We start from the raw sequence: 72089 nt of genomic DNA, 5'->3' as shown, positions 1-72089 counted from the left end.
AGCCGTGCTTGAAGTACGAGATTATTTTTGATTGGTTTTATTTGCCTGTTGTATGCTGCACGGGCCATAGGGTTGATATAAACAGTAACACTAGGAGGAAATAATTTTCATTGGCATCTGTGCAATCAATTAAATCTCAAGTTCCATTTACTGTAGATGTTTGAACATAAAAGATAAAATATCTGAAAGAAACAGGTTTTTATCAAACAAAAAGAAAACTGGGTGCGGTTCTGGTGGTGTAGGGGTTAGCGCGTGACCCCCATATAGAGGCTATAGTCGTCGAAGCGACCGTTCCGGGTTCAAGTCCTGGACCCAGCGACCTTTGGCGAATGTCTCCCCCTCTCTTTGCCCCTCTTTCCTGTCTGCCTACTATCAAAATAAAGGCCACTAGTGCCGAAAAAATTCTTAAAAAAGAAAACTGATCTTTTACGATGGCTCTTTTTGATAAATATTGCACTGAGTTTATATTTTGTTAGAGCTGTGCTGAAGTGGGAACTTGGATGCATACTAATTCATGCATAAATCTTTCCAAGTAGGATTGATCATGGCTTTGTCATTTTGTGCACAATTCTGTCATAGATTAAATCAATCTGTTGTTTTCTCAGTGCCAAAACTACAACTGCATGGTTAAGAAACATTTAAACAATTACAAAGGTTCTGTGCAATATTTAAACTTTTAATACAAGCAAGTTCAGAGGGGCTTAACTAGCGTGATAACTGACTAGTCCTCCGCACTAATAGATTAGATTTCTGCCTCACCCAAAAAATATCTTTAAAACTCAGAGGACCCATCTCTGACTGGGGAGATATGGGATGTTTAAAGCTGGAAACCTCTGTCTGCCAACAACAATCATGACGATGTGATCAGTAATTTCACTCTGGAAATATTTGGAAAACTGTGATGATCTGCAGACTTGGGAGCTGGTTCCAGATACAGGAGTTGGACAATGAAACTGAAACACCTGGTTTTAGATCACAATAATTTATTAGTATGGTGTAGGGCCTCCTTTTGCGGCCAATACAGTGTCAATTCGTCTTGGGAATGACATATACAAGTCCTGCACAGTGGTCAGAGGGATTTTAAGCCATTCTTCTTGCAGGATAGTGGCCAGGTCACTACGTGATACTGGTGGAGGAAAACGTTTCCTGACTCGCTCCTCCAAAACACCCCAAAGTGGCTCAATAATATTTAGATCTGGTGACTTTGCAGGTCATGGGAGATGTTCAACTTCACTTTCATGTTCATCAAACCAATCTTTCACCAGTCTTGCTGTGTGTATTGGTGCATTGTCATCCTGATACACGGCACCGCCTTCAGGATACAATGTTCTAACCATTGAATGCACATGGTCCTCAAGAATGGTTCGGTAGTCCTTGGCAGTGACGCGCCCATCTAGCACAAGTATTGGGCCAAGGGAATGCCATGATATGGCAGCCCAAACCATCACTGATCCACCCCCATGCTTCACTCTGGGCATGCAACAGTCTCGGTGGTACGCTTCTTTGGGGCTTCTCCACACTGTAACTCTCCTGGATGTGGGGAAAACAGTAAAGGTGGACTCATCAGAGAACAATACATGTTTCACATTGTCCACAGCCCAAGATTTGCGCTCCTTGCACCATTGAAACCAACGTTTGGCATTGGCATGAGTGACCAAAGGTTTGGCTATAGCAGCCCGGCCGTGTATATTGACCCTGTGGAGCTCCTGACGGACAGTTCTGGTGGAAACAGGAGAGTTGAGGTGCACATTTAATTCTGTTGTGATTTGGGCAGCCGTGGTTTTATGTTTTTTGGATACAATCCGGGTCAGCACCTGAACATCCCTTTCAGACAGCTTCCTCTTGTGTCCACAGTTAATCCTGTTGGATGTGGTTCGTCCTTCTTGGTGGTATGCTGACATTACCCTGGATACCGTGGCTCTTGATACATCACAAAGACTTGCTGTCTTGGTCACAGATGTGCCAGCAAGACGTGCACCAACAATTTGTCCTCTTTTGAACTTTGGTATGTCATCCATAATGTTGTGTGCATTTCAATATTTTGAACAAAACTGTGCTCTTACCCTGCTAATTGAACCTTCACACTCTGCTCTTACTGGTGCAATGTGCAATCAATGAAGACTGGCTACCAGGCTGGTCCTATTTAGCCATGAAACCTCCCACACTAAAATGACAGGTGTTTCAGTTTCATTGTATGTAACCTGAAAATGTCTGAGACACGCAGGAAGCTTTTTATTTGAACTTGGCACAGAAACCCGAGCCGATCTCAGCTGGACAGAAGGACCTCTTTTCTCCAAGGCCAGAATTTTTCTGCGTGACTTTGCTTTTCATACTTATTTGTTCTGCTCACCCGCAGACTTCATCTGGCTTAGAAAACCCTGATCTTCTTCGTGCTCGGCGTCTGTCGCTGAGACTGCAACTTCAAAAATATTTCTCCTGGTTCTCTTGGGGAAAATTCTTTCCCATCTTTAGATGTTGAAGTTATTTAAAGTATCTTCACTCTGAATGTTTGTAGCCTGCTTTCCTCTTTCATCAGTTTAAATAACACAACACTCTCACCATCAAAGAGCCACGTTCTGATGCAACCTGATGTAATGGTCCAGTTATACAGCCACCCAGAATCATCTGTAAGATCCATGCTGAGAATATTAAACCTGTGTGTTAGCACTATGTTTGCTGCGTAAATATAAGATCTGACTCTAGATGCTGCAGGACTGGTAGAGCACAAATTTTGTAGAAGAGCATGTTGGCGTATTAACTAGAATATTTAAGAATGGGATTAAATGTCTTGTCTGTGCAAAAGAGGCTAAAGCACAAATATGTTTGCAGCTTCAGTTTTTGTTTGAATCGGTTCAAAATGGTTCGACATTATGCTATAACGTTATCAACTGATTATGATTTTTTACTGTATTATTCTAACTATTTTGTTCATAAAGAGCTTTGTTTGCTTAAAACTTTTATTTCATAAGAAATTTAGTGTTTTGCTGAGACAGCTGGAGTCAGATAAAAGAAAACTGTGCAGGCATCATTACTTTGCATCAAAACAGCCTCACATGCAGCTGATGTCAAAATATTGCAGTTGAGAGAACAAGTTTCTTGATCATCAAGAACTTCAGATCTGGTGGAACATCTGAAGTAAAAAGGCCTTCAGGATGTCAAAGAAGCTCCAGGATTGCCTTATTCAGGAACACCAGTGCAGAGCTGGTGCATCTGCATGGAATAAAAAGAGGGACCATAATGTCCTCCTAGAGCTAGCTAACTAACGAACGAACAAACTTATTTGTTTCAGACATAAAAGAAAATAAAAATGAAAGAAACTTCTAACAATAGTGACAACTGTTGTCTCTAAATTGGGGATGCACCAATTAAATTAAATTAAATTTCACATATGACCAGGCTGGCTTAGAAAGCTTTGCTCCCCCAAATAAAGAAAATCATCAAATATAATCTTGTTTTTGTATTTACTCTGGTTTTCTTGTCTGATATTAAATCAGTTGGATCATCTAAATCTTAGATGTTTAAATAACTGTGGAGATGTGTAAAACAGGCAGCAGCGTCAACTGTCAACGACAGCAGACAGAATCCCAAACAGAACATGAGTTTGGGCTGGTTTGGACCAGGAGGTAAAAACAGGGTACTGGCTGTTAGAATGTGTCTCTCTGGAAATAAAATGCTTCATTAAAACCCTACTCATGATGGAAATGCAGACTTTCAGACATTCTGTGGACAATTTATTTGTGCTTCTAACCTCAGGCACGTTTATCCAGGAGCTTCTTTTAAAAAGCATGTCGTTATCAAAGAAGAAGGTCATACATTGAGTTTGTTTGTGCTGACTGAAAAACACAGTTCCACCTTGAGATGAAGCATTGGTATCATCAAGCCCCATTAGACTCCGGAGGCGCACACAGACAGGACTCTAATGCTTTGTCCAAGGACTGTGAAAGAGTCGTACCTCATTTAGCCCCAAACAAGAGGTTTGCGTCATCATGCGAGTGCATCGTGTCTTACCAAAACATGCATGTGTTCATTATGCCCAAGGCCCAAAAAAGTATTTTCTATAAAAATGACTCAAATGCTTTTGCTAGATGAGAGCAAATATTTATTGCCAATACCCAAATCATCTTTACCTTCAGAACTTTCTGAGGGTTTTCATTACTTTTGTTTCCCTTTAATTGAGACAGAGTTCAGACACCAACATGAAGTCCATTGTAGCTCTGGCTGAATGTTTAGAGTAAATCTCCAGCATGAAGGTGGATCTGGGCCCCGCCCTCAAGCCTGACGCAGCTTTTAGAGAAGGCAGGTTTATTTATAAAGCACCATTCATGCACAAGACAATCCAAAGTGTTTTACATCATCAAAGGAAAGAGAAAGAAAATAACAAGGTATGAAATCATTGCATAAAAGAAGCAGATGTTAAAATGCAGATATTAAAAGGCTTAAAATCTTGCTTTAGATTCAATTTTAACTTTAAATTTATATCCCATATATATCTAGTCTTCAATCTCATGCTTCAAACAGACAAACAGTTCATTAGTCAACAGGATTTGCAGTTTCTGCACATCTAACAGGTTTTCTTTGTCATGATTTTGAGGTGTTTGAGTTTTGTTCTGGACCGTGTTCGTGATTGCTTATGTTTTCCATGTGGTGCTTTAGTTCATTTCCTTTAAGTTTAGTTTCTTGTTCAGATTATGTTAAGAATTATCCTTTGGTTTCATAGTCATTGTTCTTTGCTTAGACCAATCATTATTTGTTTTCACTCTCTGCCTCTGCCAAAGCAATCAGTTTCATTCAGTCCACCTGCACTTTCCCAATCAGTCTCCTTGCTTCACCTGTGCCATTCCCCGTATATACTCCTCTATTCTATTTACTACTTGCTGGTTTATCCTACTCTGTTCATGCCAAGTCTGTTGTCCATGCCTGTTTACCAAGCCATGCCAAGCCTGTTTCATGTTCATGTCTGCATCTGCTTACTCAGCCTGCTTTAAGTTCTTTATGTCTTTTATCATACCTCTTTATGTCACCGATCTGCCTGTCTGCATTTGGGTCAAACTCCAAGAGCCATTCCTGATATTCCTCCAGGATTGTCCTGGATTTAGCTCCATCCATATTCCAATAAACTCCTAAAAATGTCAACCCACAGCATGATGCTGCCACTACCATGCTTCTCTGTGGTCATGGTGTGTTTAGGGTGATGTTCAGTTTAGTTTTCCAACATGCATAGTGTTTTGGAGAGATATTGTCCTACAATGAACAACAGTGAATTAATTAAACGCTACCGGCTCCATGATGCAGGGATCCACCCCATAAACAGTCGAGTAAATGAGTACATAAACTTCAATAAACAATAAACAATCATACGATTAATAATAACTTGATCATCCCCCTAGAGGGTAATTAAATTGTTTCAGCAGTTTAAAGGTTAAAGGTCAACCTCTAGTAAGGTAATATTAGGAAGGATAAATAAATAATAGAAACAATAATAAATTACCATGAATAAAAAGTTAACAAAACTGCAAACAATATAGTACAGAATTATTTAAATATTTAGACTGTAAAATGTTTTCAAAAAATAACTTTGGAAAAACTCGAAAAAATATATATACATAAATAGAAACTCTAGACAACAGTACAATAATTTAAACACTAAGATGTAGATAAGGTGAATCAGTATCTGCTGTATTGTTCATGATGATGTCAGCAGCCTCAGCCTAAATGGTCATCTCCAACGCTCCCCCTCTGTGGAGAAGTTCTGGTGTGCTGCTATCTCCTCTCTAGCTTCTGAATCCAACAGGTACCAGCAGGTACCAGAGCTGCTCACATTCCAGGCTGGTGCTAAAAGCAGAGGGAACGACGCATTGATCTGCTGGGAATGCCTGTTTGTTCCCACCGTGATCCCAGGACCAACACTCCTCTCTGCTCCACCACCAGCAGGCTCTGCTCCTCTGTTCAGTTTGCTATTCTCAACCTTTTTTTTCTCCATTATGTTTTGGTCATTTTACCAAACTAAACCTCATTAAACAAGAAGGCAATGGGAGCAAAATGCTGAGTTTTGATATTACTATTAAATTAATTAATATGAAATAGATGCAGTATGAAAATGACCAGCATGTAAACATAATAATAAGCTAATCAAAATAATGACAAACATGTAAAGAAGCTATGTTCAAACATTCTAATGCTGTGTGACAATAATTTAATTTATCTAAGTGTTATCATCATGATTTAAACATTTCTGAATCCAGTCTAAATTCATTCATCAGTTAATTTCTCTCCATTGATTACTAGGATTGCTTTTTTTGTTCACAGTTCTTAGAAGACAGCATCACACCTAGCAACAGGGTCAACCACACCTAGCAACGGGGTCAACCACACCTCCTCACTAAGATAGGAATCTCTGTTGTCTCCTCGTTCAGAGTCGCTCTCAGCAGAGAACCGAATCATTCTTAAGCCAGGAGTCCTTGCCAGGACTTTTTAGGCTAAGATAGAAGCTCTCTGAGAGACTCTGAGAACCTTCGTAAATGCGGGCCCAGATTCATGGATTCAATTCAATTCAGTTTTATTTATATAGCGCCAATTCACAACACATGTCGTCTCAAGGCACTTCGCAACAGTCAGGTACATACATTCCTATTAATCCTAACCATTAAACAGTTCAGTCAGATTCAGTAATTTATTCAAATTGGATAAAAAGTTTTTCTATCTAAGGAAACTCAGCAGATTGCATCCAGTCAGTGACTTGCAGCATTCACTCCTCCTGGATGAGCATGTAGAGACAGTGGACAGTCACTGGTGTTGACTTTGCAGCAATCCCTCATACTGAGCATGCATGTAGCGACAGTGGAGAGGAAAAACTCCCTTTTAACAGGAAGAAACCTCCAGCAGAACCAGGCTCAGTGTGAGCGGCCATCTGCCACGACCGACTGGAGGTTTGAGAGAACAGAGCAGAGACACAAAGAGAACAAAGAAGCACTGATCCAGGAGTACTTTCTATGAGAAGGAAAAGTAAATGTTAATGGATGTAGCTCCTTTAGTCGTTTCATCTAGAAAGAAAGAACAGATAAACTCTGAGCCAGTTTTCAAGGTTAGAGTCTGAAAGAGAGCACATAGAGTTAGTCACAGTAGAAGCTCAGTCAATTTCCATGTCTAGGAGAGAGAAAGGGTTAAACACTAAAAGACAGGGCTATGTGGATCATCGGTAGAGGGTGAGCATTAAGTTGTTGCCAGCAGAAGCTCGGACGATGCCCCTCTCCAGAAAGGTGTCACAGGTAGACACAGAGCCAGGCCAGGTGTAGCTTCTAGGAAGAGAAAAGAGAGAACAAAGTTAAATGCTGAAATAACAGCAATTAATGCAAAATTGGAGAGTCGTGTGAGAATGTAGCGAAGAGAGTGAAAGTGGTCGTTATGTCCTCCAGCAACCTAAGCCTATAGCAGCATAACTACAGAGATAGTTTCAGTTCAGATTATTTAGTTAAACGGCGCTTATTTACAACAATGTCGTCTCAAGGAACCCCACAAAGGGTCCCACTGATGGTCATTGTTATTCTAAAAACCACAATGATTGGGATTCCTCTCTCTGTCAGACTGATTATAACCAATGGAAAAGAGAAGGGGTCATACAGGTAGCAGAAATGGAGGGTGTGTTTGCACCTCAACCATAACTGAGCCGGTTTAGGCTAAACCTGACTCCCCCTTACTCCAACCAACAGGGAGGGAGGAAGACTTCCTCCCTGATAACCTAAGCCACTCTAACTATAAGCTTTATCAAAAAGGAAAGTTTTAAGCCTAGCCTTAAAAGTAGACAGGGTGTCTGCCTCACGGACTAAAACTGGGAGCTGGTTCCACAGGAGAGGAGCCTGATAATTAAAGGATCTGCCTCCCATTCTACTTCTAGAGACTCTAGGAACCACCAGTAAACCTGCAGTCTGAGAACGAAGTGCTCTGTTAGGAACATATGGAACAATCAGATCTCTGATGTATGATGGAGCTAGATCATTAAGGGCTTTATATGTGAGGAGGAGAATTTTAAATTCTATTCTGGATTTAACAAGAAGCCAATGAAGGGAAGCTAAAATAGGAGAAATATGATCTCTCTTTTTAATTTTCATCAGAACTCTTGCAGCAGCATTTTTAATCAGCTGAAGACTTTTAACTGCATTTTGTGGACATCCTGATAGTAAAGAATTACAATAGTCCAGCCTTGAAGTAACAAATGCCTGGACTAGTTTTTCAGCGTCACTCCTAGATAGGATATTTTTAATTTTGGCAATGTTCTGGAGGTGAAAGAAGGAAATCCTAGAAACCTGTTTAATATAGGATTTAAATGACATGTCCTGGTCAAAAATAACACCAAGGTTTTTTACTTTATTACTGGAGGTCAATTTAATGCCATCCAGGTTAAGTGATTGACTAAGCAGTTTCTTTTTTAAAGACTCCGGTCCAAAGACGACAACTTCTGTCTTGTCTGAATTTAGAAGCAAAAAATGTAATATCATCCAAGTTTTTATGTCTTCAAGAAATGTTTGTAGTCTATCTAACTGGTTGGGTTAATCAGGATTTATGGATAAGTAAAGCTGAGTATCATCAGCGTAACAGTGAAAATGTATCCTATGCTGCCTGATAATTTGACCTATTGGAAGCATATATATAGTAAAGAGAATTGGCCCAAGTACTGAACCCTGTGGTACTCCACAATTATCCCTGGAGTTTAAAGATGATTTATCATTTACATGAACAAACTGGAATCTGTCAGACAGATAAGATTTAAACCAGCCTAGCGCTGTTCCCCTGATCCCTACAGCATATTCCAGCCTTTCTAAGAGAATATTATGGTCGACTGGATCAAATGCAGCACTGAGATCTAACAGAACCAGAACAGACACAAGTCCATTATCTGAGGCCTTAAGAATATCATTAGTGACTTTCAGCAGAGCTGTTTCGGTGCTATGATGAGCTCTGAAACCTGACTGAAACTCTTCAAACAGGTCATTGCTGCATAAATGCTCACACATTTGATTAGCAACTATTTTCTTAAAAGCTACCTTAAAAGCTTGTGGTACATATCCATTTACTAAAGATAGATTAATCATATCTAAAATGGGGCTGGTAATCAGAGGGAACACTTCCTTAAATAATTTGGTTGGGATTGGGTCTAACATACAAGTTGAAGGTTTAGATGAAGCTAATATTTCTGATAACTCAGGAAGCTCCACTGGATCAAAACAGTCCAAACACAAATCAGGTTCTGCAGTTATTTCCAATGTTGTCTCACTTGCTGAGGATGAAGTAATCATCTTAGGGAGTATGTCAAAGATTTTATTTTTAATAGAATTAATTTTATTTAAGAAGAATCCCATAAAGTCATGGCTGCTAAGAGCTAAGGGAATGGATGGCTCAACAGAGCTATGCTTGCACACCTAATTGATGATCTGTCCACAGATTCTCCCACATGAGCTGTGGATCTCTGCAGCTCATCCAGAGTTATTATTGGCGGCTTTTTTGATTAATGCTCCTCTTGCCCAGGCCTGTTAGTTTAGGTGGACTCCATGTCTTCTCCACAACTTTCTCCCTGATGTGTCTGTTGTGTTCTTTGTTCTTCATGATGCTGTTCGTTCGTTCGTCGTCTTCCGCTTATCCGGGACCGGGTCGCGGGGGCAGCAGACTCAGCAGAGACGCCCAGACGTCCCTCTCTCCAGACACCTCCTCCAGTTTCTCCAGGGGGAGCCCAAGGCGTTCCCAGGCCAGCCGAGAGACATAGTCCCTCCAGCGTGTCCTGGGCCTCCTCCCGGTGGCCCAGGGGACGAGGTTCGACTATTGGTTGGACTCTCCTCTCCAATACCCTGGCGTAGGCCTTACCAGGGAGGCTGAGGAGTGTGATCCCCCTGTAGTTGGAACACACCCTCCGGTCCCCCTTCTTATAAAGGGGGACCACCACCCCAGTCTGCCAGTCCAGAGGCACTGTCCCCGATCGCCACGCAATGTTGAAGAGGCGTGTCAACCATGACAGCCCTACAACATCCAGAGACTTGAGGTACTCAGGGCGGATCTCATTCACCCCTGAAGCCTTGCCACCGCGGAGCTTTTTAACCACCTCGGTGACTTCAGCCTGGGTGATGAAAGAGTCCAACCCCGAGTCCCCAGCCTCTGTTTCCACCACGGAATGCGTGATGGCAGGATTGAGGAGATCCTCGAAGTACTCCTTCCACCGCCCGATAATGTCCTCAGTCGAGGTCAGCAGTCCCCCGCCCGCACTATAAACAGTGTTGGCAAAGCACTGCTTCCCCCTCCTGAGGCGCCGGACGGTTTGCCAGAATCGCTTCGAGGCCAACCGGTAGTCCTTCTCCATGGCCTCGCCGAACTCTTTCCAGGCCCGAGCTTTTGCCTCTGCCGCAGCCCGGGCCGCAGCACGCTTGGCCTCACGGTACCCGTCAGCCGCCTCAGGAGTCCCACAAGCCAACCACAGCCGATAGGACTCCTTCTTCAGCTAGACAGCATCCCTTACTGCCGGTGTCCACCACCGGGTTCTGGGATTGCCGCCACGACAGGCACCACAGCTGTTTGTTCTCAAATGTTCTCTAACCTGTAAAGCCTTCAAAGAACCCCTGCAGTCACACTCAGATTAAATTACACACAGGTGGACTCCGTTTACTATTTAGGTTATCTTCTAAGGGCATCTAGTTGCACAGGATTTTATTTAGGCGTATCAGAGTAAAGGGGGCTGAATTTAAATGCATGCCAAACTTTTCATAAACACTATAAATGCATTCATTCCTCTTCACAATTATCCATAACTTTGAGTTGGTCTGTTCCCTAAAATAACTGTTTGGATTCAACAAAATATTGAATCTGACTAATAATCCAAAATAAATACAATGAAGTTGAAAAAATGTGAAAGGTTTAAGAGCTAATAAAGCTTTTCCAAAGCTATGTACAGAGTGTAGTTGATTTAATGCTCACAAACCCATTCTTTAGTCACTTCATCTTAACTTTTTTATTTTAGGTGTTTTCCTCCTAAAATTCCCACGCCGATTGAAAACAATGGATGCAATAGATTAAGGTCTTTCAGCAATTTTTCCCTCAAAAGTTTTGGTGCACAAAGCGAAATTCTACTTAATTACATCAATTATTTGAGTTAAAGGGTCTAAAACCTGCAGCTGTGGATCAACAACCAAAACTAGCATGAAAAGTTTAACAGCATACTATGTAGAGTGGTTTAAAAAGTCCCTTTAAACAATGTTTATTTAGCTCTGAGCTTCCTGAGACTCCAGTCATGTTTAACTCAACCACCACCCTGCAAGGAGCCGTTGCTTCTATTTCTGGCGTGGGTTATCTGCAGGCAACAGCTGCCATAAAGCACATCTACATTAGGGAATGGTCCCAGTGGTTCCATGATGATCTCATCGATTCCGTGATGGAAGAGGAAAGCTTCTCCAGAAGTTGGGACTGGTCATTTGTAGCCATGCTCTGATGCAGCCGGTAAAGACGCTATCCCTGGACAATGCTGAACTTGGTGGAGGTGAATTCCCACTGACAGATGTTGATCACCACCTTTAAATTCAAGCTGGGATTCTTCTGGTTGTTAAAGGTGAGGTACGCCTCCACCAGGCTTGCATGTTGGCGTTTGATGGCAGAGGAAATGTCAGACTGAGTTGCAACTGTAGCTCCTGAAGCTCTGACTCCAGCTGAAGTTCACACCTCATGAAATGGGCTTTGATTCACAATCACCTCAATGCTGCAGTTATCCATGTTGCTTTCTATGTATTTTTTAGGTTGTCTTATGTTTTCATCATGTAAAGCACTTTGAATTGTCTTGTTGAAATGTGTTACACAAACAAACTTGCCTTGGCCGGCTTTTTCTATCACTTTTTTCACTCAACTTTCCATGAAAATGCTTGATAAAAACAACCGGCTTCATGCTTGTGTATGCCATAACATAGCACTTCAGAAACAAACACAATTCTTTGTTGGCCCATATTTTAATGTTCTGAAACTGAATGTGTGTCATGAATTATGTCCGTGTTGGAACATTTTGTCAGTTAATGTTTTTATTTAGTTTCACCCGTAGCTGAGTTAAACAAAGAAAGAAACAGAAAACACAGAGTGCTAAACAGAAGAAGGAATTTGTTGTTTTAGCTTGTTTTACATTCGTGCAGAGAACATTTAAGATCCATCACAAACCTTCAGTTTACAGCCAGGCGGCACAGGACTTCGCAACTTGTGTTTGGATTAACGTTGACCCCTAACTCCCCAGTTACCAGGGTGATCCTCTGCCAATTTAATCCCTGCTGTTTACAATCCACCAAAGCATTGCACAACTCAAACAGTGTCCCCAGGTGGAGACACATAGCAGCACCCTCCTGTTTTAGATAATCTTAATATTATTTCCTTGAAGCGGCTGCTTTCATTTATAGATGATTAAATGAAAATGTGCTCATGACGTTAGTTGTGTTTACAGCTCACCTTCGCTGCATTCGTGTGGCCAACAAAAAAGTCAACTAAAAAGAGAAAATTAGTAATTTCTCCTCAGTGAAGAAAGTTTCACAACACCAGGGACTGAGAGGGTGTCATCCAAGAAAGAAAGAAATCAACACCTTCTAGCTGCCCCCATGACAAGCCAAATGTCATCTGGAGAAAAGTTTTATTGTCAAACCAGACATAAAATGTGCTGTTTAGACACAAGATGTGTGTTAAGGGAACCAAGGTGAGGTTTTTAAACTGAAAAACCGCTATTCCAATGATCAAGCATAGCAGTAGCGGCATCATGCTGTGGGTCTATTTCACTCCCAGTTGTGCTGGTGCATTGCACAGTGGAATAATGAAGAAAACAAACGCCTTTAAATTGTTTAACTTCATCTCAAATCAGCATCTAGACGGTGGGTCAAAATATTCAGACCGGTTTTGGAATGAATAAAATAGGCTAATATTAAGCTTCTGAAATGCCCTTTAACTCCATTAAAGATTGATAGACTATCAGCGATGTTGATGTCAGGAAACCTACCAATTTAAATGAATTTTACCAATTTTGCCAAGAAAAGTGGTCAAATATCCAGTCAGAATGGTGCCAGAAGATTGCTGATGGCTGCAGAAAGGATGAGGAACAACCTGCTGAGAGACATTTAGAGACATCTAAGCCCACGATGAGTGAATGTTCGTTTGATTTTTATCTAACACTCTAATTTCCTCTGAAGCTAGCAGAATACAAATCACAAATAAGGTTCAGGGAGAGTAAACCTACGACAATGAGGACAACGTTCCGGTATCTTTAGAAACAGAAGCAACTACAAGTCCCAGCCTTTTATTTAAACACATTTGAGCCAAACCTTTTACACATCTCTAAGCAATGGGCCACCATGGCAACCAGGGATTCAGCATTTTCCTAACAGGACTAAGCAAAAGACATCGGTAAATCACAGACGGTTGTTCTTCAGAATCTTCTCTGTTCTTGTAGTTCTGCTTCTTGACTTTCTTTTATATCCACTAAATTCCTGCTACAGTGAACTCTGATCATCAAATGTTACACTAGCTCAACTGCTAATGTCTTAAAAAATAAATATTTCACAAGATACCTTCACATGCTGGAAATGATTGTATGCTGGACAACATCTACTCTTTACCCAAATGTGTGACAGACTTAATTGCATTTTCACATTTTAGACTGACATCATTTAATTTGACATGAACATACAGCATCTGTCATGTTTAATCCCACTTTGTTTCAGGTTCAGCTTGTTTGTTGGTTCCTGCAAACAGAAAGTAATGACCGCTGTGCTTGTCAGAAGAGAATGGTCCAGAGTTAAAGATACCATCAGCCTCCAGCTCTCAGCACTGCTCCTCCCCCAGAGAGTCTGTGTTCTCCCCCAGGTCTATGGAAGCTGATGTGCCCCTCATTTTCCCATGCACTGGACCTGTACCCGGACCGGGGCCATGTCCTGGGCCGCCAACAATGAGGCCAGCTCTATGGCCGCTGTGGCCGGGGTATACCTCCACCGTGCTGGAGATGGACCGGAGGGAGCGATCCTGGAAGTAGTGGAAGGCCTCCTGGTCCAGGAAGTTCTGCTCCTCGCGTAGCCCCTGCTCGAACATCTTGCGTTTGTGTCGGAACTCGATGACTGTCTTGGTGTAGGAGTTGAGGGTGGTGACGGAGGCGGCCATGCAGCAGGTGAAGGAGCCCCACGCCATGCTGGTTAGAGACAGACAAGGTGAAAGCGGCAGCCACACTGGTACATGGCTGTAAAAAAGTATTTGGCCCCCCACAGATTAATTCAACTTAAGCTTTTGTTTGGCTACACTTGAATGTTGCAGATCAAACAAATATTTATATCAAAGATAACCTGAGACAATATAAATGCAGTTTTCAAATGACAATTTTATTTAATAAGGGGAAAAAGCTGCACCAAATCAACCTGAATCTCTCCACCCTGTTAACTAATGAATAAACTGTGACTTACCACATTTCTTGGTTCAATTTTCCTAGGAACACCTACGTACTTTCCTAAGTAGGCTAAAGGATCTCAAAAAGGAACACATAATGACCCGGTTTAAAGAAAATCAAGAACAGATGAGAAACAAAGTCACTGACATCTATCAGCCTGGAAAGGGTTACAAAGACATTTCCAAGACTTTAAGACTCCAAAGAACCACAGTGAGAACCTTTATCTGCAAATGGATAAAACATGGAACAGTGGAGAACCTTTCCAGAAGTGGCCTCCTACCAGAATTACTCAAAGAGCTCATGAACAACTTATCCAAGAGGTCACAAAAAACAGAACATCTGCAGGCCTCACTGCCACAGATAAGGTCAGAGTTAGCGATTCAACAGTAACTTGACTAGAGTTTTGGGAAAATATTCTGTGACTGATTAGACATTTTTAAATATGTGGGTCCTGTTTTGTCTGGTGGAAACTAACACGGAGTTTCCTGAAAAGAACATCACACCAATCAAACACAGTGGTGGTAGTGTGATGGTCTGTGGCTGCTTTGCTGCTTCCAGACCAGGACGACTGGGGTATGAATCCCTGAATCAATATTTTAGCAATGCTCTGTTATTTCCGTTTTATCATTTGTTTTCAGTTGTATTATTTCTTTTAAAAGCATTAGAGCTTTTAAAAAAGTCATAATGCTGCAGATGAACAATATCAGTTACAGGGCACTTAAGTCTTGTTTCTGTGCAGAATGAGGAACCCTACATCCAGTAGAAGGATTAAATGTGGAGGCATCTGATGAAAAGATTGATGCTTCCTGGCGCTAAAGATAGTCCCACATTAAACAATCAAACCTGACTGCATGTTGTAATAAACGCACATGACATGCGAGGTCGTAGGTTTATGTGAGAAGAGTGTTGTGCAGATGAGGTTCTTCTCTCTGTCCTTGATTGACGAGTGATTTGTTTGAGCTCAGACAGCAGCTGCAGCTTGATTTTACCAATGAGCAGAGAGCTGTGAAGGTCCTGTCTGGATGATTATCTCAGAGACAACAGCCTTGTCACTCACCTTTTACCTGACCGTCACCGCCTGTTAACACACTCCTGCACACCTTCAGGTTGGTGAACGGATGGGACACATTCATGTGCCTGATGGCTTGAATCTGGTTTCAGAGAATCCACATTTTATTTCTCTGCCATGTAAAATATTTATTTTTTCAACAAACTGAACATCAGAAACCCAATTAAATACACTTTTAAGCATTCATTTAGCCTAGGAAAGAGATGCAGCTCCATACTGACAGGCCCAGAAAGCTAGACCTGCAACCAGAGGCCTTCTAGCTGTGGTTCTACAATGCTAACACAGCCTGATTTTAAAACTCTTAATAGAAAAACTATCACCCGATCAGGTGATAGTAAAATTTGCTCTTATGATAAGTAAAACTATACTTTACAGTGACAACTATAAGAAAACCTCCAATTATTCAAAAATGAACCAAAGAGAAGACGTCTGACCTGAAGAAACAGAACACATTGGAGAGCTTGGAAGAGAAGGTTAGGACTTCTACCAATATCTGAACTTTACTCATAATAAATAAAGATACACTGATCAGGCATAACATTGTAACCACTGAGAAGTGAAGTAAATGACACTAATTATCGCCTAATCATGGAACCTGTTAGTTGGTGGGATGTACTGGGTAGCAAGTTAACATCCATCCATCATCTTCTGCTTCTCCGACCAAGATCAGGTCACAGGGTAACAGGTCCAGGAGAGAAACCTAGGACTCTCCCCAGCAGCTTTCTCCGGCTCATCCTGGGGAATCCCAAGGCAGTCCCAAGGTGAAAAGGTATAGCTTCTAGTTCTGCACTGTGGTCTCCTCCCAGTATGAATCCCATGAGGAATTCTGATCAGGTGACCAAACCACCTCCAATTTTACAAACAGATAAAGATATCCTAAGTAAATGAAAAATTCCGCTCTCAAATTATGATTTTATTTATTAAGGCCCATATACTGCCCAAGCTGGTCATAATGTTATGCTTTATCAGAGTGTGAATTTATCCGGCTATTTTTGCTGTCATACAGATTTTATTTTTACTCAAACAATAGTCCAAATTATGGTTGCTTTAAACAAACGGCATTTATGAATTTATACCTATGCAATATTTTAATTAACTTGTCGACTATAAACATCAACATCATCATCATCATCATCATAAAGGTTCCCTTTGCTCTCAATGAAGACATTTAAAATATAAATATATAAAAATGGAAATGAAAATATATATATATATTTTTAAATACTCATACTCGTTGTCTTCTGCTTCATCCGGGACTGGGTCGTGGGGGCAGCAGACTCAGTAGAGACACCTCCTCCAGCTCCTCCGGGGGAGCCCAAGGTGTTCCCAGGCCAGCCAAGAGACATAGTCCCTCCAGCGTGTCCTGGGCCGTCTCCTAGGCCTTCTACCAGGGGGACGTGCCTGGAACACCTCCCGAGGAAGGTGTCCAGGAGGCATCTGGTATAGATGCCCGAGCCACCTCAACTGGCTCCTCTCGATGTGGAGGAGCAGCGGCTCTACTCCAAGCTCCTCCTGGATGGCCGAGCTCCTCACCCTATCTCTAAGGGAGTCCCCGGCCACCCTACGGAGGAAGCTCATTTCAGCCGCTTGTTTCCGGGATCTCATTCTGTCGGTCATGACCCAAAGTTCATGGCCATGGGTGAGGGTAGGAACATAGTCCGACTGGTAAATCGAGAGGTCCGCTTTTCAGCTCAGCTCTTTCTTCACCACAACGGACTGGTACAGCATCCCCATTATGCGTGAAGCGGCTGATCTTCATCCCAGCCGCTTCACTCTCAGCTGCAAACCGCGCCAGCGCATGTTTTTTTAAATATATATATATACATATATATACATATATATATATATACATACATATATATATGTATGTATATATATATATATATATATATACATACATATATATATATACATATATATATATATATATATACATATATATATATATACATACATATATATATATATATACATATATATATATATATATATATATATATACATACATATATATATATATACATATATATATATATATATGTATGTATATATATATATATATATATATATATATATGTATGTATATATATATATATATATATACATACATATATATATATATGTATGTATATATATATATATGTATATATATGTATATATATATATATATACATATATATATATATATATACATATATATATATATACATACATATATATATATATACATATATATATATATATATATATATACATACATATATATATATATATATATATATATATATATGTATGTATATATATATATATATATACATACATATATATATATATGTATGTATATATATATATATGTATATATATATATATATATATATATATATACATACATATATATATATATACATATATATATATATATATATATATACATACGGGCTGCACGGTGGCGCAGTTGGTAGCACTGTTGCCTTGCAGCAAGAAGGTCTTGGGTTCAATTCCCAGCCTGGGGTCTTTCTGCATGGAGTTTGCATGTTCTCCCCGTGCATGTGTAGGTTCTCACTGGGTACTCCGGCTTCCTCCCACAGTCCAAAGACATGCCTGTTAGGTTAATTGGTCACTCTAAATTGCCCTTAGGTGTATGAATGAGTGTGTGTGTGGTTGTTTGTGTGTTGCCCTGCGATGGACTGGCAACCTGTCCAGGGTGAACCCTGCCTCTTGCCCATAGACTGCTGGAGATAGGCACCAGCTCCCCTGCAACCCACTATGGAATAAGCGGTAGAAAATGACTGACTGATATATACATACATATATATATATATATATATATATATTTACATATATATATATATACATACATATATATATATATATATATATATATATATGTATGTATATATCGATTCGGGTACTCTGACTGTTAAGTGTTCATCAGAGAAACAGCCTGGGGGAAGTAACTGTCTCTGTGGCGGCTGGTTTTTGTCATTAACGTTCTGTAGCGCCAACCAGAAGGTAAGAGGCTTAACTGTTTGTGTCCAGGATGTGTGGGGTCTGTAGAGGTGTTGGCTGAGGGCTTTATTATTTTGAGCCTGGTGAACGTTGTTGACAGTAACCTGTGTCAAACTGCGTCAAGATGGCCTATTTATTATCACAACACAATCAAATAGGAAGCACCTGGCAGAGATATGAACCAAACAATTAATAGAAAGAAAAATCTGGTGTTAAAAGCTCATGATATATCTCAAAGGTCATCTTTGGAGAGTCAACTGGAAGATAGGATCTCCTTATATGCTGATGATGTGATTTTCTAATTAACAAATGGTTCTGCAAGTTTTTGTAACTTAATACATCAAACTGAATTATTTTTTAACAGTTATTGGGCTATAGTATTAATTCAAAGTCAGTATTCTTAAATAACAAAAAAACTATTAATCCTCTTACAAGAACCTTATTTATCAAGGTGTCACTCCTAAACAAAAAAAGATATGCCATCAAACACCTATTAGTCTGTAAAGAACTGAAAGAGACCCTGGACCAATTGATGAAAATCCCAACATGAATAACTGGTCACATAAATATGAGCAAAATTAGAATATTACCTGCATTCCATAGCCAAAATATTTACCAAGTTAATTTCAAATAACCAAAAATCGGAGACGTGTTTCTATAGCGCCAATTCACACACCAGAAAGACCACTATGTCTCTTTTTAGGTTTATAAGTCTATAGTTCAACTTTTTCCCCTTTGGCGATCATTGAAGTATGTTTTAAGTTAACCCGACTTGTTTGCTGGTGTATTCACTGACCAGAAGGACCAACCATAGTCCCAGCTGTGGGGCCTCCAGTCTTCAGGACCCAGACTGACTGTGATCTGGAACACTTGAGTGTACATCATGTGGGCCACCATACCCAGAAGACCTGCAACAAACACACACATAGGACAAGACGATGGTTCACATCATCATTTTGAAAATATGATTATTAATTGCTGTGGAAACATTTGGCTTCTACAAAGAGACCAAAATGCTGTTTTTTGTAAAGGAAGAACAATGCCATACCCAAGTTGGTAAATCGGTTTAATCAAGCATCAGTCTGGTAATATTAATCATTCTGCGTTGCTTTGTAAGGTCATATGCTGCTGAATCAAATCGGGCGGAAATCTGCTTCATAACAGAGGATAACAATAGGATCTGTTTTCTGGTGATCATGAGTTCATGAGGCTTTCTTCCTGCCTTACATTCGGGATGAACAGTAACAGCAACTGGAGTCATAAAAATGTTAAAGCTGACTGATGTTCCAATCTTTGTCTTTCTGTAATTTTGAAATAATTACTTCTCATTGAGAGAAAACATTAGTTCACGTTTTGTTATGCTACAAACACAAACTTTACTGTATTTTATTGGGATTTCATGTAAAAGACCAACACAACAAACAATGACAATGTGTGGCATGCATTTCTATTTTGCCCCTTTGACTCTGATAGCCCTAAATAAATTCCAGTGCAACCATTTGTCTTCAGAAGTTGCCAAAGTAGAAGAAAGAGTCCATCTGTGTTTAATTTAGTATCAGTCTAAATCCAAACTGTTCTGTTTCTGGCCTCAGAGGTTTGTTGGAGGACATTAGAGAACAACCAGCATCATAAAGACCAAGGAACAAAGCAGACAGGTCAGGGAGAAAGTTGTGGAGAAGCTTATAGCAGGCATAGGTTCTACAACAATATCCCAAGCTTTGAGAATCTCACAGAGTTCACGCCAGGCTTGAAGAGCATTAATCCGAGAATCAAGAGACCCATCATAGCTTTAAAGGAGATGGAGGGTCCACAGCTCAGGTGAAAGAATGAGCTAATAGGACAACTATTAGTTATAAACCCCACAAATCTGGCCTACATGGAAGAGTGGCAAGAATAATAAAAAATACAAGAAGTCCCATTTAATGTTTGCCAAAAGCCATGTAGGGCACACAGCGAACAAGAAGTAAGACGTCTTGTCAGATGAGATTAAAACAGAATTTTTTGTCCAACAAAATGCATTGAGGAACACTAACCAACTTTACCATGAAACATGGGGGTGGCAGCAACATGATGTGGGGATACTGTTCGTCAACAGGGATAGGGGAAGCTGGTTTATGTAAAGGTGGATGGAGCTAAATTCAGGGCAATCCTGGAAGAAAATCTGTTAGAAGCTTCAGATAACTACAGACTGGGGTGGAGGTTCACCTTCCAGCTGGACAACCACCCTAAACATTTAGGTAGAGACATGGATGGTTTAGATCAAAGCAGATTCATATTTTAAAATGGTATAGTCAAAGCCCATGCCTAAATCCAACTCTGTGGCTAGACTTGAAAACATGTTCTCCATGCAATCTGACAGAGCTTCTTCAATCTTGCAAATACAAACAGGTAAAAATTTTAGTCCCTAGATGCAAAAAGCTGGCAGACAAATAACCCAAAGGACTCGTAGCTGTGACTGTGGTGAAGGGTGGCTCCACAGGGTACAAACTCAGAGGGGGCTGAATACAACTGCATGCCACAGTTTTCAGATGTACATTGGCAACATTTTTTTTATCTTGCTTTATTTTCCTTTGAATTCACAGATATGTACTTTGTGTTTGTTCATCGGATAAAATCAGAATAAAATACGAGTTAGTAGTTGTGACATGATGTCTAATTGTTCCCTCAGCTCTCTAAGCCTGATGCAACATTTTAAAACGATAAAGAATTTTTTCGGTTTCAAATGCTACAAGGAGAAAGCGCTTTTAGAAAACAATTTTCTGTAGGAAAAGAATTTTCTTTAATTCTAAAAAATATATGAAGAAATAAAAAACTTAAATCCAATGACATTATAGCAGTAAAGCATCTCAATGCACAATTTCACAAATAGGTTTCTTTCAATCTTCTTCTAAAAACATACTTTAGGAGCTATTTGATTTCTATTATCTATTAAGTAATGTTTGCCATGACCTGCCAACAGATGAAACTACCTTTAAAAGTAACATTCAAAATTGTATGTAACTCTAAAGGTTAAAAAGGTTAAAGGTTTACATTAGATTAGAACAGCAGTGAGTCTTAGTACAACATGATCCACCAGGAAACCAGTGCAGATCGGAGCTGCAGCCCAGCCTCTTCCTCAGTAATAAATCAGAACGTTCACAATCATCACAATTAGCCATTACACTAAATCGATTGATTTAATACACCAGTAATTAGACATTTAATCAATTAGACATAGAGGCGTAATATTTTATGGAATTACAGCAAATCAAAAAAAGTGAAAGTGAATGAGTGGAAGGCTCGTTACTGGTGAAGATGTGGATCATAATCAATCATAATCTGTGAGCTGCAGGAAGACGTGTTTCCATATGAAGCTGAGCCACTTCAGGTTTGCAGCTCTCTATAAACAAAGTATTGCTATGACTCCACCATGGCGGTATGATGGCAGTGGTGCAGGAGGAGGTTTGTGTTCTGTTTAAAACTGTTCTGTTAGTAACTCAGTGGCACAAGGAAATGTTTCCCATCATTTCTAAAGGGAATGCTAATTATGTTGGCTATATTCACTATAATAGAATGTAAGGTTCTATTGTTGTTGCAAACATGAAGATCTCCTTCCAGAGTTTGAATGTCTACAGCCTGGAAAGGTTTGGAAGTATTTTCCTGGATGCAATTATTCTGATATTACCACACTTTATTACGCTATCCCATTTCAAATCCATCCATCCAGTTTCCAGCCACTTTCTCTAAAAGTGTCCACCAATAACCTTTTTCCTAGATGTTTTATCCATCAGGTTTTACATCATTTGGATACATGATCATCTGATGAGCGAAGAACAGAAGCCTAAAGGATTTTATCCTTTACTTCAGAGGAGGTTACTGGTAAATTTGTCCTCAGAGATCCGAGGAGCAGACCAGCAAATAGAGCCAGCTTGTGTAAGAGGTTTAATCTGAATCGGGATGAACACTCCTGGCAGAGATACTAAACCATCTGACCCAAAACATCCTCTGTCAAATCTGCATCACTCTCACTCCTCTTACCATTTATAAGGCTGCTGGAAATCCATGAATTTTTTTAATATCTGGAATACAAGCCGGAATTTGCATACTTTTCCTTGGAAACTAAAGCTCTAATCACACTTACTGGTTAAAAAATGTTTTATATTGAAAACAAATGTTTCATATTACTGCAGACAGTTAATGAAGGATGAAAAGTAGTAAAATAGTTGCATTTGTCTTTCATTTTCATCTAATGTAGATAATTTACAGAATATCCTTTCATCTCATTTAAAGCAAAGCAGCCTGAATGTGATGTACATGCACCTCACACGAAAGTACTCGGCCCCCTTGAACTTTTCAACCTCTTGCTACATTTCAGGCTTCAAACATAAAGATATAAAATTCAATTTTTTTGTGAAGAATCAACAACAAGTGGGACACAATCATGAAGTGGAATGAAATTTATTGGATGTCAAACTTCTTTAACAAATAAAAAACTGAAAAGTGGGGTGTGTAATATTATTTGGCCCCCTTGCATTAATACTTTGTAGCGCCACCCTTTGCTGCAATTACAGCTGCAAGTCTCTTGGGGTTTGTTTCTATCAGTTTTCACATCGAGAGACTGAAATTCTTGCCCATTCTTCCTTGAAAAACAGCTCGAGCTCAGTGAGGTTGGATGGAGAGCGTTCATGAACAGCAGTCTTCATCTCTTTCCACAGATTCTCGATTGGATTCAGGTCTGGACTTTGACTAGGCCATTCCAACACCTGGATACGTTTATTGGTGAACCATTCCATTATAGATTTGGCTTTATGTTTTGGATCATTGTCTTGTTGGAAGATAAATCTCCGTCCCAGTCTCAGGTCTCTAGGAGACTCCAACAGGTTTTCTTCCAGAATGGTCCTGTATTTGGCCCCATCCATCTTCCCATCAATTTTGACCATCTTCCCTGTCCCTGCTGACGAAAAGCAGGCCCAAACCATGATGCTGCCACCACCATGTTTGACAGTGGGGATGGTGGGTTCAGGGTGATGAGCTGTGTTGCTTTTACGCCAAACATATCTTTTTGCATTGTGGCCAAACAGTTTGATTTTGGTTTCATCTGACCAGAGCATCTTCTTCCATATGTTTGGTGTGTCTCCCAGGTGGCTTGTAGCAAACGTTAAATGAGACTTTTTATGGATATCTTTGAGAAATGGCTTCCTTCTTGCTACTCTTTCATAAAGGCCAGATTTGTGCAGTATACGACTGATTGTTGTCCTATGGACAGACTCTCCCACCTCAGCTGTGGATCTCTGCAGTTCATCCAGAGTGATCATGGGCCTCTTGGCTGCATCTCTGATCAGTCTTCTCCTTGTTCAAGATGAAAGTTTAGAGGGACGGCCGGGTCTTGGTAGATTTGCAGTGGTCTGATAGTCCTTCCATTTCAATATGATTGCTTGCACAGTGCTCCTTGGGATGTTTAAAGCTTGGGAAATCTTTTTGTATCCAAATCCAGCTTTAAACTTCTCCACAACAGTATCTCGGACCTGCCTGGTGTGTTCCTTGGTCTTCATGATGCTCTCTGCGCTTTGAACAGAACCCTGAGACTATCACAGAGCAGGTGCATTTATACGGAGACTTGATTACACACAGGTGGATTCTATTTATCATCATCAGTCATTTGGGACAACATTGGATCATTCAGAGATCCTCACTGAACTTCTGGAGAGAGTTTGCTGCACTGAAAGTAAAGGGGCTGAATAATATTACATGTCCCACTTTTCAGTTTTTTATTTGTTAAAAACGTTTGACACATCCAATAAATGTCATTCCACTTCACGATTGTGTCCCACTTGTTGTTGATTCTTCACAAAAAAAATAGAATTTTATATCTTTATGTTTGAAGCCTGAAATGTGGCAAAATGTTGAAAAGTTCAAGGGGGCCGAGTACTTTCGCAAGGCACTGTATAATTAATCTGAACATTACGTTTTGTGTTTTTAAAATATTTACCTGCTGAACAATTACCTAGATATGCAATATTTTAATTGACATTGAAAACCACACAATTTCTGAATTTTTTTAAATCGATGTTTTTCTATTTTCATGGTTTATAATTTTTTTGGTCTACACTTCCCTGCTCTAACTTGCAATTCATGCATCAACATCAGTGGTTTTAACACCATGTGAACACAGCAGGACAGGATTCTGTCATTTTGTGCAACAATCCTGGGTTTTGTGCCAGTTTTTGCAGTTTCAGCTGTATGATAATCTAAATCAAAGAGTTTACAGCTGGCCTCAGTCTGAAAATAGTAACTGGGACTGCAAATGGTTGGGACTGGATCACTCCCGACCTACCAATCTGCTGAAGACTGGTAGGTCTGAGCAGCCTCCATCTGAACAGTGCAATGCCGTACAAAATGGTTCTATTATGTTTTATCTCATTTATGGTGAGCAAGAGAGATGAATGTGGAACAAAGGTTTTGCAATTATCACTAATATTCATTTCGAGTGTGATAGTTAAAAACGTTCAATGAGATTTAAGAGTGACTTTATAAATTTGACAGACTGCAGGACATAATCAGAACATCTGTTTGCCTTTGTTCAGACTTCTTTGTGGATCACATCCTGCAGTCTGATAAATTCTGACCTTCAGTCGATGCCTTTTATCTCCAAATGAATCAGTTAAGTGAGTCACAGTACTAAACAGTAATAAAAAAAACAAAAACATTTTTCTCTCTTCAATCACTGTCGTTTTCATGGCTGAAGAAAGAACAACTTCAGTCCGATGCTAAAATAGGAGCAAATTGCTGGACTTGATGGCCGTCTGCATGTATTTTGTACAATCTGCTTTGTGAATCCAGTGCAGAAACGAAGCAAACAGTGGGAGGAAAAAGCCTTACCAGCTGCTTTATGTTTTCTTACCGGAGAGCACGGTGAAGACGGCAGCGAAGGCATTGAGTTTGAGTCCATCGATGACGTTGCTGGAGTGGAAAAGTTCCAGACACATGAGGCTGAAGCCGACCACCAGGAGCAGGATGTACAGCACCTCCGAAACCACAGACAGCCACAACACACCTGCAAAAAAAAACTACAGTTACTCAAAGATTCCCTGGAGTTTCAGTATTTCAGTTTAAAAAGGTTCTACATTTTATAGATTCATTACAGGCAGAGTAGTATATTTCAAGCACTTCTATCTATTCATTTTGATAATTATGGCTTAAAGCTAATTAAAGGTCAAAATTCAGACTCTGTGAAAATTTGAATATAACATGAAACAGATAAGTAATTTTTTAAGACATAAATGTTAATCTATGACTATGTTATGACCATGAGTGCTGTATCCAAGCATGTTCATGGAAATTTGAGTGGAAGGAAAAAGTGTTGTAGAAAAAGCTGCACAGGCAACATAGAAGACAGTCCTTGTGTTATTATCCCAGTGATGTTCTAATCTATCTGGATGCACCTGCATGGTTTTCTTTATTGATATTACAGATCCCTGGTTATCACAGGGATCTTTCACCTCATGACATTCTGCTCAATAAACAAATAATCTTGTTGATTTTTTCGCCATCTCTATTAAAAACTGTAAAAGCTCAAAATAAGCTTTTGTTACAGGAGCAAAATAACAGTTTTCAACGGGGACTGTATTGAGCAGAGCTGTGGGAGTGACAGATGCATCAAGGATTGAGCAGCTTCTGCAGCAAAACTGATTTTCAAAATAAAACAGGAAATGAGGGAAATATCATTGAACATGAAACTGGAGCTCAACAGAAACACATTTTCAAGAAAATCAGAATAAATGAAAACTCGGAGAAGTTTGACTATGGAACCAGTTCAATCCAAAACAATTAAACTCAGAGACCGTAATACAGTTAGCTGCTCCCACATGTAAACATTAATCAGCAAAACATTCAAACTTATTCCTCATATATTATGTTACATTATTCAAAGGATGGCCCAGTCATGACTATTCAGATGAAGTAATTTCCCTCATAGATAAAAAACAGACAAACTTTGCATTTTCCATCCATTTCATATTTACATCCACTGACTGTTTTCTGCTTTCTCTTGAGCTGAAAGTTTTTATTTCCGACCCGCCGACAGAAACAGCATCCAGGAGTGTAAACCCTCCCGTGAGGCGGAGGCAATATTGTTTCCCATTTCTGTCGTCCTGAATATGATTATCAGCAGACTTCATTGAACTGCAGACAGTCAATAAAACATGTTTGGAGGGACTTGGCTGATAACAGGAAGGCAGCAGCTCATCAGACCGAGTCTCAACACAAGCGGATATAATTACTTACTTTAATTACAGGCGTGTGTGTTTGTGTCAGCGACGTCTGCAGGTCCTGAGTGTGACGCTTGTTTAGCGCCATTTCTTTCATGGCTTCTCTATAGATTTCCAAAACAAGAATGGAAAATTTAATTAAATTTAGACCCTCAGGGAGGCTCACTCACCTGGAAGAGAAACAACCCCATACATGGATTATATCAGGATGCTGCACTGCTGGTTCCACACAGGACTCGTCCCAAACAATCAGAGAGGATTCATCTGAGAAGATAACTTTGCACAAGTCTTCTGCTCTCCAGGCATGAACATCCTGCAGAATATTACCCCAACTGGCTTCTTGCTGCTGCTTCTGGCCAAGAGACTTCACTTATTGCTTAAGCAGATGACCACAATCCGGTTGTTGCACATTTTGAACAAGCTCTGCACTGGTGGCAACAGGAGACATTCCTGCAGCTTGGTGGATCCTCCTCAAAGTCCTTAAACCTTCTACACTGCAGTTGAACCTTTCAGCTTGAAGTTCTTGATGATCCAGACAAAGTTTAGCTGCAGGTTTCTTACCAGTAGCGAGGTCATTTAGGTGCAAAGTGATGATGGCTGCATGCTTTTGTTTTCCATGTAGACGGTGACTGTAGGGTTGCAGCAGGATACATTCAGCAATCTCAGCGCAGAGGAGCAACCCAGACGTTGTCTGGTTAAGTAATGAGTAAGAATTTAAACAACTTTTTAATTTAAAATTCAGTGGAACAGGTTCACATCTCTCTAAGATACTGAATTATTTCTTAAAACCTAATTTAGTTTTATGCGAATTTTACACAATTCAACCCGATTTACTTTGTCAGAAACTCCAGAAGACTCAGGTGGAGGCCTCAACCATCTTCTGGATCAAAGACTACCTGACAAACAGACCACAGTTTGTGAGACTGAAGGGTTGTGAGTCTAACCAGGTAGTCAGCAGCACAGGAGCACCACAGGGGACTGTACTCTCACCATTCCTTTTAACTCTGTACACCTCAGACTTCCAGTACAAGACAGACTCCTGTCATCTGCAGAAATACTCGGATGATTCTGCAGTTGTGGGTTGGATCAGAGATGGACAAGAAGCTGAGTACAGGAAGGTGGTGGACCGCTTTGTGGCATGGTGTGAAAACAATCATCTCATTTTGAACGTGACTAAAACAAAGGAGATGATTGTAGATTTTAAGAGAAACAGGAACAAGTCAAAAACTATTTCTATCATGGGAGAAGAAGTGGAGGTGGTGGAGGAGTATAAATACCTCGGTGTTCACCTGGACAACAGACTGGAGTGGAGATGCAACTGTGAAGCCATCTACAAGAAGGGACAGAGCAGACTGTACTTCTTGAGGAAGCTTAGATCCTTTGGTGTTTGCAGCAAGATGCTGCATATCTTCTATAAGTATGTTGTGGAGAGTGTGATCTCTTCTGCCATCATCTGCTGGGGAAGCAGCATCAGAGCCAGGGACAACCACTCTGAAGAAACTTGGATAATAATAATTATTATTTTAGAAAGTATTTTGCAATTCAGCTGATAAAACCCACCTAGCAGCATATTGGCTTCAAAAGACAGCAAAAGAACAAGATTGTCTGGCTTTTCCCATCATCTCTGCTTCTTTGCAGCACTTTTTTCCTGAGATGGTTTTAACAGATGAAACCATCAGAGAACTTTTATTAACAAGCTGCTCAGTGTGAAGCTGTGAATTTAAAGCTTACAGCAAAAGGCACCAAAGAACTCTCTTTCTTCTGGATGCTCAGATATTCCTTTCATCAGCTCCAGGATATAAACATTACGTGGAATCCAGAGCCAGGTGGAATACTGATCAGGTGGGATGTTCTGCTCATTTAGAGAACAGGTTCATTGTCTGGATAAATTTGGTGCACACCGTGTCATCCTGATCATTTCAAGGCTTTGGGTTCCAATAACTTCAATAAATCAACACTGACAACTCAACTAAAAACACTCAGCTTGTTCATATATCAATTAGCACATGTCAGTTTCCCTCCACCTGCTCCTTCATCAGCATAATTATACAAAGCTGATGAAGGCCTCTGGGTGGGTTCAGTCTGGGACCATCTTCCAGATTATATAGTGCAGACCAGCATACAGATTTGGCTTTTTATGCACAAGAACTGATTTTCTCCAACTCACCTTAAAATGTCTCTCCAAACCACAACAAACTTCCTGCACACCGATGGGCTTCCCTGAATCTCCAGAATATGAGCGTTTTCATGTCCATACAGGGTCAAAGGAGGACCTGGTGTCTATCTCCAGGGGTCACTGGCTACACCCTGGTGGGTCACCAGTCCATCACAGATGGCACAGGACAAACAACTATGCAAACTCTCATACCTAACCCAGTTTGGAGCGACCAATTAACCTATCAAATATGAAGCAAAAAACAGGGTCTAACTTTTCTCAGTCAATTTCTGAAATGTGGATGGATGGATGGAAAGAAGGATGGATGGATGGATGGATAGATGGAAGGATGGATGGTTGATGGATGGAAAGAAGGATGGATGGATGGATGGATAGATGGAAGGATGGATGGTTGATGGATGGAAGGATGGATGGATGGAAGGATGGATGGATGATGGATGGAAGGATGGATAGATGGAAGGATGGATGGTTGATGGATGGAAGGATGGATGGATAGATGGAAGGATGGATGGAAGGATGGATGGAAGGATGGATGGATGGATGGAAGGATGGATGGATGATGGATGGATGGATGGATAGATGGAAGGATGGATGGTTGATGGATGGAAGGATGGATGGATAGATGGAAGGATGGATGGTTGATGGATGGAAGGATGGATGGATGGATGGATAGATGGAAGGATGGATGGAAAGAAGGATGGATGGATAGATGGAAGGATGGATGGTTGATGGATGGAAGGATGGATGGATGGATGGATAGATGGAAGGATGGATGGATAGATGGAAGGATGGATGGTTGATGGATGGATGGATAGATGGAAGGATGGATGGTTGATGGATGGAAGGATGGATGGATGGATGGAAGGATGGATGGATGATGGATGGATGGATGGATGGATAGATGGAAGGATGGATGGTTGATGGATGGAAGGATGGATGGATAGATGGAAGGATGGATGGAAGGATGGATGGAAGGATGGATGGATGGATGGATGGATGGATAGATGGAAGGATGGATGGTTGATGGATGGAAGGATGGATGGATAGATGGAAGGATGGATGGTTGATGGATGGAAGGATGGATGGATGGATGGATAGATGGAAGGATGGATGGAAAGAAGGATGGATGGATAGATGGAAGGATGGATGGTTGATGGATGGATGGATGGAAGGATGGATGGAAGGAAGGATGGATGGATGGATAGATGGAAGGATGGATGGTTGATGGATGGAAGGACGGATGGATGGATGGAAGGAAGGACGGATGGAAGGATGGATGGATGGATGGATGGAAGGATGGATGGATGATGGATGGAAGGATGGATGGAAGGATGGATGGATGGAAGGAAGGATGTATGGATGGAAGGATGGATGAATGGAAGGATGGATGGATGGAAGGATGGATGGATGGAAGGAAGGATGGATGGATGATGGATGGAAGGATGGATGGATGGAAGGATGGATGGAAGGATGGATGATGGAAGGATGGATGGAAGGATGGATGGATGGAAGGATGGATGGATGGATGGAAGGATGGAAGGATGGATGATGGATGGAAGATGGATGGATGGATGAATGGAAGGATGGATGGAAGGATGGATGGATGGATGGATGGAAGGATGGATGGAAGGATGGATGGATGGATGAATGGAAGGATGGATGGAAGGATGGATGGATGGATGATGGAAGGATGGATGGAAGGATGGATGGATGGATGAATGGAAGGATGGATGGAAGGATGGATGGATGAATGGAAGGATGGATGGATGGATGGATGAATGGAAGGATGGATGGAAGGATGGAAGGATGGATGGAAGGATGGATGGATGGATGATGGAAGGATGGATGGATGGAAGGATGGATGGATGGACATACATTCTTTAAGAAATTCAGAATCTTTTTTCTTGTCCCACATTTATTCAGACCAAGATACTAATTTCACCCTTTTCCAGCCTTTTTAAGGATGAAATAAAGAAATGTGAAACCAAAATGTTCCAGTTTGTGTTCTGTATGACCAGATACAGTATATGTCATAACTGTTGTCTCTGTTTGTCTCATAGATCTTGTATGTAGGCTCAGCATTTGGGCAGAACACGCAGCTTCTGCCACCAGGTGGCACCTTTTAGTGCGAGCTGTGGGCGGAGTCAAGTACAGCCAGGCCACACACCCACTAATCAATTGACTCCGTCCACAAACACCAACTTTTAATAAAAAGGTCTCCAGGTTCAATGGTTTGTTAAAATCCTTATATTCCCAAGTCTGTATGCACACACTGAAAATGGAGTTTTAAAAAATTTCACTTTGACAAAAAGTCTTTCAGATGCTTAAACGCACCAGAGAATCTCTTTTTGCAAATTATCATGGAGTAAGCCCGTTATATCGTTGTTCTGTCTTAAGCAGATGTTTCTGAATGTTGTTAGACATCGTCAACATCTCCTGTCCTGCTTCTGTTACAAACTCACTTGAAGATGTTTGTGGTAATTTCCCCATTGAGCTCATTAAGATGCATCCTTAATGTAAACCTGTAGGTACGATGCTTTTTAAAAAAGTCCCATTTTTGTCTCTGCAGGGTTGCTCGTTTGACACCCCCTGACAATCACAGAGACCCAGAAAAGAGATGTGAATGGTGGTTTTTGTATTTTTTTATTTGTTTCCTCAGATTTCACTTGGCTCTGGGAACAGGTGGAGAGCTGCAGGGAGTGGCGGCAGAGCTTTAATGACCGTCATTACTCACCTCTCTCTGACGCTGGGGCCAGATCAATGAAGCTCCGGCACTTCTCACCTGAGAGGAGAGACAGCGAGTCCAGGGGTAGAGAGGGATGGAGGAAAGAAAAGGTGAAATGAGCAGGGAACAAAGCAAAGAGAGGAGGAGACGAGCCAAGAAGGGAGAAAGAGATGAAAATTAAAGCAGAAAGTGACAGAAGGAGCGTTAATGCATCAAACTGGTATCAATTATTATAACATGTCAGGTTTGTAAAAACAGCCAGTAACTCTGAATGGCCCTCAGCTGCTAATTCATGTCTTATTCTGCAGCAGAGTCTCTCCTATCAGGGCAGAACTTGTCAATGTCACCTTTTCTGACAATCCCACAAGGAAACGATTGGTTTAGTCTGAAATGAATTTATTTCAGTTTAGTGCTTCAAAATTGGTTTTTGGACGATAGATAGCAGCCTGGGTAACAAAGGAATTTGCAGTGAAGATACCAAAGTTATACATTTATTTATTACAGACATGATTCATTAACAAATGACACATTAGAGTGTTTTCAAGCATGAATGACCTGTTTAAGGTCATGCCACAGTAGCTCAGGTCCAGACTTGACTAGGTCATTCCAAAACCTTCTCTTTGGGATCAATTAATTACAGCAAGTCTTTCAGATCCTGAAGAACCAAGCAGACCCAGACCATCATACTACCACCCCAATGTCTAAATGCTGTCATAGTTTTACACCAGATGTAACGAGACTAAAAACGTCCACTTTTGCCTTCTCAGTTCACAGAATGCTTTCCTAAAGGTCTTGGCCATCATCCAGATGTTTTTTGGTAAATGTGAGACATTTACCATCCCACATTAAGGCAAGCAGACAGCCTTCACCTTTCAAACAGTCATAGAAGGAAAATGTGCCAGTTTTACATGGAAAAACAAGAATCCATATCAAGATAGTTTTGCGGTTTGATAAGTAGATTAGACAGAAAATCATCTCCTCTGATGAAGTTGCTCTCTTGTTTCCTTCTTTAGTTGTTTGTATCTAGAGATTTTCAGGACTAAATTAAAGGTAAACTTCATGCTGAAATTACATCTGTTAACACTGTCATAATTTACATTTGTTAAAGTAATGAATTTTTATTCACTATTCAGAGCTGCAGAGAGCAGATTTAATAACATTTCTCTTGGGGGTGTTTGGAACCTTCTCGGCTACATATTATTTCTTTCTAGCACGCTCCGGCGGCTGCAGGGAGTTCATCAGAGCTCAGAGCGACCCGACGGGTCACAGATCAGCAGCTGCAACACGAGCCATTACTCAGGCCCTGAGGTGTCATGGAAAAGGAGTGGGCCCATCCATAACCAGCCGGATTACCAAAGAAACCCTACTCCACACAGTCCAGATGAAGACACTGTTTCAGGGAAACGCCGGATAATTTCAGTTTGAAGCACTGAAACAGAACATCTAGAACTGCTCTGAAACAAAATGACCACTGGAGGTTTTGCTTCTAAGATGCACAAAAAGCATCATGTCATGTGTGCAAGGTGCATCTCAATACTTAAAATATAGTCAAAAATCTAATTTTTTCAGTAATTCATTCGAAAAGCAAAACTCATTTATTATGTAGATTTGTTCCCTACAGTATTTCAAATGTTTATTTCTATTCATTTTGATGCTTATAGCTGACAGACAATGGAAACATAATAGTCAGTTCCTCAGTAAATTTAAATATTAAATATAAGACCAATAAAAAAACAGATTTTTAATACAGAAATATGCCCCTACTGAAAAGTATGTCCATCTACTGTGCGACTTCTACACTAAATACTTGGTCTGGGCTCCTTTTGCATGGGTTGCTGCATCAATGTAGCATGGCACAGAGGAGATCAGCCTGTGGTTCTGCTGAGGTGTTCAGGCAGCCCAGGTAGCTTTAACAGCGACCTTTAACCTGGCTGCATTGCTGGCTCTGGTGTCTCTCATCTTACAACATCCCACAGATTCTCTGTTCGGTTCAAGTCAAGCCAGGATACTGGTGTTACCATAGTGATTGAAACAGCTTTTGGTACCTTTGACGGTGTGGGCCAGAACCAAGTCCTGCTGGAAAATGAAATCAGCATCTCCATAAAGCTTGTCAGCAGAAGGAAGCATGAAGTGCTTTAAAATGTCCTGGTAGATGACTGTTTTGACAGTGGAATTGAGACAACACAATGGACCAGAACCAGCAAATGATCTGGTACCCCAAATCATTACTGACTGTAGAAACCGTGGAAGGTCTGACTCCAGCTGCAGTCTGCACCTTTTGAATCCCCCCCAAGCTCTTGAATGGGCTTTGCCCAAACCACACGTTCTCCTTCCACTCAACTTTCCATGAATATGCTTGGATCCACCAATTTTTTTTAACCTTTTAGTGGAGGTAGCCAGTGACTGTCTTCAGGACAACTGTCACCAGTCCTCCCCATAATGTCTACACCACAATCATGGGAAAATAAACTTTAAGGTGAAATTCTAACATGTTACACTGTATCTGTTTGGTTAATGTTAACTTTTCAGTTATAATTTATTTTATTGAGATGAAGCTTTATAGTTTGAAAACAAAGCTGCACTAGACATACATGTGCACAGCTCCATGAAACTGGCCTTAAAACAGACATAAATGTTCAAGAAAACCTCAAAATTCAGTAAATGTTTGGTTTTCCCTTTACATTTTTCCGAGTAAAAGCTTTGTCTGTAGTTTCGAGACAAACTTAAACTCTAAGTATGCTTGTTTAGGATTTTTGTAACTTTTTAAACATATTAATTGTTAAAATAAATTTGTATTTAATTTATGTTAAGAAAACACCAACCTTTGCAAAATTGATCATGAGCGGACAAATCGGTAGCCATCAGGATCATTTTATTTTAGGTGTAAATTCAATTTAAAAATCAAAGTAGAAAACATAAAAATCTGACTTAGGTGAAGATAATAGAAGAGAATGTTGCTTCGCTTCGCTTCCTCCAGGTGAATCGTATAGAGTCAACTCTGATCTCTAACTTGACCTCTTGAACTCTAACCTCTTATGGGATCAGATGTATTTCTCCATCAGTGTGAGCTTGACATCACTGCTCTTGGAGGAAGAATCACTTCGAAAATCTCCTCAAACACCATCTACTAGGTTCTCTGTAACGTGCGTCTGCAGAGTTCTGTTCACCTCATAAGTTCTTCTCATCCCCCTTTTTCATTTGTGATCCTGCAGCTCGGTGCTGCAGATGAAGCTTCCTGTCTGTCTGCATTGTGTGGTTCGTGGATCACTGAAGAAGTTCAGCATCTTAACCGTGGGATGTGAGTTCTTTACTTCATCCAGAATTGAAGTCAATCCACCCACAAGGCAATCTGACCTCTTTGCTATGATGAAGAAATTCTGCCACAAAATTAGCTCCGTTGTCCCACCAACATAGCACTGACTGCATAACCTCCCAATGTTTGCATGAGTAATTTCCATAAAGATCCTCATGGATCAGGACCGTGATTTTACTTAATTTATTTTAGTGGATAAATTGCCTTTTACGTTGAATATGCTGTTTAAATTAGTCAGATCTGCCACTGCTTTGTTCTTCTTTCATCTGGTGACCGTTTCAGTCGACCACTGACTGATAGACATCTTCCTGAAGGCCACTTGTGCAGTCAGGACAAACATGCAGACCTTTAATGTGGAATGCATGACTTCCATGTTCCTCATTAACTCTCGCTAAAGACTAGTTAGGGGGAATCTGTCCCAAACAAGGAGTCAGAGAGACCGGAACATAGAAAGCTGCTCTTCTGTTGGATCATTTGTGCTTTATCTGCTCTAAATCTGCTGATTTATCAAAAAAAGCGATTACTTCCTTTTGCCTTCATTAATGTTCCTCCTGCGAGATGTCTTCCTGCAATCAATACTTTTGAAAGATCTTTCAAATTTACTTCAGTTCAGTTTACTTTATTTATATTTGTACCACAAGTTTAACAATTGTCAAACAAAAGGCGCCTAAGTTGACTTGTTTATACTAACATGTTCCTCCTGCTGCAGGCAGACAAGACAAGAATCTGATGATCGAGTCATTAGGAAACAAAGAATTTAAAGATATTTTGTTCCATAAACGTCATTTATTGTGTTATTTTTTTGGTTTTATTAAACTAGAAATATTTATTTTCATTAGATTTTTATGATTTACTCCTTTTGACGTGGTCTTAAATGTATTTAATTTGGGCAGTGGGGAAACACGAGGTGTTTAAACGGGGTAATTATAGTCAAGAAAAGGTCAGACCATCCATCCATCCAACCATCATGGATGGATGGAAACCTGGGTTTCTCAGGGCCTTTCAAACATTTGTATTTGGATTTTACCTGCTTTTTCAGTCTTTGGGTCTTGAATAAATAATGCTTGGTAGAAAAATAAAACTTAAGGTCCAAAACCAGATATTTTGCACAGATCTGCAACTGCAACCCATTTGTAGTTGAAACTCATCTAAGATCTCTCCAGCCATTTTTTCTGAGGTTAAAAGAGATCAAGTGGTAAAAAAAAACAATAAAACTCCAAAGAACAGCATTAAGTGTGCTGCAGCCCAAAGGTGAGCAGCTCAGCGTCTGATTAGGACATGAATTTAAAATGTAATTAAAGAGTGAGCAGCTCATCTGTGGCCTGATGACAGGACCAACAGCACAATCAGTATTCCTACTTACACCTTCCTACATCACAACGCAGCTCTGAAATGTTAATTACAGACAAAAAACCAAATAACGCCACTTATCACATTTTCAGTACATCAGGATGTAATGAAACTGATTCATTTCAGGCTTCAGGTGCTTTCCAACATCTTTTCTCCCTGTTTCACTTCAAAGTCCCATAATTCCTGTTCGGATCAGGCTTTCATTGCAGACCCCCTGCAGCTGGGAAGCCAGTTTAATCAGGGGTTTGATGTCGTCTGGAGGTTAATTACAACTCTGATGAGTATGAATGGTTGTGAGAAACAACAGGTAAAGAACCTGAGTGTCAGTCTGAATCATTTAGTTGAAACATGAAGAACGTGTCCATATGCAGTTATAATCAGACTAATTATACAGCAGACGGGCGTAATTACTGTTAATTACTGTTATTTTAAGTATTTATCACAAACTTTGTTAAATTCTACAAATATGTAATAAAGTTGTCCATTTCTTTGAATCTGAGTACGCTATTTTTAATAACTGTACAGTGTTTTATCTTATATTGTAAATTTGCCCTTACTGTACTGTCTCTTATTCTTATACTATGTTACATGTCTGAATCTGCTTGCTTCCCTTTTGTCACTGACTGGTAGACATGAATTTCACCCCCTGAGGGACAATAAAATATATTTCTATTCTATTCTATTCTATTCTGATTAATTTGAACCAAAACCAAAACAAATTATAAATCATTATACTTATTAGAATATTTTTTAAAGTATAAATAAGAGTTCAATGAAAGTGATGCACTGCACGGTGGCCCAGTTGGTAGCACTGTTGCCTTGCAGTGAGAAGGTCCTCGGTTCGACTCCTGGCCGGGGGTCTTTCTGTATGGGGTTTGCACGGTTTCCCCGTGCATATATGGGTTGTCTCCAGCTTTCTCCCACAATCCAAAAGCATGACTGTTGGGTTAATCTCTCGAAATTGCTCTTAGGTATGAATGGGTTTCTGCATGGTTGTTTGTCCTTTGTTGCACTGGGCTGGCGGCCTGTCCAGGGTGTACCCTGCTTCTTGCCCGCAACAGCTTCCCCACGACCCTGAATGGAAGAAGTGGGTTTAGAAAATGGATGGATGGATGAAAGTAAAGCCGAAGATGCTAAAATACAAAATGTACAAATACCAGAGACAGATGGATGGATGACCAAATGACAGACAGAGAGAGATACAACTAAAAACGATGAACCAAAAGTTAAATGGCTCCTTAGAGGTTTATGAGACAGCTGAATGAACTGAAGGAGATTAAACCGGCAACAGAAAGGCACGAACATTGATGGCCCTGAGTTTATAGAAAGGTCATTTCAGCATAAAGTGAGCTGAATTTTAAGCCTCCTCTTGCATCAACAGACCCTGTTCTCATTACCGCCGTTAAAACAGTATCAAGCTGAGCTCCTTACGTGTCTCTCAGCCAGTCGGAGCAGATTGTTGTGATGTAATGAAGAGATTAATCCTCACTGAAGAGTCCATGACTATTTTATTTTAACCTTTAACTGCCCTGTGTCTCCAAAACCCTCCCATAAGTCAGGGTTTCCAACACGAGTTAATGAATGCTTCAAACCCCCGAGACTCATAAATAAAAAGGTGTTTTCACAGAAAGATGCTTCTGGAAAAGGAAAACAGGAGTGCTGGAGAATCTCGTTCTGAGCACCGAAATACTTCAAATTTATATGAGGATATCATCTTATTTCTGTTTTCCAGTTACAGGATAAGTAACAAACACTCGTGTTGTAAAATCACCTAAAAAAATGACTTTTCACAGAAACAAACTGATAAATAATTTTTACAGTTTAAAGGTAGGTTAGAGGTAACAAGAAGATACATGATACTGGGTCTATGATGCAAGACAAACTTTAACTTGTCCGTTCCAGATATTGCAGTTTGTATGCTTGTCGAAGGATGTTTTCACAGCTGAGGTGTTTAAAACGAACTCTGGTTCGTTTCCCCCTTGGTGCGGTTGGTTTGGATCAAAGCAAACCATAAACAACCGCTCTAGAGTTCGTTTGGAAAAGTTTAGTTTGTTCAAAACGAACTCTAGAGCGGTTTAATTATAGTGTGAACGAATTCGATCTGACACAGCTGCCAGGAGGTACGCTGCAAGATTAAGCTAATCGCCTTTCTGTTTGCGTTGCATCGTGGGAAACAGGAGAGTAAATAAACTTATAAATAGGGACGCATCCTTTTTGTACACATCTTCTTACAATCATTTGGTATACTTTTCAGAGAATTTTGCTTGAAATAGTAACTAGAAAGACACGAATTATATAAATTCTCCGTATTTTCTGCAAGCTCAGAACACAGCATCTGCTTCAGGGGAAGGAGCAGGGATGCGTCCAAACTAGTGAACCTCATCAGGGTTCAACTGCAAGGGAACTGAGGCCTATGACTTCACCAGAGTTCACCTGTTTGGACTATCCAAGGAAATCATTTCCAGTCCAAACAGTTCAGGTGGGAAGGTGACAATAATCAAAGAGGCAAAAAATAGGAAAAGAACATTTAAAGTTTGTGCACCAAGATTACGAACCACCAGAGAATCTGCTCAGGACAAGGAGAAAGTGCCTCTTTAGGTCCAACACATGCTGCCGTTTCCATTGCTCGCAGAACAAGCCGGATCCCATTCAGAGGTTCTGTTACATCAATCTCTTTGGGTCAGAGTCACATCTGGACACTAATAGGACATCAGCAGTGGTCTCTATTGATCTGGGTTTGGATATCTGAAGGGTTTGTACTTGGAATTTGGAACCATGGTTGTTAATGTCAAAAAGATGCTGTAAAAAACAGTGAGTCTTGCAGAGCTTCATTCAAAAACAGATGCACTTAGCTTACTATACAATACTATACATTCAATGCACATTCAATCCAATCCTGGTTCTGGTGTTTTTAATGGACAAAAGGTCAGACAATGAGATAGGGATGTGTACTGAATTCGGTACTTTATAGGTACCGACCGAATTCCGTCTGTACTACCGAGTACCCATCCACGTAAATTCAAACTGTTCCATGTTTCGGTACCTAAACGCATCATTGTGACACTAAGGAAGTGGAAGAATGAGCAATTTTCCATGCCGGACATGAACACAGCATTGCACGCACAAGAGCAAGGTAGCCGCTGGTACCGTCAACAAAGCAAGCATGGCTGATAGAAAGCAGTAAATGAGCAGTAAAAAGGCTACGAAACTTTTCTGTTTTCACCTTAAAATGTGCCATGTAAGCAGGGCCTAAGCTCCCTCGGTTTATTCTCCTGCACCGCTGTTTGACATTAATCAGTCTCACTGGTTTCCATTCCAGCAAACCTTGCATTACTATTGGCCAATGCAGTTTCCACTAGAGATCCAAAATAAATTGGGACGGCAGATATTATCGGCCAATATATATGTAATTTTTATATCGGCATCGGTCCGATGAGCAAAAATGTTCGGTGATGTCATATTGTTTGGTTTGTGTGACTGCCGGATTCTAAACAGTCCCTGAACGCAGCTGGAGACGCCCCAATTCGCGCATGCGCACGTTAAAGTTCAATGGCAGGTCAACGCTAAAGCTAACATGTCAGCAATCTGGGAGTATTTTACGGTATCCCAAAAAGACAGCCGAAAAGCAATATGCAATTCGTGCAAAGGTGAAGTTATGCGAGGTGGTGAGCACGCAAGATCTTTCAATACCACAAATTTAAGAACACATTTAAAAAATAAACACCCATCGGTGTACAATGAATACCAGCAACAAACTAATGTTAGCAAGCCCGGAGCTACCGCTAAACAGGGAACTATTGCACAAGTACTGGAGAAAACAAAGAAATTCAGCAAAGATTCAGCGACAGCCATATCTATAACAAAGAGGATAACCGAAATGATTGCGCTGGACGACCAGCCTTTCTCTATAGTAGAGAACACACTGTTTCGTTGGCTCATGGAACACATGGAAGCATACCGAATCGCCATTTTTTTTCTGACACTGGACTACCTGAACTGTACAAGGTTGTTGCTGCACGCATTCGTGAGCAGTTGGATGGAAATGTGACTGCTATCAGCTTTACGACGGACATCTGGAGCTCCACTGTCAGTCAAATAAGTATGTTAAGTCTCACAGCTCAGTGGATTGATGAGAATTTCAAACTAAAACGAGCTGTGTTGCATGCCCACAAATTCACAGGCTCTCACACAGGCGTGCAATTGCCGCTGCGTTTGACGACATGTTGGCTCAATGGAACATTTCCAAAGAGAAAGTGCACGTAGTCCTTGGTGACAACGCTGCCAATATGCAAAAGGGACTTGTCTAATGTGGTATTAAAAGCCTTGGTTGCATGGCACTCAAACCTCAGTTAGCTGTACAAGATCGACTTATTAACCAGCGTAGCGTCTCTGACTGTGTTGCTATGGGAAGACGTTTAGTGGGACATTTCCAGCATTCACAGCTCGCTACATCACAACTGTGAAACATCCAGACAGAGCTGGGCTTGCTTAACAAGACCCCCCAACAAGATGTCACAACTCGTTGGAATAGTACTCTGTACATGATGAGAAGCTTACTGGAACAGAAACGTGTGCTCAGAGTGTATGGGGCAGATCACGAGTTCCCCGTGTCATTGACTTTGAAGCAATGGAGTCTTATTGAAAACATGACCACACTGCTGGGCCCATTTGAACAGCTGACGCGAGAAATAAGTTCACAATCGGCTTCTGCTGCGGATGTGATGCCCTCCGTTGTGGCACTAAAACGTTTACTAAGCAAGAACATGGAAACAGATGCTGGAGTCGGCACTGCAATTCCACCTTATTGGAAGCAGTTAATAAGCGCTTCACGTGAGCTTTCTGTGAACCGCTTTACTACCTGTCAACCATTTTGGACCCAAGATACAAAGATTGTTACTTTCACACTACACTGAAGGCAACTGCCATTAATGAACTACAGCAAGAAGTTGACATGATGACAAATGACGAGGATACAGATAAGGCTCCTGCAGAAGAGGATGGACCAGGGGAAGAGGCACAGACTGAGCGATGAAAGCGGGCATTCACTGATGAACATGTTCGGCGCTTGCTCAACTTGTACGCAATTATCTTTCGGCTCCATGCACCAGCACAGAGAGTGTACGTCTCTTCTCAGCTGCATCACTTATTGTTGATGAAAAAAGAAACAGAATCCATTGTGAGAAAGCAGAAATGCTTCTCTTTGTTAAAAAAAACATGGACTTTGTTATGAAGTAGTTGATTTCCAACATTTAACAAAAGCACTTTGCTTCACTGACACTTAAGTTCACATTGAAATTAGGGTTCAAAGTCATAGTGTAATGCACACTTAAGTTCATACCTAAAACTGAAGGTGGATGTTGACAGTTAGAACAAATAAGTTTACAGTCAGATAAGCTGAGCTTCTATTTTTTTTATGGCTGTTTGTTGTTACAGGGGCTTTGTAAATGTTCCTGCTACATCTTTGCCTAAATTTTTAAAGGCCAGTGCAATGTGATTGTACAATTTAAAGGCAAATTTGCATTTTCAATTAAAAAAAGAATATGAATTTTTCCTATTATTATTAGTATGAATATTAAAAATTTACATTCATTTTAATATCGGCAAATATCGGATATCGGGCACAGCAGCAATACCAATATCGCACATCGGTATAAAAATATCATATCGGACCCTCCCTAGTTTCCACAACCAGAGCTGCAAGAACAAAACATCCTTCGGTTCGTGCAGCTCTGGTTTGGCAGTTCTTGCAGCACTCGAGCTCTTCTGAACTATGAAATGTCTTGACAAGAGAGAACTTTGCTCCAGAAGACTAGAATAAAAGGCTAATTTCTCTGTTTAGATGTTTTTACTTTTCATAAATTTACATCATATATAATCCTGCCGACCTCCTGCTTGCACTTCTACACATGAATCCATAACAGCTGCATCGGTGTCCTTGCCAAAGCTCATTTCTGCTTCTCTGATGGTTACATTCATTTAGAAAAGTTCAGGAGACATTTTAGAACAACATATGTTGCCTTTAAGACCACACTTCTTCCCACGATGTCCATTTTTCACAGGAATCCCACATTCTGCACAGATGTCTGAGGCAGAAGAAGGAACAGCTCCTGTCTGCAGTCCTGACCTGCTCCCAATAGAGACTGTTGGAGAAGTTAATAACCAGAAGTAAGGGCTGCTGGAACTTAGATGAACCAGTACAGAACTTTTCTTTTTGGCTTAGCTACTCCTTTACCACCACAAACAAGAGCAACAACATCATTACTCCAAAGGAAGCGTGGTTTGTTTATACTTCTTCATATGTGCTTCATCCAGGCATCCTTTGTGGGAAACATTTCTGTTTGCAGGAAGAATGAGACAAAGTAGCACCAGGAACTGTCTATGGCTTCATGTCCTCAAAGCCAGAATGACTTAAATACTCGGAGAAGGATTGGGAACATTACAAAATGAGAAAATCTGCATGAAAACAACTTTTTCTGGAATGTGTTGCAGCAGTTGTCACCACCTCTTCAAGCTCTTACCTTAAGGGAGGCGTTTCAGGACAATAAGACTGAACAACAGCTTCTACCCAAAAGCTGTTGCTGCTCTGAATGCCGCAAACTGAAATGTATGCGTGTCTGTGTGAGTTTGTGTGCATGTGTAAATATGTATATGTATGAGTATACAACTATATAATACTTATTTGAACTGCACTTTTGTTTTTTCTCTTGCATTGTCTTCGAGAGCTGCTATTTTTAAATTTTGTTGTGCGTTTTTGTACAACGACAATAAAGGGATTCTGATTCTGAAATACATGAAGTGTCTGCTTAAGTCACCTACTTAAACTCGTAACTTATAACTGCTGCAAAAGCTCAGATTCAAATGCGGACCAGTTGACCCAACAAAGACCTTAAATTCTGCTGAAAGTCTGAAATAGAGAATCCAAATCCACAAACCTTTAACTCATAAATTCACAACATACATCCTGCCATGAACATGATGACATCTATGTGCAGCTAGGAGTGATGCAAACCCAGTTTTATCATGATTCAGGCAGCCACCATCAAGTAAATATGCTCAATAAAACATAAAACCAAGCAAGAAATCTGCCAAATTTCCTGCGGCTGGGCTTTTTCTGCAGAGTTAATTACAAACACTGACAAGCAGAGACAGACGTCTGTGTTTTCTGATACTCAAAGTTACCAGATAATGTCGCGTCAGGGGTGCCATGAGCTCTCTAAACAAACAAGTCTTTGGTAAAACAGTCTAAATCAACGAATAATTAAAAACTTTTCTCGTGTCAACTTACGACTTAGACTACAGGGGGGTCTTAGGATGAATGTTGAAGAGATTATGTTTTTTTCCTCTCACATTAGAAGAAGGGAAACTGAGTTCTGTTTTAGCGCGAGATTCTCTGTAACTTACTATTTAAATGCTGTGAATTTAGTCCCTGACAAAGACCCAGTTTGCTGGTTTTGTAAATAATTAGATGTTTTTCTCCCTAAGGAGGGTTTATAGGAAACCACACTGACACAAGAGGAACGAAAGACTCAGGAAACCGACTGGACTTTTAACACAAAATACTCCAGAATGTTTGTTCATTTACAAGTATTCACATCTCTTTAACATTTTATTTCATGTTTTACAAACACAAACTTCAGTGGGTTTTATCGAGTTTTTGTGTGATAGGCCCAACACAAAGTGCATAACCTAGAAGTGGAATGAAAAGAATTCATTGTTTGCAACATGTTTTTTCACAAATAAAGACCTGACAGCGTGGCGTATGTTTGTATTCAGCCCCCTGAGTTAATACTTTGTAGAATAACCTTTTGGGGTCTCTACCAGCTTTGTACTTCTGGAACAGGGGTGTCTGCATGTTTTAGATGTGTTTAGGTGAATGAAAGCAGGGAAACATCTAAAACATGCAGGACACCGGCCCTCGAGGACCAACTTTGGACACCCCTCATTGTTGAACAGCATTTTTTAACTCATGCCACAGATTGTCGTTCCATTGTAGCCCTGGCTGTATGTTTAGGGTCACCGTCTTGCTGGAAGGTGAACCTCCACCCCAGTCTTGATTCTTTTGCAGCCTCTAACAGGTTTTCATTCAGGATTGCTCTGTATTTATCTCCATCCATCTTACCATCAGCTCTGACCAGCTCCACTGTTACTGCTAAAAAAAAATGCATCCCCATAGCATGATGCTGCCACCACCATGTTTCACCTTGGACATGGTGTTTTTTGCCACAAACAGCTTTTGCATGTAGGCCACGCAAAACTCATCTGTCCAACGCATCTTCTTCCACATGTGTGCTGTGTCTCCTAAATGGCTTTTAGCGAGCTGCAAACCGGAGCTCTGAAGGCTTTTCTTCCCAACAGTCTTCCAGAGAGGCCAACATTTGTGGAATGCAGTTTTACTGCAGGTACTTTTTCCAGGAAGCAGGAAGTTTTGTGAAGAGAAAATGCAAAGCATTTTTTAAATTATAATTTAGTCATATCGGTTTAAACTCTTGATTCAATTCGGTGTTGGTGAAATTCCTTTAAAATTAGCTACAGTTGAGCTTTTCCATGGACTTTGGTGACCTCATATAAGTTTTAAAGTGTAATCACTCTGAAAGTATCAACAGTTTATTAGGCTTTTATTTTTTGCATTTTCTCTCAAATACACAATGGCTGAACAAGACCAACAGCATTAACATTAATGGCCCTGTTCTGGACCCAATAATGGAAGTGCCTTTAGAAATAAGGAGGTTCTGGAGGAAAAACATTCCATGTTTCACAGCTAAAAAAAGACACATAGTTGTTCTGTCAACAGATCCTAACTGCAACTCCTCCAGACTTTTCTGTCCCCTTTTATTTCTACAGCAAAACCATGCAAACCTAGTCCGTGGGTTTTATTCTTAACAGTCTCTAAAGTACGCGCTGTTATGGAGGACGGGTTTTTGTGTGCGTAAAGACGCCAAAACCTTTTGTAAACACTTGTATAAACAGGGAGTCTTCTGGAGGGATGTACCCACCTGCTCCGTGGATGTTCTCCTCGCAGGAGTACCAGATGCCGGTGTGGAAACGGCGGAAGAGGAAGCGGTCGTCCCCGGTCTCCCAGCTGTAGTGCACCTTGTTCTGGTCCGTCTCGTTCACGCCGTAGTCGATGCAGTTGTGGCTCCGCTGCTTGCTGCAGTTGGGCTTGGGGACGCGCTGGGTGCCCTCGCACCAGTATGTGGTGACGAAGGCGGTGGTGGAGAAGAACAGAGCCGCCAGGTTCAAAGCTACCGACAGCAGCGCGCGACATTTCCGCGTCGTCTTCATGGTTTCCCGCCAGAACCATGCGGGAAGCAGGGAGACAGAGGCGGTCAGAGGAGGGAGCGGAGAGGCTGCATGGCGCGGAGGCTTTACGCGCGTCTCCTTCCTTCAGGGTTGTCCTCAGCGCAGACTGAGAGCTCGGAGTTATAAATGTCTTCTTCCATCTACTACAGCTTCTCTGCTGAGGTCCTGCAGCTGAGAGCCGCTCCGTCAGAGAGCTCAGAGAAGTGAGGCTGAGAGCGGAGCATCCCTCTGCTTTCCTTCTGACGGCTGCTTGTGCGTCATCACCTGGACCGAACCGTAATCACACACGGTTCGCACTTCCATTATCCCCCGCTTCTCACTGCTGAACGTCACTCCTTTACAAGATCAGTTATATTATTAAATATTTTGATCACCAGCAACAGTCTAAATTCTAAGATCCAGTAAATAATATTTATTCAAAGCTGCAAACAAAGGTAGAAAACAAGGCTTGCAGTAATCAGAATCAGAAAAGCTTTATTGCCAAGTACGTTTTTGGACATACAAGGAATTTGTTTTTGCGTAGTCGGTGCAATACAGTACATATTAAACAGTATAAACATATCTACAATATAATATAAATATATGTGCACAGTTTTAAGTGAGTGAAAGTAAATATAGAGCAGTTTAAGATGCAAGAGCAATACAACAGTGCAGGTGATCATTGTGCAAGTATGGCAGTGCAAGTAAAGCAGGAGTCCATGCTGATGTAGTGTCCTAGATCAGAAGCAGCTTTATTGGCGACATCTGCGCACACAAAAAATTTGACTTCAGTTGAACTTTGCTCTCAAGACATTTTAAATATATAAAAAAGATTTAATTCCAGTTTTACCATTTTGTTTTTTATCCAATTCCATAACCATAGAAGCACTGAGTCAGGTGGACCTTCAAAAGGCAAATAGAGTACTTTAGAATACTGTTGAGCCATCCATTCCCTTAGCTCTTAGCAGCCATGGGATTCTTCTTAAATAAAATTGATTCTATTAAAAAGAAAATCTTTGACATACTCTCGAAGATGATTACTTTATTCTCAGCAAGTGAGACAACATTGGAAATAACTGCAGAACCTGATCTGTGTTTGGACTGTTTTGATCCTGTGAAGCTTCCTGAGTTATCAGAAATATTAGCTTCATCTAAACCTTCAACTTGTATGTTAGACCCAATCTCAACCAAATTATTTAAGGAAGTGTTCCCTCTGATTACCAGCCCCATTTTAGATATGATTAATCTATCTTTAGTAAATGGATCAGAACCACAAGCTTTTAAGTTAGCTGTAATTAAACCTTTACTTAAGAAACCTTCGCTTGATCGAGATGACTTGAAAAATTACAGACCTATATCCAATCTTCCATTCTTATCTAAAATTCTTGAGAAAATTGTTACTAATCAAATGTGTGAGCATTTACACAACAATGACCTGTTTGAAAAGTTTCAGTCAGGTTTCAGAGCTCATCATAGCACTGAAACAGCTCTGCTGAAACTCACTAATGATATTCTTATGGCCTAAGATAATGGACTTGTGTCTGTTCTGGTTCTGTTAGATCTCAGTGCTGCATTTGATACAGTCGACCATAATTTTCTCTTAGAAAGGCGCTGTGCCGGTCCGTTGTGGTGAAGAGAGAGCTGAGCCGAAAAGCGAAGCTCTCAATTTACCGGTTGGTCTACATTCCTATCCTCACCTATGGCCATGAACTTTGGGTCATGAATGAAAGAACGAGATCCCGGATAAAAGCGGCTGAAATGAGCTTCCTCCGTAGGGTGGCCGGGCACTCCCTTAGAGAGAGGGTGAGGAGCTTGGCCATTCGGGAGGGGCTCGGAGTAGAGCCACTGCTTCTCCACATCGAGAGGAGCCAATTGAGGTGGCTCGGGCATCTATACCGGATGCCTCCTGGACACCTTCCTCGGGAGGTGTTCCAGGCACGTCCCACCGGGAGGAGGCCCAGGGGACGGCCCAGGACACGCTGGAGGGACTTTGTCTCTCGGCTGGCCTGGGAACGCCTTGGGCTCCCCCCGGAGGAGCTGGAGGAGGTGTTTGGAGAGAGGGACGTCTGGGCGTCTGCTGAGTCTGCTGCCCCCGTGACCCGGTCCCGGATAAAGCGGAAGACGACGAGTACGAGGCTGGAATATCCTGCAGGGATCAGGGGAACAGCACTAGGCTGGTTTAAATATCTGTCTGACAGATTCCAGTTTGTTCATGTAAATGATAAATCATCTTTAAACTCTAGGGTTAATTGTGGAGTACCACAGGGTTCAGTACTTGGGCCAATTCTCTTTACATTATATATATGCTTCCAATAGGTCAAATTATTAGGCAGCATGGGATAAATTTTCACTGTTACGCAGATGATACTCAGCTTTACTTATCCATAAATCCTGATTAACCCAACCAGTTAGATAGACTACAAGCATGTCTTGAAGACATAAAAACTTGGATGATATTACATTTTCTGCTTCTAAATTCAGACAAGACAGAAGTTGTCGTCTTTGGACCGGAGTCTTTAAAAAAGAAACTGCTTAGTCAATCACTTAACCTGGATGGCATTAAATTAACCTCCGGTAATAAAGTAAAAAACCTTGGTGTTATTTTTGACCAGGACATGTCATTTAAATCCCATATTAAACAGGTTTCTAGGATTTCCTTCTTTCATCTCCGGAACATTGCCAAAATTAGAAATATCCTGTCCAGGAGTGACGGTGAAAAACTAGTCCATGTATTTGTTACTTCAAGGCTGGACTATTGTAATTCTTTACTATCAGGATGTCCACAAAATGCAGTTAAAAGCCTTCAGCTGATTCAAAATGCTGCAGCCAGAGTTCTGATGAAAATAAAAAAGACAGATCATATTTCTCCTATTTTAGCTTCCCTTCATTGGCTCCCTGTTAAATCCAGAATAGAATTTAAAATTCTCCTCCTCACATATAAAGCCCTTAATGATCTAGCTCCATCATACATCAGAGATCTGATTGGTCCATATGTTCCTAACAGAGCACTTCGTTCTTAGACTGCAGGTTTACTGGCGGTTCCTAGAGTCTCTAGAAGTAGAATGGGAGGCAGATCCTTTAGTTATCAGGCTCCTCTCCTGTGGAACCAGCTCCCAGTTTTAGTCCGTGAGGCAGACACCCTGTCTACTTTGAAGGCTAGGCTTAAAACTTTCCTTTTTGATAAGGCTTATAGTTAGAGTGGCTTAGGTTATCAGGGAGGGAGCCTTCTTCCCTCCCTGTTGGTTGGAGTAAGGGGGAGTCAGGTTTAGCCTAAACCGGCTCAGTTATGGTTGAGGTGCAAACACACCCTCCATTTCTACTACTTGTGTGACCCCTTCTCTTTTCCGATGGTTGTGATCAGTCTGACAGAGAGAGGTATCCCAATCCTTGTGGTTTTTAGTATAACAATGACCATATGTGGGACCCTTTGTCGGGTTCCTTGAGACGACATTGTTGTAAATAAGCGCCGTTTAACTAAATAATCTGAACTAAAACTATCTGTGTAGTTATGCTGCTATAGGCTTAGGCTGCTGGAGGACATAACGACCACTTTCACCCTCTTCGCTACATTCTCACACTACTCTCCAATTTTGCATTATTTGCTGTTATTTCAGCTTTTAACCTTGTTCTCTCTCTTTTCTCTTCCTAGAAGCTACACCTGGCCTGGCTCTGTGTCTACCTGTGACACCTTTCTGGAGAGGGGCATCGTCCGTTCTGCTGGCAACAACTTAATGCTCACCCTCTACCGATGATCCACATAGCCCTGTCTTTTAGTGTTTAACCCTTTCTCTCTCCTAGACATGGCTACTGACTGAGCTTCTACTGTGACTAACTCTATGTGCTCTCTTTCAGACTCTAACCTTGAAAACTGGCTCAAAGTTTATCTGTTCTTTCTTTCTAGATGAAACGACTAAAGGAGCTACATCCATTAACATTTACTTTTCCTTCCCATAGAAAGTACTCCTGGATCAGTGCTTCTTTGTTCTCTTTGTGTCTCTGCTCTGTTCTCTCAAACCCCCAGTCGGTCGTGGCAGATGGCCGCTCACACTGAGCCTGGTTCTGCTGGAGGTTCCTTCCTGTTAAAAGGGAGTTTTTCCTCTCCACTGTCGCTACATGCATGCTCAGTATGAGGGATTGCTGCAAAGTCAACGCCAGTGACTGTCCACTGTCTCTACATGCTCATCCAGGAGGAGTGAATGCTGCAAGTCACTGACTGGATGCAATCTGCTGGGTTTCCTTAGATAGAAAAACTTTTTATCCAATTTGAATAAATAACTAACTCCGACTGCACTATTCAATGGTTAGGATTAATTGGAATGTATGACCCTGACTGTTGTGAAGTGCCTTGAGACAACATGTGTTGTGAATTGGCGCTATATAAATAAAACTGAATTGAATTGAATAGTTAGGTGCTATTTTTATGGGTAAGAAAAAGGGAACACGTAGTATTTGCGCCGATATGTCATCGTTTTACCGAGCTTCTTGAACCACATGCAGAAACTTTCAGGAGACAAATGAAGTTTTAAGAGATTTATTCAGAAGGGATAAGACATGAATGAGGAATTCAGGGCGGCTCCGGCGGAACGTCCTCTGAGGAGGGAAAGGAGAAGTGTGGGGTAGCCAGGGCATGTGGGGATGTTGAACTCAATTCTTTCACGGTGATTTCCAGAAATGATGATCTCCAGTGGAATGGTACGATGGGTTATGGGAGGAAGAGACTGACCCCCCAGAGCTGACACCTTGATAGGAGAGGGGAGAGGAACAGTTTTAATGCCATGAGAAAAAACAAACGATGAATCCATAATGTCTTGTTCACACCCAGAGTCAATGAGAGCAGAGATATTCACAGACCTTTCGTTTATCATGATGGTGGCAGGGATTGTAGGACGGGAATTCTCACCTGACTGATTTTGGTCCGCCGGGGCTCCCACAACTACCGGCGGACCAGATCTTTTGGCCGCACGGGACAGTTGTCAATAAAGTGTCCCTTACTGCCGCAGTATAAACTTTTTATAAACTCTTTTTGATCAATTCTTTTCTGCCGTTCTTCAGGGGTTAAACGGGTATGTCCCAACTGCATGGGTTCCGGTCCAGTTGACTCTGGTGATCCCCCACTGAGAGGGTTACGCGGAAAAGGGTTAAGATTTTCAGAGCCAGGTATTGGGGGGGAACCCCTTCTGTTATTGTCTCTACTCCTCTCCCTCAGACGGTTATCCAGTTTAATTGCCAGGCTGATTAAATCATCCAGTGACTCAGGGTCATCTCTTAATATCAATTCATCTTTCAAGGTTTCATTTAGAGAGTGAATAAAAGCCCCTTTAAGAGTGCTAGGATTCCATCCGGAACCTGCAGCCAGAGTACGAAACTCAATAGAATACTCTGAGACACACTGTTGCCCTTGTTTCAACTTCCAGATGTTCCTGGAAATTTCAGCTTCACTCCATTGATGGCCAAAAGTGAGCTTCAGTTCACTAACAAACTCCTGAAACGAACAACCAAATTGGGGATATTTATGAAAACGAGACTCAGCCCACTTCAAAGCTTTTCCTCTGAACAAACCTATCATAAAAGCAATTTTGGCATCATCACCAGGGAAGGAGTGAGGAGAGCGGTTGAAAACAAGTGTGCACTGTAAGAGGAAACCTCTGCACCTACCTACCTCTCCTGAAAACAACTCAGGAGTAGGTGGAGAGACGTCACAAAAGGTTGGAGACGGCATGGGCGGATCCAGAGCACTAGGTGGCGCTGTGGAAGGAGGAGTAGCAGAGGGGTTAGCTTGCAGGTTGTTTAGCATAGCAGCAATCTGTTCCATGTTGAGAGTAATCTGGATTTGTTGTTCAACTAAAGTCCGGAGGACGTTTTCATGGGTGAGCAATTGGGATTTCAGCTCATCTAACGTGGACCTGAAAGTTACTGCTGGGTCAGCCTGGCCTGAGTGTTCTGTCATCATTTTACCGAGCTTCTTGACCCACATGCAGAAACTTTCAGGAGACATATGAAGTTTTAAGAGATTTATTCAGAAGGGATATGACATGAATGAGGAATTCAGGGTGGCTCTGGCGGAACGTCCTCTGAGGAGGGAAAGCAGAACGGTGAGTATTGTTTCAGAGTGAGGAGGGGAAGATTGAGTGATGAAGGCTTACTGTTGCTGGCAGGAATGGAGTCCGGGAGGGGTGGTCAGTTCTTGGATGGAAGGTCCGTGTTTCCAAAAGGTAAGCAGTTCATTGGAGGGCGGACAGGTTAGGCAGCTGAGCGTCTAGAACCCGGTGATGGTAAGGCTGCGATCCAAACGGGGAACTTCAGAAGGAGAGTGAGAACAGGTTGCACAGGATCCACCAGAAGGATCCAGGAAGGCACCTTAAAAAGGAACAAGAAGATCTCAGAGAACTTTTAAAACAAGAACAGGATACAGGGCTTGAAGTACCACAAAGGACGACACTCAGGCGTCGAATGCTCAGCAACCCTCTCCTTAAGAAGCTGCCATAACGAGCCTAACGACTCACAGGTGTGAGAGGCAGTGCGCAGCTCCACCCTCAAACTGAACCTGCTGAAAAAAAAAAATCAAAGTGGAACGGACACACAGACAGATCCTGACACAATAGCTCCATAAGAGATACAGCTATACACCGGAGCACTGAGCCAGGGGAACCTTCTATGGGAAAAAGAAACTGTGAGAGTAAATGTAATTAATAGCAGCAATGGCTTCACTCAGGAAGTACACTGCTATACACAGAAGCACTTAGCCAGAGGTACTTTCTATCTAAAAGAAAACAAAAAAACATCATAGTTCTTGGTACCAATAGCACAATCCATAAAAGAGACACAAATAACATTAGTCACTGAACCAAGATTAGCAGCTGGAGTACCCATAGTTTAAGACTCCCAATGTCCATGTACAAAATAGACACACAGTGAAACGCATCAGCACTGAGCCAGATGTACTTCTATGGGAAAGATAAACTAAGACAACACAGAGTGATTGGCACCCATACCCCCATTCAAGAAGGAGACACAGATATACACATCAGCACTGAGTCAGGTGTAATTTCCTTGGGAAAGATAAACAAACAGAACATGCAGTCATTGGTACAAATACCTCCGATCCAAGAAGGAGACACAGACATGCAAAGAACCACTGAGCCAGGAGTCCCTTCTATGTGGAAAAGAAAAAACGAGTAATTGGCAGCAATCTCTTTGTCAATGGACCTGTTCAGTAGAGAGACACAGCCAAACAGAGCCAGAAGTAGTTTCTATGGAAAACTCGGATATAACAGTGATAAAGGTTTCTGCCATAGAGAGACTTTAGATTTAACTTTTAAAAGTTTTACAAGTGCTTAAACATTCTCTATCAATCTCATGCTACAGGGACTTTCCAAATAAAGAAATCAAGGTTTGCCTTCAAATCAATAAATCAAGTTAAGAAAAAGATGAAAGAGACAAGATGCATTTTATATTTTGAGCTCTCAATGTATAACAGGTGCAATAATGGAACATACTTTTCTGTCTTTTGCTTTTGCACAATGATGTAATCAGTGAATATGTAGAACCTGACTCCTTATTGATCAGCTGGCAGGGAGCAGGCATGAAAATCACCAGTGACAAGGCCGAGCTGGCCACCACACCGATCCATCACCGCTCATTGTAAAGCGGCCACCTTCAGATCAATACAGTCGCTGTGAGTGTGTGCTGTATATGTGACATATGGCAAGTCCCTCCGATTCAGACTGACAAAGTATCGCAGGAGTCAATAAAGTGAACAGAAAACTGTTGATTAATGTGAGGTTACGCTGTCAGATTTAGCTGCCTTCAAAAGCTGAAAACCTAAAGTATTAATGTTCTGTTTCTAGTGTTTTGTTAATGTAACAGCACCAAGAAATCAACAAGATAAAAAGAGATTTAGACTGTAGTTTGACTTTAGAAAGAAAAGGAACCCAATAAATATTTAACTACCCAAATGAGTGATCCTGTAGGACTTTTGCAAAGTCCAACTCCATCCGGAAAAGATGTGAGGAAAACTCAAAGCTGGAATACTAAAACAAGCTATAACTGCCTGCCAAGTGAAACAGTAATAAAGGTCAACCAAGGAAACAAACACTGACCTTTGAACCAAAGGGCATATAGACAGTCACAGGACCACTGAGCAACAGTCCAGTTCTTTTTCTCCTTAGCCCAAGTATAGTGCTTCTAACATTGTCTCTTGATATGAGGAATGTAACATTTGTAATCGCACTACACCTGTGTAAAGTGGCTCTTGATGCTCTGACTGCAGCCTCAGTCCAGTCCAGAAGCTCCCCGAAATTCTTGAATGGATTTTACTTGACAATACTGTGAAGGCTGCGGTTAGCCATGTTGTTGCGGCACCTTTGCATACCACATTTTTTCCTTCTAATCAACTTTCTATGAATATGCTTGAACACAGCACTCTAAACAACCAGCATCTCTTGTGGAGAGTGTCAATGACTTTCTTCTGCACATCTGTCAAGTCAGCAGTTTTCCCCATGATTGTGTACACCATAAATGTACCCTTACATAATATTTATACATTAAAAATCCTTTTTTAAATTGGTGTTATGTAATATTCAAATTTTCCAAGATACTTAATTTTGTGTTTATATTATCTGTAAGCCATAATCATCAACATTTCGAGAAATAAAGATTTGAATATTTTACTCTATGTCTAATAAAGCTATATAATATCTACTAATTCTTGCAGGGATTATTATAATGATGCCGTAGACTGAACTAAATGAGAAATGTCTCATCTGAAGATCTCATGTCAGAATTTGTTATACCTTCAGCAACTGTAATTAGAAAATACATCAAAATATGTTTTCCAGGTTTTTGGCTGCATTGTCTCATTCTCTCAGACACAAAATGTGTTTGATATATTTTATTTTCTTAAGCTACCAAAAAAGAGCTGTAAGTCAGATGAAGAGCTGGACTCTCCCGCTTCCTTTCTCACAAACACATCCACATATATCTGGGAGTGTAGTTGAGCAGATGCCCATGTTGGAGATTTCCCACAGGATGGATCGGGCCATCTGTGGCTTCTTTTTTTTTTGCCCTGGCTTTGTTTTCAGGACGAATTAAATCGCTGCACCAGCAGGTAGATCACGATGTCCAAGTTAACTCAGCTCACTGCAGCAGCAGGTAACACAATACACCCCAGGCAGTACATCATCAACATGGCCCTGCAACGCGCTCACACACACGGCTCCAAACCCATCTCAGGGTGTGAACTGAAGATAGTAAACAACAAGAACTCCAGACTTCGCCGTTTACAAGTTTGGCTTCAGTCTCAGAGTTCTTTGGGGACAATCTGTTGCATAGATTGTTCCTGCAGACCTGTGATATAGGAAAAGCCTTCTAAGATGCTGCTTATTAACATTGATCCACCTCAGGAACTTAATAAAACTTTGTTTTCTAACATTGTTGCATTCATCACGTCTTAGTGATTAAAACCATTTATAAAGTGATAGTGATAAAAGCATTTTTGTTTATTTTCAACTGTTGCTGATTTTAGTACATGATATGTCAACAGATACATACAGAAGCAATAAAAAGCAACACAAATGTAAGATATGCACTTCTATTCTATGTAAAATTAAACATTTACATAATCTTTCTAAAAGTTGAGCTTTTTGATGGCTTTGATGGCTTCTGGATCTGGATGTGCATCCTATATAATTTGGACCCTGCTGGGCTGCCTCCTTTCACAGATCATGTTTATGTTGTTCACAAATAGCATCTAAAAGTGTAGTTATAGAGAGGTTCATGCCTGGCTTGGTAACCTCAGGTTTTCATCTGGCTTTTGCAGATGATGTGATGTCTTCTGGACATGACTTGGGTGGGAATTTGAGTGGTTCACTCCTCAGCTCTGTTAAGTCTAAGTCAATGGTTCTGAAACAAAAATGTGAACAGCTTCCTCCTGTTTAGGGTCATTCCATTTTAAGCTAAGAAGTTGAAATAACTTCGTGTCTGGTTCACAAGTGATTATGAGACGGATCAGGAGGTGATTAGATGGATTGAGGCTTCGTCTGTTGAGCCACAAAGTGAAGCTCTTCACTTACTGTTCTGTCTACATTCCAGCTCTCACCCAAGACTAACCAGATCCCAGAAATTAGCGCCATCATTTTCTGGGAGCTCGGAGTAGAGATGCTGCTCCTCTGCATCAAAAAGTGAAGTGCTTCATTGGATCAAAGAGCCTCCTTGATGCCTCTGGAGGTTTTCCTAGCATGTACCACCGGATGGAGACCCAGAACTAATGTTATGGACTATGAATCCCTTTCTCCTGGGACCGCCTTAGGATTCACCAAAATAAGTTGGAGAGTTTTGCTGGAGATGTCTGGGTTTCCCTCCTAGACATGTTGCCACATGACCCAATCTGGGATAAGCAGAAAAAAATGGCTCAAAATATTAGTTGAGTCGTTAACCCGTCTCCTGACTTACAGATGAGCCATGTGGTCCAACCTGTCCTTAAAAAAAATGAGTGAATTCTTCTTAGTCCTTAATAACAATGCACCAATCGTGAGAAATACTTTTTAAAAGTCTGGAAGAAGAGATATTGCATCAACACGACACTGGTTCATCTGCTCAATTTAGGGAACTTTTTTCCTGATTGGTGACTGGGTCACAGTTGAGTAGCTTAACTAACATAATTTTATGCAAATAAGTTAACTCAAAGAAAAACTTTGAAAGACCTCAAGAAAGCCAAGTATTGATCAAGACCTTTTTAAAAGGACTAGGAAAAACTCTGAACAAAGTGAGGCTTGGCTCGAGACTTTTGCACAACAGTATGTGTAATGAGTAGTAACAGCTGTCCTACTGAACCCAACCCCTGATTGTTCATTGTTTCTTTGACAACAGTGTCTCCCATGTTCAACGAGTTCAACCCATCATTTAAGTTAGCAGCGAAGTCGAAATCCCTCCAGCTGTTTCTCACTGACTTTGCTGATCCTGTTAGCTTAAACACTCATTAAAGAAACAATTACAGCCTTAAAACACACACTGCGTACCCTGAGAGGACCTTACATAACAAAATAAACCCTAGCCTTATTTTAGACAAACCTAATCCTAATTCATTTCATTAGTAAAGCTAATACCCAATTGGATAGAGTACAAGACTAAGGCGTGATGACTGCTTTTACAGCATCTGTTTCAGACTAACAATAACTGGCTCTAAACGTCACCACATTTACTATCTAGTGTCTTATTTATTGAGATCTAAAGTCGTGAATTATTTTCATCAGATAGGAAAATCTGGCCCAGGAGGTATCAGGATCTTCTAAAAACATCTCAGCATCATAATACCAGACCGAACAGCCAAAAAACACCAACCAGCAAACAGGAAGGTTCAGGGTTTCAGGTGAGCATGTCAACAAAATCTGTGTGACCTGGTCCAAGTGTCAGAAGGTGGATGTGAGCTGAGGCACAAGAGCTGAAGTTTGAGCTTCTAAAAACCAATCAAATAGAAGTGAATAAAAGTGGACCTCGTGTGTGAACAGAGTCAGCTGTTATGCTCTAACTGTTGTGACTCAGATTTCTTTCAGTCAACATGTTTTAGTTCAAGACAATGGCAAAGTCACTGGAATTGCAAAAGAGTCCTATCAGAGGTAAGAAGAGTGTTATAATTGACCTTTCACATGTTTGTAAGATCCACTTGTGAAGCAGTACACAGTACATCTCACACTTTCCAAGGCTCACTGGTTACTTCCCAGGTTACCTTTCTAGGACTTGCAGGTCACTTTCTAAAATTTACAGATTACTATCCTGGACGTTACTTGTCACAATCTGCAGTTATTTTCCTGAAGCATAAAGGTTACTTCTTCAAACCTACAGATTTCCAGATCTCAGAGGTTACCGTTTCTAGACCTACATGTTAATTATATATTACTTTCTCAAAATTTGAAAGTTACCTTTCCGTAGAATCTAACAGGTTACTTTCCAAACCCTTCAGGTTACTTCATAAAACCTATATATTACTTTCCTGGAAGTTGCAGGTTACACTTTTCCAGAGCACACATTCTACTATCCACAACTAACAGGTTGTTTCTACAGCACTTACGGGTTACTTTCTGAAACATAAATGTTACTTTTCAGAAATGTACAGGTTACTTTATCTACTCTTAATGTAACATACCTCAAACTTCCAGGGTTATTTCACAGAACACTTGAAACTTACCTGGAACTTAATAGTGTCTTTTCTCTGAACTTACAAATTAATTTCCTTGATAAGGTTACCTTACCTGGCCAGAATTTACGTATTATTTGTCCAAATCTTTCATGTTACTTTTGCCGAAACATTTACAGGTGACTTTCCAACTCTTACTTGGATTGGACTGGATTTTACACATTATTCTCTAGATCTAAAAGGTTCCTTTCCCAAAACCTACAGGTTGCTTTCCAGAATGTACTATCAATAAATCACAGAGAACTTACAGGTCCCTTTTTGGAACTTGTTGCTAACTTTCCTGAAACCAAAAGTTACTTTCTAAAACTCACAGGCTACTTTCTGAAATTGATTTTCCTATCTTACAAGGTTGCCATTTCCCCAAACCTTACAGGTTACTTTCCCAATTTTACTGCCATTGGACTGGAATTTACTGTTTACTTTCTGGATCTCATGAGTTACTTTCTCAGAACTTAGAGGTCATTGTCTAAATCCTGGGCTGCATGGTGGCGCAGTTGGTAACCCTGTTGCCTTGCAGCAAGAAGGTCCTGGGTTTGACGCCTCAGGTCTTTGGAGTTTGCATGTTCTCCCCATGCATGTGTGGGTTCTCTCTGGGTACTCCGGCTTCCTCCTACAGTCCCAAAACATGACTGTTTGTCATGATGTGCGTTTGGGTAAGAGCAAAGTACAGAGAAGGAGATGCCAGGAGTCAGATGAATAAAGGTAAGTTGAACATTTATTGTTCTCACTCACAGACCATTCAGGGAAGCCAGAACCAGGCCAGGACATTGGATGCACGACCAGTTACGACCAGGACACAGAGATAAGTACGACCCGGGACACAGCGGGAAACAAAGGCAACTAAGGAACTTAAATACAAACAGGAAATGCAGGGAGAACCAATGTAAAACAAGACCAGGTAAATAGGAGAAACAAGAAACAGGTGCAAGCTAGGCTGCGGTAAACAGAAGGAAACAAGGACCAGACCGGGTAAAATGAACAAAAACACAAACACTGGCTGGATACGACACTGTTAGGTGTGAATGAGTGTTTGCATGGTTGTTTGTCCTTTGTGTCTCTGTGTTGCCCTGTGAAGGACTGGCAACCTGTCCAGGGTGGACCCTGCCTCTCGCCTGTAGACTGCTGGAGATAGGCACCACCAGCTCCCCCCGCAACCCACTATGGAAGAAGTGGTAGAAAAAGACTGACTGACTGTCTAAACCTAACCAGAACTTACAAGTGACTTTCTGGAATTCCGGGATAATTTCCAAAAGCTAAACGTTAGTTTTTGAAACTCACAAATTGATTTGTTGAATACTCACTTTGCAGACTACTAATGAGAACCTGCAGGTTGCTTTCTGAAACTTACCTAGAACAAAAAGGTTACTTTTCTGTAAATTCTGGAAAGTAACTGATTCATTCTAGGAAAATAACCTCAGTTACAGGACAGTTAAAGTCCTGAAAGTAATATGCAGCCATAGCCAGCATTAAATACTCACATAAATGCTCCAAGTGTTTGCTTTAAAAAGAGAAAGAGCTATTTCAATCTGAAAAGACTCACAAAGAAAAGGGACGGCAATAAGAAAAGTTTTAATGATGTGAAATTACATGTTTATTTATTTGGCGCTCTGACCTGGGAGGAAGACATGAATGCTGAGAATGACACGAGTTAATATGAACATTTGTAAGGTTTAGATTTAGAGATGTCTTCCCCCCCCGATCTGACACTGGTGGTGGATTGGCGGCCAGGGAGCGAGGAAGCCGGGAGGAGATGGGAAGGAAGATGGTGGAGGTGGGGTAGAGGAGGGATGAGGTCAGCTGACAAGTGAGGATGAACACCGCTGAAGGTCCTTTAAAAGCGAGGTGTCGGAAGGTGATTGGATGGAGAATCAGACAGACAGGATGCTGATTGGAAGGCCTGGAGACGCACAGAAGAGTCATTGGAAGGTGGAGGCGGTGAAGGTGAGTCTTTCATTCTGAATTTTCATCTAAACTCCATTTGTGCTCCAGTAAACAGAACGTATTTAACAACCTCTTGGATTATAGAAATAGACAGCTGTTAAATAATTCACTAGTCATGAACTTCACTCTCAAAACAATTCATTTTGCTGCAGATTGTGCTTAGTGGTGTGTTTCATTTAGTTTTTCACCTTGTTGGGCTCGACCACATTCAACAGAACAGCAGCAGTTTTATCTCAGTTACAGATTTTACCTGCTTCGGTTTTTTACTGAGTGTCTCTGGATGAAGGACGGTCAAGAGGTCATACTGATGCTAGTTTTTGCCCGGATAAATTGCTTACAGTGGTGCATGTATATGACCGTCTTGGTTGCATTTAATAACAGGAGGCTGAGCTGCTGCAGTCTGAATTCAACACATTGCTAAAACAGCTCACTCAAAGTTTGAGGCTGGTAGTTTTGCTTTTCCAATGTGTTTCTCACACTGGGAATGATCAGATAATTTAGGTCCACATATAGGATTAATGATAAAATGATCTGATGAGTGAGACCCTCATTAATGCGTTTTTCGTAGTTTTCAGTTTTGTTAATTAATTTTTTTGTTAAACCATGAGATTGCTAAATTTTTTTGTAATATTGAATAAAGATACTTTCTGTTACTTGCTGCTGATTTCTTGACATTTCCCTGAGGGATCATTTGTTTACATTATTATCAGTCTAACCCACGCAGTTATTGAATCCACTTCCTATATGTATATCTGAGTAAACAGCCCAGATCGCTCCACTATTGTCCAGATTTCCTGCCTGTAAACATCCGGGACTGCACATTGACCTGCACGTTATTAAACCCTGGGATGAACCGGCTGAAATGCTTCCCTCATTCCTAATCTAATGGGACATTCTGTCTATATCTGTGTCGAGCAGCCGCTCATATCAGGGCCTCCACCTAAATCACTTCCATTCAGAGGGTCACCTCCAGTATTTTTTTACCCTCCAAGTACATTACCTGTACCATGTTTTCCAAAATTGCCACTCTTCCTGAATAACTTTCATTATTGTGGAAATAAACAGAGTATTTTAGATGCGAAACGAAGTCAATAAAATAATAAATGCATCATTTTTACTTGGGGGTGGAGGGTGGCCTTCTGCAAGGACTGTCCTTATTTAGTTTGAGGATGTTTACCTGAACTGGTGTGACTTTTCCTATATTTTAACTCATGTGGGATGAAGATGCAGTCGTGCCCAAAGCGTTTCTGCACAATTTTGTGTTTTTCAAACTTGTTCAGCTTCAATTTTGGTTCTGAAAGATATTGTTTTGAGATCAATGTGCAAAGTGATCAGACACCTAGAATTTGAAGCTTGAAGTTTCTTGCATGAAACAGAAAAGCAACAATTAGACCTTCTGCTGCTTAAATAATTTAATGTTATGAAAGAATTCTGCCTATGACATTACTTTATTGTAATTTTGATTGCAACATATAGAATAAACCCCAAATTTAGTTTAATTTCTCAGATCTATTCCTGTTTTTTTCTACTATTAGTAGAGGGGGCAACAATGCCTTACTTTGATCCACACAATCTGGGAAAATTCAGTAACTTCAGGTCTCTCTCTAGCATACCATCAAACGGGCTTTAGGCTGTAGAAATTGTGTGTTGGAAACATTTTAGCAGTATTAAAACTGTAACTTTTAAAAACTTACCAGCAACCAGACCATGGCTGTGGGAACAAAAATCTGTTTTCCATATATTTTTGTCCAAATGATCAGCTAACTTTATTTAGGAACAGGTGAAGCTGCTCTGAGTGTTTGTAATTATCAGATTTAAAAGAGGGAAACAGATGTGCTTAAATATCATCTTCTACCGTTTGAAATGGTAACATTATAGCTGAAAGAACAGTGTTGTGCATCATCAAGAACTTCAAGCTGAGAAGTTCAGCCACCAGCAAGGCTTCAAGACAGTCCAACACGCTCCAGGACCATCTCCTGGAGAACTGTGTTGCCACCAGTGCAGAGCTTGCAGCAGGTGGGTGTGGGTGAAATAAGACCTTTGGAGAAAAAAGAGCAGCAACTTTTCTCCAAGACATTAGGGGCAGACTGAAACTCTGCTGGAAGTAAATTTATTTTCTCTGGTGCATCCTCACCCTAATTGATTGCCACACTTGGAGGAGAAAAGTTGAGAACTACAATGAGTCCTGCAATAGTCCTCCAAGAGGAACTTCATCCAACATTCCAGGAACAGCTTGATGATTACCTGTGGATTTTCCAGCATGGTGGAGAGCTGTCATAGGGCTACATTGATAACAAAGTGAATTAAAATTCGGAACATTAAAATCTTGGACCTGTTATCTGGAAGCTCCCCAGATTTGAACACCACTGAGAACCTGAGGTCAGTTCTCAAAAGCTAGTGGTAGAAACAGAATCCAAAAAATTGGGATCAACTCCAAGCTCCAAGAAGACATGAATGTTTCTGCTTTTGCAATATCTATAAACCCCAGTTAAACACTCAACTCAACATGTTTGTGTTGTGAAACACTGTAGTGAAATCGATCTACAGGACGAGTCTGGAATTTGATTTCAGTATTTTCCTTGATACTTATAGATACTTAAGGAAAAAGAACATGAGTATGAAAAAGTATTTGTTTTTCCAGACTTTATTCTGCAACTCATTTTCTAAACGCTGTGTTCTCTCGTTTTTGTGTCCTTCCTTTTTTCCCTCCTTATTATTATTTCTTTTGTCCTGCCTTTGTTTCTGCCTTTTCTTTTTTCTTTCCTCGTGTCATTCCTTTTCTTACTCGTTTTCCTGTTTCCTTTCTCTCCCCTCCTTCCACATTTACTTCCTTTCCTCCTTTTCTTATTTCTGTCCCACCATCTTTGTGCCCCATCTCCTTCCTTCCTTCCTTCCTTCCTAATTCAGCCCTGCAGGATAGCATTATATTGGCCCTACAAGTCTGAGTTCCTACTTTAAATCACCTCGACCATGATTCAATTTCACACCTGCTCAGATGAGCTGTTTTGTCAGGTAAAATGCGACTCCGGTGTCAGAACCTGGCGCTCTGTCTTGTCTCTGCCCACTCGGACTTGATTCATGCTTTCAGTATGAAGGTTGCTTGAAGGACTGATCCCATCTGTGAGCTGCTGCCTGCTGTGCAGTCATACTCTGACTGTGCTAAAAGTGGAACTAAGCAGGTGAGCCATGTGTAAAATATAAACCAGCAGCAGGATTTCACTTGGAAAAAACCACTCTTGATGTTTGCTGTTTGTCATGATGTGAGAGTTTTGGCTTTCGGCAGTATTACGCCTCTTCACCTCTTTTTTATGCATTTATCAGGTTTATACATGCATATGCTGATGGATAGCATTGGGTGTCGCCTCCATCTGTCTTTTAGATAATATTTCTGTCCCTACCAATATTCCTATGGATGACTGACATGTGGATATCTTCATGTATTTGGCAGAAGCTTTTATCCAAAGATACTTACAAATGAGGATACAACAATGCAGTTAACAAAAATATAGTTAGAAGGAAGACCACTAGTCAAGTTCTGTCAGAGGTGACAGTGCAGAAGAGGGAGTAGGGAAGTACAGAGCAGGTGCTAGCGTAGGAGATGCTCTCTGAGGAGCTAGGTCTTTAAGAATTTCTTAACAATACGGAGACTGAGCCTTTACGAGAGCATTCAAGGCACCGCCTGGTTTTCCTTGTGTTTGACAATTCAAAGTGGCAAGGAAACATGATCTTTAAAGGTCAGCTGGTCATAGATCATGACAGCCACGTTTTTAGCTACTTTGATGGAGCGAGAGATGTGGATTTGGTTTGAAAGCAGACATTGTGTTGTGTGGTCAAATATGGCTGGAAAGAGAAGCAGGTTTAGCTGGAGGCAACGAGCGTTGGTCCAGGATCTGAACCCTGACTTCACGATCAACTTGAAAATATGATAATCATGTGATGGCCACAGTGTTGCGCAGTGACAATCAGAAATAGGGTTAGTGAACAACACTGTTATAACTATGTTACATTTGTATGTTAAATTGTCATTTTGAAACAAGTTAAAAAGTTTATCACCTCACATTTATGCTCTATGCAATGAATGTTTGCCTTTGCATTGAAATAAACTCTATTTTGTCATTATGGCTGGGATTAAAGGTGGAGTTTTGGATTTACTGGTCTACCAACTCTCATCAATGGTTATTGATTATTCTTATAGTATTTAATTAAAGTGTTAATCAATCTTTGTGTTGATTCAAAATAAATCTCCAGTTTATGTGTTGTAGAAATGCCTCCCTGGAAAACCTTCAGATTCATTTTTTTGGATAGATGATGAGACTGACTGGTTTATGAACATTAATGTCATTTTATTTTTTACATATATTACTTTCACTGTAAAAAAGATGTCCATGCATGCCCTGTGTTTGGAGGGAATGTTGCTAAGATTTTGTTGAAAACCCTACAAGTTACATGGGAAATAAAACATGTTTGTTTCCACAGTTGGTGCATCAAAATTGTCCATATGAACAACTTTTCCTTTTGACTAAAACGCAAACATCTATAATCCGAAAAAGAACCAAGAGAAGCTGCCAGTCTGATTTTAATCTGTTGTCACAGTGATGCACAAATTAAAGGAGATTTTTCCTTTGCATGTTTCTGCTTTATTCCATCGATTTGCCTCGCTAAACTTTCACGGATCAGCAGTTCTGATGAAGGGAAGGAGTGTGATGTTTGGACAGAAAGGCTAAAGTTGTAAATCTGCAGCCTCGCCTCGGTGCATGCAGAGACCCGGCCTTTACGGCAGAGGAAGACGTGACTGATGGTCGCCGCTTTGCAGAGCGGGAGTAAAGGGAGGTGAGGGACAACATGGAGGAGAAGACGGATGTACACTCCTTCCTTTCTCACTTTTAGCTGTCAGAACAGAAATCTTCAATCTAACGGTAACTCTTTTATTCCGTGATGAACAGAAACTGAACATGAATCCTGCTGTTTCCATGCAGGAGCTGATGGAAACCACTACATGATTTAAACTAAATGTGCACAGGTGTTGTAGAAAATAAAACAGTTCATGCAAACCAAACAACTCTTCAGAACACAAAGAATAATCAGAACCTGATAAAAAATACAGTCCCTGACAGATTTCTTTTACGTTTTGCTATGTTGTCGCCATTAAATGTTTCAAACCTGAGAAAGGTACCTGGTGTAAACATTAAAAGAACTTTTCAAATTCTGATATTTATTTAGGGAAAAAACAGCTGTCCAAATCACACTTTTTTGGAAAGTTGAGATCAGTTTCACAAACCAAACCCAGACCTGATTACTGCCTGAAATTAAGAAATAACAAATCACTTAAATAGAACCTATCAGACAACATGAACTAGGCAAAAATCTTAATCTTAATGTCTCTACACCATAAACATGTGAAACTGAAGTCAAATTCCTTGTTTGTGCAACAATCTTGGCCAATTAAGCTGATTTTGATTCTGCTATGGCGACGGCAGTGTGATTGTCTGGGGCTGCATTACCGTTTCAGGACCTGGAAGATTTGCCATAATTCATGGAGGTATGAGCTCTGCTCTGTAACAGAAAATTCTGAAGGAGGACGCCGTGCTATCAGTTAGTGATCTTTAGCTGAAGCTTGTTTTGGTTTTGCAGCAGGACAATGACCCAATGGGCACTAACAAGTCCACCTCTAAATGGTTCAGACAAACCAATATGAAAGTTTTGGAGTTTCCTTGTAGAAGTCTGGAGTTAAATCCTGTTTAGGCTGTTTATGTTCAAAGCTGTTCCTATGTGGCTGGAATAGACCAATTCTGCACTGAAGAGTGGGCTGAAATTCCTCCACAGATATGCAAAAGATTAATTTGCAGTTATCATAAAAACTTGACATCAATTGTTGCTGCAAAGGGTGGACCAACCAGTTATTAGATTTAAGAGGTAATTACTTTTTCCACATACGGCCAGGTTGTTTTGGACATCTTTATGTCTCAATAAATAAAATCAGCACTTGGAAAAAAAAAACTTTTATCAATTAATGTTATTCTGTGGTTTTTTTTTCTTCGCAGCTGATTGTGGTTACTTGTGTGTAAACAGATTTCCACAGTTGTCCTCTGAGTCTTTGCTCATTTATAGTTTCTCCTCAGTGGAGGAGTTCCCCGCTGGTTCTTTGAGCTTGAATTGAAATTCACATGGCCCTTTCCGCCTCGGGGCCGGATGCGATTCAGAACCTGCTGCCTCCGGTGTTACTTGTGGTCATCTTTCTTTTCGGAGAGCCCATCTCTCATGTGTCAGGATTAGTCAGGTGCCGACTTGGACCTTGTTATTTAAAACCTCATCTTCACTTTGTATCAGCATCTAGCTATAAGAGCCACAGAAGAACAAAACGTCCAATTTCTAAGTTATTTTACTTTGTAATGAAGGTGTCAGCAGGGATGTGAAAGAGAGGAGACCGACCATAAATTCACACCTTTAGGAAGCGTATACATGTCCGTGCCGGTCCGGCTGCTTTGTGACTTTATGTTTTATTCAGGATCTTTTCTTTCTGCTTGCGTTCACCTCTGCAGCTTTCTGACAACGACGAGGATGAATCTTTGGCAGATGAAGACAGACAAGAAGTTATTCTTTTTTACCTTGATATTTAAACTCTATTCATTCAGTTTCTTTTACAGAAGAACTGCCGGTCATAAATTGTAAATCATCTATAAAAAAGTCATTAAAATCCATCTAGATCATATCGATTAAAATCTGGTTCCGTCTGGTATAGACCAAATAAAACATATAAAACAAAAACCTGCTTTCATACAAATGGTTTACAGTAAATAAATAAAGAAATCTGGCTTAGTCAACTTAAAACACGGTTCTTATTCACTAAGATGTTTAATTCCAGATAATACCCAGTCTGGTATCTTCTTCCATATAGTGTTATGATCCTTGGCTGTTTGGGTTTCGATCATTTCCTTGTTGTTTATTTATATTAGAATGTTTTTGCCGTATTCAGTTATTTTTCTGTGCTCATTACTGTTAGAAAGGTGTTGCCATACAGGTGAATTTCTTTAGGTTTAATTTTTTGCGTATTTTTCGTGTTCTGTTCTCTGTGTATTTTAGTTTATCCTCTGGATCAGTGTTAGTATATCTCCCCCCTTGATTTTTTCTTTGTATCAAATTTAGTTCCTTCTTTGTTAATTATCTCTACCACAGATGTTCCAAATCCCCCTGATTAGCTCACCTGCCTCCAATGTCATTATCTACCCTTTCCTATGTATATAAGCTCACTGGTCTTCATTGTTGATTACTGGTTCCTCCTATTACTTTGCCCATAATCCATTTCTTTTTTTCCTTGTGCATTTCCTGTAAGTTTTCCTTATAAACCCTCCACCATGATCCTTCAAGACATTTTGGGCCAGCTTCAGCAACACAATACATGACACATAGTTCTGTCCATTTAAAATCTACAACAACAAGCGGGGTCCACCCTGATCGCCAGTCCCATCACAAGGCAACAACCATGCATACACTCAAGGGACAATTTAGAGCAATAAGTTCACCTAACAGCTATATTTTGGACTGTAGGAGGAAGCTAGAGTACCTTGTGAGAATCCATGAATGCACGGAGAGAACATGTCAACAGTCAAACAGTCTTTAATTAGTCTCAAATTGAAACAAACACAATGAACATGAATTTATAATAGAAGCAAAGTTCTTCTTTGGTTCAGAGCAGGATGCAGCAGATTTCGGGTAAACCATTGCTTCCTTATCTAAGAATTAGCAGACAGTTAATTGGTCAGTTTCAATTATACTTTCTTGCCCTTATCAGCCCTCAGAGAGCTGGACGGATTCATTAGTAAATCAGTACCTTTGTGCCTGTTTGTGCTGTGAGAGACGCATCCGTGCAGCCAGGTTTGCAGTAGAGAGATTAAACAACATCCATGAAGGTTGGAAAAGAAGAATGTGTGTTTGCATTTAGGATCGATGATAATCCTGAGCTTAGTCTGGTGTCTGTGCTTTACATCGTATCTGTCCTCACTCTCTTCTGCCAGCTGAGGGGAACAAGATCGTTTGTGTCTGACAAAAAGCTCCGGTGATTTAGGAGCTGGTGCTCCTGTTGGAGCCGAGGAAGACCGAGAGGAAGGCTGAGGGATGGCTTATCTCAGGCCGAAAGGATCTACGGAAACGAAAACAGACACAGGCTTTGGGAGAGATAATGACGGCAGTGATTTAAAAGGTTTTACACAAACTGTGTCTGACTCTGTTCAGTGGATTAAGAGAGAAAGGCAGCTCATGTGAAGTTGGAGATTCCAGGTTCCAAGGTCCCCAAATGTGGCTAAAACTTCAGCAAATGGAACATTCAGGACTTAAATGTGTCTCTTCTCTTCTCTTCTCTTCTCTTCTCTTCTCTTCTCTTCTCTTCTCTTCTCTTCTCTTCTCTTCTCTTCTCTTCTCTTCTCTTCTCTTCTCTTCTCTTCTCTTCTCTTCTCTTCTCTTCTCTTCTCTTCTCTTCTCTTCTCTTCTCTTCTCTTCTCTTCTCTTCTCTTCTCTTCTCTTCTCTTGTCCTTCTGTTGGCAGTTTCTGGCTCCTAAGTATTTACATTTTGGGTCCTAATTTCTATCAAAGCATTGCTTTCAGTTCTAATTTTGATTTAACTATGCTTTAGTCCTTGTGGGCTGCATGGTGGTGTAGATGGTATCACTGCTGCCTTGCACCGAGAAGGTTCCTGGGTTTAAATCCTGGCCTGCGTAGAGTTTTCATGTTCTACCTGTGCAAGCATGGGTTCTCACCGGGTACTCCAGCTTCCTCTCACAGACAAAAAGTCAGGTTAACTGATGTAAATAAGAAAGCACATAGTTTCTAACCTAATGACAAGATAAATAGGCCATAAAAAATATTACTGCTACTTTCAGTGTCATTCTGTTGTGGAAATTCTATGCAATTATTGCATGAAAACCTTAATCTGTTATTATATTTATATTTAAAAATATTGGTTGGTTCTTTATAATTTTTAGCCAAAGATTTTAAGAGCTATTGTAGGAGGTCCAAAGAGTCCCTTCAGCTGACAATAGATGGATGTTGCCCTTCTTTTGGACCAGTTTTGTATTGAGGTGGCTCAGATTACATATCTGATTAGTTTTGGACTTCAAATCCAGACGTGTTTTACATTTACTAGCATTTCATTTTGGATTGTTGTAGAGTTCATTTTCAACCGTATTTCTTAAATATTTTTTCACCAGTTTTGATTTGTTGGGGGACTTGATTGAGCTGCGTTTTTAGATGTAGTTTTGGACTTAAAATGGAAAAATACCCTGGTTTAGCTTGGATTCAGACCTGCTTTTAGACCAGAGCAGACTGGATTTGGACTGAGTTTAAATTTGGATTTATTTTAGAGCTGAATGATTTGAATTCGACTAACCCCATTTCTGGTTTTAGACTTAGATTATGTTTATTGGATGAGGTTTTAGACTAGTTTGATCAGGGTTTAGACTGGTTCAGAACCACCTTCTTTGTCTAGCCTCCACATATTATCTCTCACTTCCTCTATGATGTTTTAAATTAATTACAGACTATGTTGGAGGGCTGCAGGAGTTAAAGTCTTCCCTTCAGTCACATCACAGACTGTAACACATACAGTAGTGCCACTCATACTTCTTTCCACACAAGTATATCTCTGAAAATCATTCAGTCAGTTCCTCCTGAGATCAAATCCAGAGGCAACGCTCCACTGCCCAGATTTATCCTCCCTCTTCTCCATCAGTGCGGAGGAATAACACACCAGCAGCCCACAGTAATATCAGCTCGCCTATTGATTACGGGGTCAGCTTGGGAGAGATTGACTTCTTCAGACTCAGGTAGAGATTGGAGCTTGTGGGTATTGGAGAGATGCTCAGAGAGCTGCAGAAGAAAATGAACCAAAGAAAGTATAGCCAGAAACGTCTCACGAGAAATACGGGTTTAATCAATCTTAGATTTGAGACGGACGTCCTCTGAAATGCAGATGGAAAATACACATCCTCACAATCATTTCTTGTGCTTGAAAGCACAACAGATGGGCTGGTTTCATGGGTTTTTCCAAGTCTGTCTCGCTTGCTTCTGAGTCTGTCTCAGTTCAACTTCAGACATAGAGAGCAAAGGTTCAACCACTATTGTTGTGGGCACTCTGAAACCTTTCACTGCATTATTGCACTATTGCATTATTTAAAAAAAATAGATGAAGAAATCATTTTAAATCATTTAAAAATGATCTTGTGTAGTGTTGCTGTGATCCGTAGGCCTCCAGCTGCTATTTGAAAACCCTTCTGCAGATTTTGTGCATATTTGCAATGCTATGTAGAAAAGCAGCCCTGTGTACATCTGAAGCTCCTGTTATTTTCATAGCAGGAATAATTCTTCATCAAAAACAAGCAAAAGCAAATTTTAACTGGCGTGGGATCTTTAAATGGTTTTACCTTTTGTTGCTTCTGATTTGGGTTTTTTTCTGTTTATAAATATATTTAAAATCCACATTTACTACATAATGATTTTTAATTTTACTCTGAATCACCCTCGAAGGCTCAGCAGCTTCACAAGGCGCACATTAAGCTTTGGTCACAGTGTTGTAACATTAGTCGCATCCTCAGGATATTAACCTAAAAAAACAACAAAAACAAAACAACATTTTCTATCGCTTTTAAACGACAGAAACAAAACTTACACAAGAGACTCTGACAATAAAAGACAGCTATCTCCATGTCCTCCAAGCTGCTGAGTGTTCGTCCTCTGGTTTCACCTTGGTTACATGAGACCTTGCAACGCCATAGCAGCAAAATTAATTAAATTACAAAATAGATGTTAGATGGAACAGTGACCTCCACTTTGTATTTGCACACATAAGCTTCCACCAGCCTCCACAAAAACACACACAGTGTTGTTCTTCCTCTGTAAATTAAATGAAGCTGCTCTCAGGTCATTAGAAGAACCAAAGTGAAGCGAACAGTTGGTGCCTCTTTTTTACAAGCTTTTAAAATCCACTCTCTGCCTGCTGGCGTCCTGTTTTATTCTCTGCGAGAAGTCGAAAGAAATTGGGAGAGCCAGCGTTAAACAGCCGTACTAAATTTATCCATCTAAATCCACTGTAGCTTACTTGGAGTAGACCATAAATTAACCCTAGGAACCTAAACAATCTTAATCATTTTATGGCTCTGATAAAATGATTGGCTCTTTTTCATTTTTGAACTTTATTTTTCTCAAACGTTTTCAAAGTTTTTAATCTTTTTGAATGGATGGATGGATGGATGGTCATTAAGGTAAATGTACGCCATATGTACACCATATTAATCATATTAACCACCATATTAGACCCTGGGTAAGAAGCAGCTCAACGAGTCAAGAGGCTGAACTGAAGAAGTTGAAGTTAAGTCAAGTCAAGTGTATTTATATTGCGCTTTTCAGCAACAAGGCACTCAAAGCGCTGTACATGAGGAAAAACATTACAATAATACAGAAAATCAAACACAGAAAAACAAATCAAATGACATTAATAATCCTTGGGAGTTTACTGGTAAGAGCTGGTTCTCATCCAATCTTTCTAATAGAGGTAATTAGCTCATTAAGTCCTCTATGGTAAGGAATTCATCCCGGGCTAGAAGAAAGATGATAATATTAATCCTGGAGGTCGCTGGTATGAGGCAGCTGTGGTCCCATCATTCAAATAAGCTGGGTCACTGGTATAAAACAGTCTTAGTCCAAACTTTTTGAATACTAATAATGTTTGGCTGTCACTGGTATGAAATTGTTGTAATACAACCCTTCTAAGAAATACAAAAATCTCTGGTCATTGGTGTAAATACAGCTTTAGTCCAAATTTTCAAATACTAATAATATTTGGCTTTCGCTGGTAATCCTTCTGAGAAATCTGAAAATCTATGAAAAATAATGAAATCACACATTTAGGTAAAGTAAGATAGGAGGTAAAAATAATGATATTTCAGACTCTATTCTTAGCAGAATAGAATCTGAAATAATACAAAAGATCTCAGCAAGGCTAAGCAACACACACACAAGTAAAGATTTAGCAAGGGAATGGTGGAATCTTGAGGGTGTGAATATATATAAGTCTGAGTGTGTTTGCAAGAATTAGACTGTCAACACTGATAGAAGCGCCATTGTCCTTGAGAAGAAAGGTGGAAGTTTTATCAATCGGCTGCATAGTCCTATCAGCACACAGCTGGTAGGGGAGTGCTGGGGAAGAGCGTCGTGTTTATATAACATCCAGGAGATATTTTGTCGATAGCCACTTAGCAGAAGTTGCCAAGGCCACATTGGGGCGACAGATTTAGAAAAACAATAAATGTTGTGGTTCAGGCAATTGTGAATTTCCAACCACCTTAAGAGTTTTACTGATATGTCTCAATTGCGAAT

At 40.6% G+C, this 72089-nt stretch overlaps 1 protein-coding gene across 1 annotated transcript; it reads right to left on the bottom strand.

The window, feature by feature from the left end:
- Window positions 1–13275: 13275 nt before the first annotated feature.
- Window positions 13276–45847, bottom strand: LOC124863709 (germ cell-specific gene 1-like protein). Its single transcript, XM_047358150.1, has 5 exons — window positions 45310–45847; window positions 31663–31710; window positions 25387–25539; window positions 19303–19414; window positions 13276–14176 (listed from the first exon to the last, which is right to left on the bottom strand). The coding sequence occupies exons 1-5, from the start codon at window positions 45596–45598 to the stop codon at window positions 13816–13818; spliced, it is 963 nt and encodes a 320-aa protein (XP_047214106.1). The 5' UTR covers window positions 45599–45847; the 3' UTR covers window positions 13276–13815.
- Between the last annotated feature and the right edge of the window lie 26242 nt (window positions 45848–72089).

This window comes from Girardinichthys multiradiatus, chromosome Y (genome assembly GCF_021462225.1).
Source record: "Girardinichthys multiradiatus isolate DD_20200921_A chromosome Y, DD_fGirMul_XY1, whole genome shotgun sequence".
Classification (NCBI taxonomy): domain Eukaryota; kingdom Metazoa; phylum Chordata; class Actinopteri; order Cyprinodontiformes; family Goodeidae; genus Girardinichthys; species Girardinichthys multiradiatus.
The sequence above is the reverse complement of the archived record's forward strand: the minus strand, read 5'-3'. Positions and strand labels throughout refer to the sequence as shown.

Coding starts and splice junctions, on each gene's coding strand:
- LOC124863709 (XM_047358150.1), bottom strand. CDS start 45,598: ATGAAGACGACGCGGAAATGTCGCGCGCTGCTGTCGGTAGCTTTGAAC. Junction 31,711..45,309: donor GGAGAACATCCACGGAGCAG/GTGGGTACATCC, acceptor CTCTCCTCTCAG/GTGAGAAGTGCCGGAGCTTC. Junction 25,540..31,662: donor GGCCCCAGCGTCAGAGAGAG/GTGAGTAATGAC, acceptor TTTTTTTTGCAG/GTGTGTTGTGGCTGTCTGTG.